Below are 63,432 nucleotides of genomic sequence, written 5' to 3'. Positions count from 1 at the left end.
ATTATTATTTATTTTATTTGAGATAATTGATGAAATTATATTATTTTTTTAATTTTATTCTCATTCAAGTTTTTGATTTGTAAGATTTGTTTCTCATTACTTTAATAAACTTGAAAAAAATAAAATATTAATAAGTTATTTTCCAGGTTATTTTTCATTATATAACCAAATATTGGAAAGTGTTTCCTAACTTATTTTTCATTACACTACCAAATACCAGAAAATCATTTACTTTTAAAAAAAAACTACTTTTCAACGAATAAAGAAGATCTAAGTAATTAAATCAATTGAATCATAGATAAAAAAAAATTATTATTTATTAAAAAGTAATATAAATTATATTTTAAAATTTACATAACAATTCAAGTTTTTTTTAGATTGAGATATGAGAACTTTATTAATTAATAATTATAAGTTTGAAACTCATGTTTTTATATGAGGAAATTAACACTTTTACTTGAAAAAAGTATATATTAAAAAATAGTACAAATAATATCATTACATCTTAACTAAAAACTTAATTTTTTTATTCTTTAACGCCATGTTGATCGCATAATTGCGAAGCATGTATCAAACAAATTAACAAGTGAAGATAGATGGCGACCTAAACATAAACCAATATATGTAAATGGCTTATCTATGGAAAAGCTGAATTTAAGACACCATGGTCCCTCCCATGTTTAAGGATCATTGTCAAATCAACTTTTTACAACCATTACTCAAATGGGCATCATGTCCTTCACCTACCCAAGAGATCAGAGCAAACTTGTTATTTTAATTACAAATTATCAAGAAAGATATACGGTAAACCATTAACATCCACTCATCTTATTTAATGATGCAGAATTTTTTTTTATTTTTTTTCAATTAGACAGCAACACTTCCCTGATCTTGATCAATAGTATTAGAAAACGATGTTCTCCATTAAGATCAACATGATGACCGACAGAACTCGGTTTTATGAACAAGTAATGCACAAATAATTATATAAAAATCGAGAAACTTGTTTTTATACAGAGGTTAATTTATTTCACAGCTAGGTGGTCGTGGTTTCTTACTTCAATCTCGAGTCACCCTGACCTCAGAAGGAGTACTATGATCTCTTGATGGGATATGTCAATCCTGTGCCGCCTTCTTTGATTTATCCTTTTCCATTTCTTGACAGAAAAATAATATTATTCTTCCTTGTTATTGCATAATGCTCTCATCATCACTGATGAATTAAACCATTTACTTTGATGCAAAGGAACTGGATTCATTTTTGAATAATGGAGGTCTTTGACAGTACAGGGGCAACTAACTCGTACACGCTATGATAGAGGGAAGCTGCCCTATCTAGAGGATCTGGGACAAAATTTCTGTTTTTATTTCTCCAAGTATTTTACAAGTGATCTTGGTTTAATAAAATATTAAATTGATAGTTTTTAGTATTTTTTTTATAATTTTAATGTATTAATATTAAAAATAAAAAAAAATAATTTATTTTAATATATTTTCAAATAAAATACTATTTTAAAAAATACTTTAATATTACAATCTCCAACACCCTATTAAATAATTTAGTTTTTTTTCCTGAAATTCACTTTCTCATTTATATTTTCTATTATTTTTATAAAACACAATAATAATATCAAAATATCATCTTTATCTAAAAGCATAAGTTTTTAGATGATATGTCAAGAAATAATTTTGTATTATTCTTTAACTTATGTTTCTAAGTGAAAATTCATACCCTTTACCATGAAAGTTTTTTAAAATTAAAACTTCAACATATAACACTACCCTATTATAAATATAAAATAAGAGTGATGAGATTTGAATAAAATTTTAATATCATATTAAAAAATTATTTTAATTTTAAATTTTAAATTATTAAATAAAATTCTAAAATATAAATTTATATTATTTTTTAATAAGCTAGAAAAGTAGCTATCAGGAGATATATGCAAAGTCAATATCATAATTTTCCAAAATAATAAATAAATAAATCAAAAGGTAATTAATATATCATGTTTATAATCTATTTGGAAATAATAAATTACTAATTATTATTATTTTTTTCCGTTTTTATTGTATAATGCTGTTCTCAGCATTGATGAAGTAAGCATCCACTTTTTATTTTATACTTGCTTTATTCAATAATAGAATACTTGATAGCTTTAGGGGAAAGGAAGTTGTCGGAAACTGTCATTACTGTTTAGATAACCTGGGTTTTTAAGGCTTCCCTTTCTTATTTGTATTTTCCCTTCTTAATTTGGATGCAGCACGGGAGTAATACATTAGGGAGGGCATCAAGTCTTTTCATTATACAGAAAGTCAATATCATCATTTCCTAATGAAAAGGTAATTAATATTATCATGCTTATAATCTATCTGGAAAAAAATCTTAATGAATGATGAAATTGAAATTATTAATTATATGTTTCCTATAGGATCTCTGTATCAACCTTGAGCTACACATATATATCAACTAATCCCCTCCAAATTAATTCATCTAAACTAGTTTACTGGCATACTACATTAATTGGAGGTTGAATAAAAAAATTTCCCCAGGTCACATTAAATTATTTGATATTATTATTAACTTTGAAGTTTTTTAAGTTAACTCATTATCTAATTCATGTTTTAAATTAATACAATGAAAAATTATCTTAACATGATTCAATTAAATTGACGGGTACAAAAACAAAACGGATGATTGATAAAAAACATGGTTTAACTTTATAAAAAATCAAGATGATATTTTTTTTTAATATCGAAATAATGATATTAGATCGACTTGGACTTTGTGGATAAACATGTAAAACTCGCGATCTAGATCATAGACTCCACTGAGTTTAACAACTTTTTAAAACTATTTTTTGCTTAATGATTTTATAATAAACATAAACACTTATAAAAATTGAATATGAATCAAATACTGAGATATTTGTTTGAGATTGCTATAACCTCATAGAAAGCAAATTGAAATAAATTATAAAGACATTTAGAATCAACTAAATATTAAAAGATAAAATTCAAAAATAATTCAATAAAAAAATAGATGGAAGTAAAAAAAAAAGGACACAACCTAATAGATCAACCTTGAAACCTCTCACATTGCTTATCATGAGTTTAAAATTAATGCACGTGAGAGTTGTCTTTAAGTAATAAAGTCAATTTGGTGGTTACAAAGACAACCTAGTAAAAAACATAATTTGTTTCTTTTATATATATATAGATATATAATTTGTCAAATCCACGATCCAAATCATGGATCTTACTAGACTTAACAACTTTATTTTGTTATTAATTATTTTTTATTTATCCATCATGGATCTTACTAGACTTAACAATTTTATTTTGTTATTAATTATTTTTTATTTAATGATACGATAACAAAAATAGATACTCATAAATTCAATATCAACCAAATATCAAAATGTTTATTTGAAATTGCATTAACTATATAGAAACAAACCAAAATAAATTATGAAGATTAATTCAAAATCAATGAAAAATTGAAGGATAAAATTAAAAAAAAAAAAGAGTAAAAAAGGATTATGATAAACTCAAAGTTAACCAACATTAAATTACTGTGCCCGAGCCCAACATGCTTGGATCAAAATAGTGCGCTCAGACTTATTTTTCACCTTCAATAGGTTTAGGCACCTTACCCGAGTCCAACATTCTCTTGGGAATTTTTTCAGGATCCCATATGAGTTCTTGTGTATTTTATGTTAATCCAATATATATTATTTTGATTAGAATACAATTTAAAATATCATAAGTATAAAATTATACTTTAACCCCTCATCCCCACAAAAAAGCAAGACCAATAGACTGTAAATATACTATGAATTCTTTAAACTTCAAGTTCATAATTTTTTTATTTTAAACATTTTAAGCACATATATTTTTAGAGTTTATCTCTTTAAAAGTATTATTGCTCTTTTTTTTATAAGATTATTAATATAAGCATCTAAGAGTTTTCACATTCACTAAAATAGATCTTTTGTAGGTATCATCTATCAATCACTTATATTTTTATATTAATTCAACAGATATTTTCATTAAGAAAAATAAATCAAAATCCTTTAATTAGAAACTTAATTGATTTTTTAACATGGAAATTTTTATTTCTAAACATTTTAGATTTTAGAACTTCTTATTCAATAAAAAAATATTAAATTTAAAAAGGTAAAAAAGGCAACTCCTGCTGGAGTTTTACCCCTGTTCTCGTAGCATTGGAGATAATTATTTATGAAAAAATTTATTTAAGCTACCTTAGACAATCATTTCTTAAACTTCAAAAGAAAGTGTATATAAGTTAATTGTTTAAAGATCAATTACCAGTAAGTTCTGGGACATTTCTCTTCGTGTACCCTTCTCCTGGGTGGCTTCAGCCCCCAAGACATAATGAATCTGTTATATATATATATATATATATATATAGAACTTGGTAATAAGTTCTATGCTAATCTCTTAAAACCAATAATTTTAGTTTTATAATCTATCTTCTAAAAATTTATATTTAATTGTGCTTTCTATATTGCCCTCTTCGTATCCTTACAAAAATTACCAATAAATCGAAGTTTCTTTTCTTTTTTTAGTTTTCTTAGAAACCCTTTCATAATAATTTTTTAATGCCCAATTTCTCTCATTTGTAAAGTAGTTGATAATTTTAATATATTTTTTATATTACCATTATTTTAAATTTGATTATATTTAAATCCACTTATGATAGTAAAATAAGAGAATATAATTATTGATATTTGTAAATTTTGTTTTTAAAAATAAATAGAAATTAACAATAATAAAATTTTAAAATAATAACCTTTAATTCAAAAAAAAACATCTGAAAAATTGTTTTAGGAGAAAATCTATAAAAATGTAAATTAGAAAAATTCCATGATAAAACTTATTGCAAATTGTTTTCTAATAAAAAAATATAAATAATAGAATTCAAATGTTTTCTAAGAATTTTATAGAAAAATATAAGAAGACACAATCTTATTTGAAAAAAATAACTTGAAAACTGAATTTATTGGTTTAAAAAAAATATCATCAAGTAATGATTGATTAATCTAAAAAAACCATATAACAGCACTAATTCAAATGTTTTAGGGATTGATTGGCCAAGTGGTAAGGACTTGAGATTAAGTCTATTGGTTTAAGAAAAATATCATCGACCTTAATGGTCATTTACATTTTCATACTTTTAGCTACATAACAGCACTAACTACATCAAATTAAGAAGTAACGATTGATTAAAGACCCAAATTTGATGAAAACGAGGGGGTGTTGATGTTTCAAGGTCCTCACTTGCAGATGGATATGAATATAGTTAGCATCAAGAATACTACAAGGTATGACCAGGAAATGCTCGACATGGATAGACCTATATACAGTCGCTGGCTACCGGGAAGTTTCGGCCGTTTACGGTTTGATTATGATCGGGTCAAATCTATGAATTTTCAGCACTCACTTCGTCCGTTTCAAGCCCAAGGTTTCAGCAATAGGAGGCAGTCATGGCAGATGGCCATGTGACCATGTGCCGAGCGAGAGTTTAGCAGTGGAAGTTTGATCAATGCTACAGTCTCATTCGGATGGCTGCAAGTTGAAATAACAAAATAAAGATTGGACTTGAGCCGTAGGGAGACAAGTTTTGATTATCACTTGGTTTTTGTGCTACCTATGATATGATCACCATGATATTTAAAGCCTCCAGTAACTTGATTTGACCCTCGGGGGACAATCAGTATCGTTGTCCTCCGGGAGCTTCAATATTAATTCTGCCTAGGGTATACCGCCCTGTTTAAATTTTAAAATACTGCTTCGACCTAGATAATTTAACATATATATTAGCCACAAAAAGGAGTGATTTGCTTTTAAATCCTTACAATTTTGGCAATGTTTTCCTTACGAGCATGGTTTTTTAAAAAGATTAGTAAAATAGCACATTTTAGAAAATAATTAGTGAAATAGCATGGTGTTGAAGTTTATGATTCCTAGGCAGATGCTGATGCAGCGCATATCAAGCGAAACGGAGCGAAACAATAACATTTGTGGTTTAAGGATTTATTTGATATTTTAGTGCTAGGAACAATAAATAAGTTGGGGGTTTCATGGAAATGCCCCTGTGGTACGGTAGACTGGTGTCAGAAAAAATTATTAAAACTCCTTAAATGATGATGATTTGTTGGGCAGCTATGTTTTCTGGCGGTTTAAGTTGATGTTTGTTGTTGTGTTTTAAAAATATTTTAAAAAAAAATTAAATTTTTTTTATTAATTTTAAATTAATATATTTTTATTTTTTTAAAATTATTTTGATGTGCTAATGTCAAAAATAATTTTTAAAAAAATAAAAAAATATCGTTAGCATGTATTTTGGTATGAAAAGTTATTTAAAAAGCAACAACAACTACACTTCCAAACAGACCCTAAGTTTTTTTTTAGAATATTGTTAAACCAAGTAAATCTTATATTTTTTTTAATTTTCATTTTGTTACAATATTAATTAATAATTGCTACAGGTTTTTCACTACAATTAATATCAAAATATATCTACAATGTTAGGGATTTCATTTACAAAATTTGAAATTACCAAGTTTGACTCATCAAGCAATTTTGGATTATAACAAATGAGGGTAAATGATATGTTTGTATACTAGGGCATGGTAAAGGCATTATATGAAGAACAACTAGAAGGCATGAATGATATGAATTGGCAGGAACTGGAAGCTAGGGTTGTGGCAACAATCAAGTTTTGTCTGAATAATAACGTGATGTATCATGTCATTGATGAGGAATCATTAGCGGTAATATAGGCAAAAATAAAAAAATTGGTTATTGTTTAGGTTCTAGTTGAAGAAAATTTATCTTAAGCATAAACTGTTTGGTTTTAAGATGTTAGAGGGTACATATTTGAATCAATATATCAATGTGTTCAATCAGATCGTTAGCAATTTGAAGCGAAATGATATGAAGTTCGATAATGAAGATAAGACGTTGATGTTACTAAATTCTCTACGTGCTTCTCTTACTATAAAAATTTAGTTACAACTTTCATGTGAGGGAAATAAACTCTTATATTGGAAGAGAACACAAGTGTCCTATTAAGCTTTAATCCAAGAAAAAATCTTATCTCGAGTTTTTCATAACTCATGATTTGTACATGTCACAATTATAAAACATGATGTTCAACCTTGTCTTTATTAAAAAAAAAACATGGTATTTCAAATAAATTGTGAAATAGACTGCACAAATTATGATAAGGAGAGAAGAAAGAAAGAAAGAAAGAAAGAAATAAAGGGATCTTGGAGGCATATCATAACTTTGATTGCGTCACTATTGGTACCATAAGAAAGATATCGATGAGATATATCGAACATTACTAAGGGATGTCATCAATGGTTATAAAAATGAGCCACACTTATTACCCAAAAATGATGTGAGTGCCTCACTTGCTTTTAACAACAAGTACGATCTATTATAGTTATTATTGATAATATTTTTTAGTGTTATTGAATTCGCCACATCGAGATCTTTTCAATATATTAGTGGTGTCATAACCAAAGTTTTGATATGCCTTCGAGAATATATATATTCTCTCTTTTTATTTTCATAAATTATAATCAAATGAAAGGAGAGAAATACTTAAAGGCAAACGAGCCATCTTTTGATGATAAATGTGGCTTACTCTATACATAATTGATGATTTTTTTTAGTGTTGCTGAATTCAACTTGTTGAAATCTTTACGACAATGCCAAGTGTTATAATTAAAACTTTGATGTGTTATTGAAATCAATTTCTTTATTTTGATTTGTTTATTCTCTCTTTCTTCTTTCCATCATAATTTTGTGAAAATCATTTTACAATTTAATAAGTATTTTATAATAGGTATGAGAACCAATACTTTTTTGATAAATACTTTTTTGATAATTATTATTTCAGATTGGGTTCAATCCTGTATTAATAAAATTATTTGGTTACAAACATGAAAGTGTAAAAACTTAAAAGTATCTCTGTCGAATCATACAGAAAATAGAGGCATTATTGAGTTCTTAATAATATTTTATTTGTATAAATAATAAAATAAATTTTATTTTATCTATTACATTCTTCTAATATTTTAAATATTTCAAAAAAAAAATCCATCACATTTTTTTTCCCATGATGCTTGTAAAAAAAATCATTTCATTAATTGATTTAGAATTTTTTTTAATAGTATCTAATTTATCAATATCGTCCAAAGAAAGAAGGAATTGCATAAAAAAAAGTCATCACAAAGAAAATTTATTTTTTAAATCAATAATTAAAACTAACATTGCAAAATGCTGGGCATTATACATCCACTATTGATTGATTCTAGAAGAATAAGGGATAGTTTGATTGCTCTTAAATGTTGAAATAAATAGATAAAAACATATTGTAGAACTGGTAAAACCGGAGAAATGGGAATGCAAAGACAACAATAATTGATAGGTTTTAGATTGACTGATTTAATTCGAGAATTCTTGACTTTTCTGCTGTCTCATGTTTTGAAAAATAGTAGATCGTAGATGACTACCACAAAATATGTAAAAAATGGTGACTTTTGAAGCTCTCTGATTTGTATGTAATTTGTAGTTCGCACCTTCCATGGAGCAAGACTTGGTATGGTAGGGATGGCCTGGACCACAGTCTGAATTTTGAGACATAATAATTATTAAAGTTTATGGATCCGACCACACAACACTTGGTCTAGTTGGGTTCGAACAGGAAAGTCTTGCTCAGTCAATTCCAAAGATATATGTATTTAATGAAACAGTCAAAAGACGAAATATTTGAAAAATGAAGTCGGAGCTTAGGGCCACCAACTCTCGACGCTTTGGCTGCTGAATTGGTCTCCATTAGGGCACGAACTCATCCGGTTCTTCGACATTTGGCACATTTGTAATAGGGATGATATCTGCTATAATATCATAAGAATATCTAACATATATATTTTATTTACTTAAATTAAATTATTGTGGACCAATGGGATACATTTGATTTGAGGTGGATAAACTTGACTCAATAATCAATTAAGTATATATGTTAACATCAAGAAACGAATAAATAAGATTTTCTAGGAATACAAATAATTATGGATTTAAGTTGGTGCTGTGTTGTTTTTGCATAAAATATTATACAGAAAAATATTTTTTTATTCTAAAATAATTTATAAAAAAATTGAAAATATCAATTTTTAAATTTATCTCAAAAACTATTTTTTACTTGTATAAAATATTTTATAAACAGTAATTCACTCTAAATATAATTCAATTATTTCAATTTTCATCACTACTGTACCACTATGACCTATAAGATCACCGTTACACAGAAGCTACCACCGCACATTACCCTACAAGCATTAGCATTATCATCAATTCCTCATCACCACTACTACAACAATATCTCATTACAGTAAAATGTTGTTATATATATATTTTTTATTATTATTATTATTATTCACATCATTATTTATCAAATATAATAAAATAAAATAAAATAAAACATTTTAGTAATTCACTCATAAATATATCGTACTAGGTTTGCAAACCTAGGATTGAAGGCCCAGCAACAAGCCTACAACACTTAACTTCTTTTTTTATATATATAAAATTTTGGCCATTTAGCTTCTATTTTTTTGAAAAAAATAATTATTAAAAAAATTTCTGCAAATAAAATTATTAAAATAATATTTTAAAAATTGAACGGTTATAACATGATTTTTAAATAAAGTCATAGCTTTTATGGTAATATTAGTAATATTTATATAAATAATTATATATAAATCTAATATGCAGAATTATTATAAATTCTGCTAAGAAATATTTAGTGAAAATAAAATATTTTTTTTGTCAAATTTTTATATAATTTTCTCAAATTAACCATTCTTTTACATTTTTATACAATTGTGTGAAACATATTCAGGCATTCATTTTTTTTTTAAATATAATTTTTTATTGAAAGTGTTTTCTTTTTATAAAAAATATACCAAAAAAAAAGATATACGATTAAAAACTAATTTTGAACTGAAAAATAAGTTCTTGCTCAAGAACATAAATCATTTTTACTCAAGTCAAGCCCTTACACGTTTGATGATGCCCAACTCCTAAAAGACTTAAAGTTACGTGATCAAACCTTTCTCTTTTCTTTTCTTTTCTTCGTCTTTGATGGATGACATGCTGAAGTTTTTGTTATTACAAAAAAAAAAAAAAGCATAAGCTTCGCTGAAATACCAGAGTGTGCTAATGCAGAACAGTGACGGTGACGGACCTGATGCTTCCCAACCGCCAGGTGGGTTCGGAGTTGGTAGGCCTAACGTTTGGAGCTTTGATATCAAGCGAAGAAGGCTACAATGGGCTAAGGATGAAACAAGTATAAGACACCAAAGTCCAGTTTAAGGATAGCTACATCCTCAATTGATACCATAGTAGTCCTTTGCACCGTGCTCCGTGAACCACTTTTTGTTAAATGCAAAAATAAATGTCAAGAGAACAGGGGATTTTTTTTAAAAATGTTATAAAATTTAGGCAAATGGGTAAATTTTAAAACTTTATATCTTAATTTTTTGGTTAAGCAAATTTTTAATTAAATTATATTGAAGCTAACTCGATGAGAATTATTTAATTTCATGGATTGAATGATAATTTACATTATTGATAAAAATATGATTTGTTTTTTTAAAAACTTCAAGGTGATAGCTTTAAAAAAAAAATATTAAAATAATAATATATTAAATTAATTTTAGAAACTCTGACATGAGTCATTGACTCTATTTGATTTAATAATCTTTTTAAAAGATTTTTATTTAATTATATTATAAAAAAATAGATGTTTTTAATATAGAGCTTCAAAATAAATATTTGTATTAAAATTGTGATAATTATATAAAAAAAATTATAAAATTATTTTTCAATCAATTCAATATTAAAAAATAAAATTAAAAAAATTAATTAAAAAAACAAAAAAAATATACCGGGTTATCAACATATTAAATTCATAGATAGAGTCATGAAATCCAATGAAATTAATTACTTATTTTTTAAAACCATATTTTATTTTATTATATAATTAAAAAATAAATAATTGTAAAATCGATTACCTACATAATACCATAACTTTTTCTAAATTGCAATGACCTCATACCAGGCTAGGATGCATGATTTATTCCTTAGGGATCGTGTATATAAGCCTTTTTTTTTTGGCATCCAAGATGAAAAACTATTGTTTTAAAAAGAATCAAACAAAGTGTTGCCTGATTTTTCTAAATTCTCTCGGTAATCAAATTATTTGCCTTAAAAAACTTATTTTTAACTCTTTTTTAACCTAAAACATGCAAAAAAAACACACTAAAAATCATTATAAATAATCCATAACTTCTAAAAACCTAAAAAATCATCCTAAAATAAAAAAATCAACCCGAAACTAAAAATATTCTTAAGCTCATATCTATTTTTTTTTAAATCTCAAAATAAACAATTATTTAATATAAACTTTCATAATCAAATAGAATAATTTGACATAAATAAATTATTTTAATGATTTAAATCGATATTAATAATATTTTTTCTTTCTATGCTGAAATATAGTTATTTCTTTTAAATTAGAAATTAAAAAATAATAAAAATAAATATTTATAATGAAATAAAATTTGTAAGATATTGAGGTATCAAGCATTATAGTTTGTAAAGTATAAGCATCAAATTAAATTTTAATGCAATCGTTAAAAAAAATTAAGAACTAAATTAAAAAATTAAAAAATTTAAATAGAAAAAACCCATTCCTTTTACTTTTCTACTAACGTAAGTATAATTGTGATAAAACAAACATCCCTGAAGGAGTAACACGTGAAAAACAATGCGAAGGCTTTAATTATCACAAGGCAGAAGAAAACATTGTGGGGGCTTCTGACAGTCCAGTAGGCTGAATCGTGCCTGTCTATTCTTGTCTTTTCTGACCCACAAGGCCCATTAGATTCAGTGAATCAGAAGTTCGGGCCTACTAAATGAGGCACTTTTCGTTGCCCGTAATCCGTCAGCAAATAGCATATGATGGGGTTCTTTTCTTCGTTTTATTTTTTTTAAAATCCGGTGGTGTTTCCGGTCAGTATTTATATGTTATATAATGAAACAAACGTCCGTTTTTTTCATTGCTAGAAATTATTTTTTAAAAAAATAAATTATTTTTTTATATTTAGTAGTTTTATAAAAAATAAATTAAAAAATATTTTTTACTGTTTAATTATGTTACGACAAATGAGCTGAAAAATAACTTATTAATATATTTTTTTTAAATTTATTAAAATAATAAGGAATAAATATTACATATTAAAAGGTTGAATGAGAATAAAATTAAAAAAATCTAATTTTATAATTATCTCAAATAAAATAAATAATAATTAAAATAACGGAGATCAAATCTAACAAATAAAAATATTGAAAAATAATAAAATTAAAATAATAATAATAAATTGAAAGATAATGAGATTAAAATAATAATTATTATAATTTTATAAATTATTTCAAATAAAATAATTAACAATTAAAAGATTGAGGACCAAATTTGATATATAAAAAAATTAAATTAAAAAAATAATAAGAGAAAAGCAAATAAAAATCATAAAAATAAAGACTAGATTTAATATAAAAATTAAATTAAATTAAATTTTAAGAGATGAAATTAAAAAAATTTAAACAAAATATATATATCAATTAAAATTATTATGATTAAATTTGATATAATCAACAAATAATATAATATTTTTAAATTTTTTATAACTTCTATAAAGTGTTTTCTATTTAAAATAGAAATAAAACACTTTTCTAGAAATCAAATTAGATTTTTTTATTAAAAAATATTTTTTATCCATCAATTTTTTAATAATAAATAAAAATAGAAAAATTTAAAAAGTAAAAGAGTACTTTTCGAGTAAGCAAGCACCCCAAAGTCTATGTTTTTATCCGGTTAAAATCAGATCATAATACTCACCTCACACTTTGATGACCCTTGATAATTTATTCATCCTCTAAGCCTCCATCAGGAAGTCAAGGTAGGGTCGCCGACCCATGGCGAGGGGAGGATTGCAAACCCACCCATTACAAGAGTGGAGAAAAAGTTTGCAAAGCTATTGCCAGGATTAGGGTTGCGTATCCACTTCTGGGAGCAATCATGACAGTTTCTTTATTTTTTTCGTGCACCAACGCGCATTGACCTTGAAAAATGCTGTGCCCCAGCCATGGAGGATTGGAGAATTCTGGTGTCAGCTGTGAGTCAACGCTTTATAAATACGACGGGTGGCATAAGCAAGGAGTAAAGGGGCCGAAGCAACTGGTTCAAATAAATCAATAATGGCAAATGAATCATGAGCCGAGATATAAATAGTAATCAAAATATATTAAAAAATAATATAAATTATATTTTAATATTGAGATATTTTTTAACACAAATATAAAATATAAAAGATATCAGAAATTAACAGCGGTACCCTACAGCAGACTGCATATTTATAAAGCCATTGAAGGTTCTATAATTGTAGAAGCCATAAAAAAACCAGCTTAAGTGGCATGGGGGTTAACTCTGACCACCACCTTTGGTGGCTTGGATTTGCACTAGGAATCATCAGTGGTTGCAGCCTTAGAATTGCACAAATCAATACCTACAAGAAAGCAGGCAGTGAGGGAAATAATATATTCCATGATGATACCCACATGACCTCTTAAAGCGTGGATGCGATATTTATCGTGTTCTATAAAGCAAGATCAGCACCATGTAAAGGGAAATTGGAAAGGGGAGTGCATTTTAAAGTAAGGTCAAAACATTCTGTGACTCTCGTTTTCCTCCATTTTTCTTAGATGAAGGGTTGGTCTGTACGAGGGAGGGGCAGAGAGAGCATTCATCTCAGGTTGCTTAGTGGGCCAAACCCAGAAAGGACGCTTAGAATAGTTAAAGAAATGATTCTAGCTTATCCATTTTAAGCCCTGGAGCCCTGGGAACTAAATCCTTGTGCCCATAACTATGGAAAAGAGACAGACCCAAAGCATGGTCATTGGGAGTCGCAGACTCATCAAGAACATCAGAAGGTAAATCAGTCATAGGAAAAGGAGACGACGAAGAGCAGGTTAAGTTGGAGGGCAGAGGTAAATTGAAAGAGATGATCTTTGACCTTGGGGTTTTAAAGACAAAGAAGAAGCCTTTTCTTGCAGACCATTCCTATAATCGAAGAAGAGGGAATTGAATTTGAGGGAATTAACTAGAATGATCCCTGGGATTTGAGTGAGAATGGGAAAGAACAAGAGATTGCAAAAGAGGTGAGCAAAGTGCTTTGGAAACTTAGAAAATAACGAGAAAACTTATTAATTAGTTGATTTTAATGAATTTAAATTTAAATTTAAGTGGAAAAAACAAAGGTAAAGATGAGGGATCCTAAACATATTCCTAATTAGTTTATTTTAATGAATTTCAATTTAAATTCAAGGGGAAAAAAACAAATATGAAAATGAGGTTATAGGTCTCGGTAGGTAAACGTAACTTGTAAAAAAGGAAAGGCAAGTGGGTTTTACAAGGACAGATCCGCATCCCTAAACCCACCCCACCCCGGCCTTTTTTTCGGCTTGTTTAAAGAGATAGATGACATTTCATTTATTTTTTATTTTTTTAATAGAAAACACGTAATTTACTTGTTTCATTTTCAACTAAGAATGAGGTGGTTGGAAAATTAAATTGGATATTTACTATTTTCACTAAGTAACACTTAATAAATATTTTTAGAACCAATTTATCAAGTTAAAACACCTTTAAATTTATTCATTTAAAATTTTAATTTATTTTTTTAGCAAAATTAAAAGTAAAAAATACTAATAAAACTTTTCTAATCAAATAAAGCATTTATTTATATAAAGGAAGAATTTTTTTCATTGATGGAAGATAGAAAATCGACAACTTTATTTCATCTCCTAGTTTTCAATCTTTTATTTTTCAATAACTTTTTTTTTTCTTCTTAAATCTAAGTATTCAAATGTGAATAATATAATTTTTTGTACAAAAATATAAAATTTCAAAACCAAAGGGATGCAAAATATAGTCAAAGGTATATGTGGGGCAAAAGATAACTTTTCTGCATAAATTTGAGATAAATCACTTTTATGTTTTTTTCCTTTCTTGGTTTTAATTGTGTCTTATTACTATAAATTAAAACCAAATCTACATTAAAGTTCTATTTATTTTTGTATTTTAAAAATGTTTTTGAAAAAAAGTTAAATTTTTTTATTTGCTTCAAATTAATTTTTTTTTGTATTTTTAGATTATTTTGATGTGCTAGTATTAAAAATAATTTTATTTTGATGTATTTTTGAGTAAAAATATTTTAAAAAATAATCGCAACCCCGTACTTTTAAATATATTTTGAGGAGTCACCACCTAATATTATGGTCACCACAACCCCGCACTTTTAAATATATTTTGAGGAGTTACCGTCTAATATTATGGTTACTAAAAATCCTAACTAATCAATACAAATTCTACGGTACGAGATTGATTGTAGTTAAGAAAAGTATTAACACCTTTAATGTACCCTACTTGAGGTAAACTGTATTATTGATTTTGTCTTATATTGCTAAGAGTTTATTAATTTATGTTAGTTTGTGATATTCCTGACTATGATGTTAGTGATTATTTAACCTATGAATACTTTCAACTCTAGCATGAATAAGTATTATGTTGTAAAAAAAATACAGTGTTATTGACTCTAGTACCAATAAATAAACTAATAAAATAATTATAAAATCAATGCATGTATTATATATTAAATTTACATTTCATATTAAAAATCCATAAATCATGTATGCAATGAAATACCTCAAATAAAAAAAAAAGTGAGGACCTATAAATAAATTTAAAAGGGTTCATAAATTTTTTGAAATTTTTTGATATTAAAAAGAGACTTGTTCGGCAAATATTAAAATAAAATAAAGAGGATTGGGCCAGTTGGGCCTGAAACCCAATTTTTTTCTTTATTTTTTAATATATTTTTAACTGAATCCAGCTTAGCCTGTGCAAACTTAGTTAGAACTAGTAAACCTGGCCTGGTCTGGTCACTGACCCATGCCAGGACCAGGTCGGTCACCGTGCGTGCATTCTCGTGAATTACTTACATATGTTGGCAAAGTGACAGGATAATTATTTTGCAAGCGGGGAAGAACAAAGCTTACCTGGTGCAGCTGGAGGTGAAGCTGGCACTTGTGGGCGAAGACGACGGTGAAGAACACGGGTTGATGCTACTCCCCTGTTCAGTTCTTTCTCTAATCTTCCTTCTCTCTCTTTTTTTTTCTTTTTGTGTTTTCTGTGTTTGTATCAATGTTCGTGTTCTCCCTGTCCAGTTCTTTCTCTGTTCATTTGTTCTCTTTCCCAGTTCGTCCCTGTATTTCACTCTTGCAGTGTCCTGTTCCTAGTGCAGTGACTGCTGAAGATGGAGCTTTGGAGCTGCTACTGAAGACGAAGTATAACAGTCTCACCCTTTGTTTCCCTTTTCTGTTTTTTTTTTCCAGTTCTTCTCCCTGTCTCTCCCATGTTCTCTGTGTTTTTCTTTCTTTTTCCCCACTCACTCGTGGAGTTTCTATGGCTTTTATAAGGCCAGAGAATGCCATGCGGTGCTAACAGTCGGCTTGGTAACGGCATGCAAAGGGATAGTAGCCCTGAAACGTGCCCCACAACTGAATCAATTTAGTGCTTTTTGCTGCTGAAACGTCTTCACTGTCTTTACTGCCGCAACAGCTGCTAAGGAAGAAGGCAATAATTAGGTGTCCAGGAAACGGCTTCGTTTTACAATGTTTGATTTGGTCCTATGGTTTCACAATTTTGTAATCAAGCCCCTGGATAAATTGCAATTCGACCCTGGATTTTAGCAACATTTACAGAACATTCCTCGTTCTTTCTGAACTACTTAAATCAGTCCTTAATTGCTCTACATTTTGGTATTCTCTTTTTATTGCTATTATTTTTTTTCAAAAAAAAATTTGATTTTATTTTTTGCAAGGGTATCCAAAAATAAGTAACAACATTTTCAACTCATCCATGTAAAAAATAGTTGACTTTTCTAATTAAAAAAACCAAGAATTCTTGCAAAGGAAAGCTAAGCAAGCAAGTGAGATAGTAGATAAGGTGGTAATGCTAACGAGTCAATTAGAAGACGAGACATCCATGGCTCGAATTTTATCACTAGTATTTCTCAATCCATATATAAGTGTGCGATAAACTAGGGATCTCAAGTTAGCGGGCTCTCCCTTACAATTTGGCTCTTGGAGTGATCGTGTATCAGTGAATCATGTTATTAAAAAAAAATAAAGGTCAAGCAAAAGAAGAAGTGTGTTCATGAGATAAAAGAGTTTTGGTGCGAGGGATGCATGCCTTTCCTGTCACTCTTTCAATCCATCCAAAATGTTCGTTTATATTTTCTAATGACTCCTCTGTTGATGCTGGAAATAGCAATTTCATTCCAACAATTGCTAGGAGCAATTTTGAGCCCTATGGTCGTGACTTTACTGGGGTTCGTCTTACCGGGAGGTTCTCAAATGGTCGAATAGCTACCGATTTTATCTCTCAGGCTTGAGGACTCAGGTCAGCAGTTCCGGCCTCCTTGGATCCAGCATATAACATATCAGATTTTGCCGTTGGAGTTCCCTTTGCTTCTGCTGCAACTGGCTACGATAATGGCACTAGTGATGTGCTAGTAAGTGCCTATCAAGTTCCAGTTTTTGTGGGAGCGCTCATATGTATGTATGTTACTTCGTCATTTATGAACAGTCTATACCAATTTGTCCCTAGCTCATTGCACCACACCATGCTATATTTATGGCTAAGTTACAGTTCTTAAGTCACTAGGAAATTATGTATGTAAGTTACATTTATTTTTATAATTTTTCATAAAAAAGAGCTGTATTTTTTTCTTAGAAGCGAATAAGGAAAGGAGAAATTATACTAGAAATTCATTTTTTCTTCAATAAAATTTTAGTTATTGCTCTTCTTACGAAAAATAATAATCACCATGAAATTAAATAAAATAATTTAGAAAGTTTCATTCTACATGAAATCAAATATTTTAATATATAATTATTATTTAATTCTCAACTTAGTTTTTAATATATATATATATAAACGAGCATATTATTAGTGTCCTTGGTCTTATTGCATGTATAGTAAGTTAAAAAAAATCCAATGTTTTAGTTTTTTAAGAACTACTACAGATTTATATATTCTTATTGTATGTATAGTAAGTTATAAGAAAATTAAATGTTTGAGTTTTTTAAAAATTATTAAAAATTTATATAATTATTAAATTTAAAATTTATAAGATTAGTTAAAATACACCCGTTAATATAAATATCCATTAAAATTATAAAAAAATCAAAGTTACACTATAAACCCTGCGACCACATGGCCTATACTAACCAGTAACCACCATGAACATCCTCTCTCAACTTGTTTTAAAAATGATCTTCCACTCCATCCCTGCTATATTAATTAGTTAAAATATATATAAATTAACTTGAATATTTAAATTAATAAACAAAATTATTAAAAAACCATAGTTACATCACAAACCCTATAACCACATGGCCTACTAACCACCATTAACATCCTCTCTCGACTTACCTTAAAAATGATCTCCCACTTCATCCCTACCACATGGCCTGTACTTGTTGCTCTCCCACCTTACTTCTCATTCGTCGAGTAAAAGGCATGGCATGCCCCCTCTTTCAACCACTTCACATGTGATGCAGGGCACTACTCTGGGCCACCCTCTCTCTTTTTTTTTCTTGAAAATGCTAGGCCCTAGGGTAGACTTCAAGTAGGTGATTCCTAGAGTGGGTGGATATTATATTCAATGATATTTTTGACCCACAACTCAAACTAATTGGATATTTAATCTCGTTAATAATTTAATTAAGAACTTAAGCACCCTCTTCTCTTGGTTCAATTCCTACTTGCATTAGACTATATGCATTGATAAAGAATAAACCCTAATCAATATCCTGATACAAATGCGATTCGGACAATAGTGATCATAAAAAAAGGAGCAAAAGTGATTACTCTTTTAATGCGTGCATACCTGGATGCCCTTTTTAAGCCCTAGCCCATATGCACTCTAAGATATTTAAGTTTCCAAGAAAATATTAGGTCCAGAAATCATAGGTGTCCTGCCATTCTTGAAGTGGGAGGCCCGCTAGGGATCAAATTGGGTACTGTTAAGATAATGAAAATAACATTATTGTCTGCCCTAAGGTCCATCATTTATATGATTAATCAAAGACCAGCATGTTTCCTTCATGTCTGCTAATACAGTGACTAGTTAAAATCATCGTCACGAACTACAACACCTTAGATTCATATACCTTTGATAAGGACAGGCAAAACCCTTAGCAGCTCATTAGGGTCCTTAATTCTATGGTGTTTTTCATTAAAACAAAAGGCAGAATCTCTTACTTAGATTGGTCATGATCACTTGATGATCGATCGGCTACTTGTGGAATCTGATCAACACCTACAGCCATGCAAATTGGGAAATCCTGTGCTCATTTTAAATGTCACTGCAAAAATTCTTTAATGTTCGAAAAGGGCACTTAAAGCTCAGTGCTCTGAAATCATCCAATAGCATTAACAGAGTTTGCCAGCTCGGTATTATAAATTATATTGTAAAGAACAACTAAATGCTGTTCTGTCATGTTAAACTTGTAGTCGGCGTGGGGCGAGCCCTCAGTGCCCCCTTCTAGCGTGCTTTAGGGGATAAAGAGTAGGGGTGGGGACAAATTGCGCCGCAAGGCAGAGCAGTAATCTATCCCTGATAATTTTAGGGTTCCTTTTGCAGCCTTATGAAATTGGGTATGCGTTTGTTGGATTCTGGTTTGTTCATGTGGGGACTGTGTCTAGCTGTCAGTGGGTTTCAGAGAGTATAAGAATGTGGGTTTTCACCTCTGGCTGAAGCAGGAAACTAATGGAGATTGCAAGAGAATTTGGAGCATTGTTGTTCCTTGCATTGGTGTTTCGCCCATTGTTGGTTCTCGGGCTAAATGATTTCAAGGAAAGAAACGTAGTGGCTCATTTTAACACTAATAAAAGTGATGTGCATTCAAGTGGAAGCCACAACGTCGAGGATGATATAAGAGAAGGAAGAACAAACTCAACTTACAAAGATGCTTTAGTCGAACACAATAGTGATTTGAACAACGGTATGAGAGGAAGAGGAGGAGGAGGCGGTGGCGGTGGAGGTGGAGGTGGAGGTGGAGGAGGTGGCGGTGGAAATGGTGGTAATGGACATGGAGGAGAAGGTGGTCATGGAAAAGAAATAGGTAAGCCACACCACAGAAAAGGAGGAAAGGCTAGTGGTGGTGGTCGAGGAGGCGGTGGCGTTGGGGAGGAGGAGGAGGAGGTGGTGGAGGGGGCAACCAAGGAGATTGTTTGCCATGGGGATGTGGTGGCCACCCAAGAAAATCAAATGGGGCAAGATCAGTTGGTCCTCCCTGAAACTAAATGAAAGGGTGATCATGCACAACATTGCATGGGAAAAGGACGTTGCTAGTTAAGCGGGAACAAGATTGAAATACCCATTTCAGTTTCTACCTTTTGATCGACATAACCTCACATCAAATACTATCATCCCATAGAAATAATCTTTAGCACTACCTCCCTCCCTATCGAATTTTATTCTAAATTCTGTGCGAGTCGACTGTATGCCAATACCTTGAATGTTCGCAACACTTTTGTGTGAGAGTGGCTAATAAAATATTCTTACTGATTTCCATTTCTTAGTGCCATCTGCTCCGTGGCCAGCACTGCTACAGAGCTAGTTGTTCTCTCCTTCACTCTCTCTTCTTCTTTCTTTTTATGAATTTTGCTCAACACCATGATCGCATTCCTTGTGTGTGTGTGTGGTGATTTTTTTCCCCTCAGGAACCTTTACGCATTCCTTGTAAAACGATAAGGTGATTTTTTTCCCCTCAGGAACCTTTAGCAAGAATCTCATGGCACAACAAGAGAAACTATTTCATCTTATGTAATGTAAGAAAAGCCCATATGAGTGTTTTTTTTAAGACCTGGCCCTTCTCAGTCCTAGCTAGCCGCGAGCTTCTATATGTAGGCAGGCCACGCCCATAACTCAAAATGGTCCAACACTATTGACGGGGAACGAGAAAAAATGAGGTGGAACATAATTTAAAAGCCTAGAATCAAGTGAATAGCATCGAATCAACAATCTAATTAAACTAGTGTTGTGTTTTTTTTAGATTAATGTGGGTGTCTGGGTCAGTTTGCGCGCACCACGACTAATCCCACGAGCCCTGAAGTTAACGACCATGTAAGCCTTCAGTGACCATCATATGAGGAACTAAGAACTCGAACCTGAGACCACAGAGGGAGCAAACCCCTTGATTCCAAGTTCTTACCACTTAGCGACCATCTAGATGATACTAGTGTTGTGTTTTATTAAGATTAGTAAAGTATATTTTGCTCTCTAGTTTTTTTTTAATATTCAAATTCGGTCACTATCGTTCCCAATATTCACTAATTTTATATTCATTAGTAAAGTATATTTTATATTCACTTCATTAAATAGATAAATCTTGATTTAGTCTCTGACCTCTATCTCGTTTAAATCTTAATCTTGTAAATTTTACCAATTAAGACCCAAACATTTCCCATATCTCTCGATTAAACCCTTTTGTTTTGTTAATATGTTCCATTTAATATGCATAATTTATGAAATAAAATGGCATCGCATTGAAATAAATTCGGTGAAAAATTCATCTGCTTCGCTATAAATCATATTTAAAAAAAATTATATATACAAGTTTTTTTACATAAAAAACTAGGTATAAATTAAAAGACTTATATAAATATTTAATTAAATAAATTGATAATCATATGTATAAATAAAGTAAATAAATAATGATAACTAAAAACAAATCTGAAAAAATTAAAAAATGAATGTTTATCAAGATATTCCCACTACATGAGATATTTATCCCATTATATTTATTGGATTTATTTATTAAAATTAATTTTCCATTCATGCAAACGATAATAGAAATAGACACACATCAATCTAATTAAATAAAATAAAAGGAAAAAAAATCATGCAAGGCTATATATATTAAAAATATTATCTTAAAATTAATATTTTTATTTTTAAAAATAAAGTTAATCTATTTAAAACATTAAAAAAATTATATAAAAATAAAAAATTATCTTCAAAAACTACACTCATACAAAACAAATAATGAAAATATGAGGATATCCATGGTCAATGATTCTAAATTTTTTGACATCGGAGATAAATTGGTTATTTTGTTGTTTAAAAAAGTGAAAAGATGAGCATACCCTCGCAATCCTTTAATGATTAGTAGACATCTAAAAAAGATTGAATTGCTGCCAGCACAAAGGCAACTTTATCTAATGCTCTAGTGAAAAATTCACTCTTTGTAGGTTTTTATATAGTAATTTGTTTCCTCTTCTTTTTCTACCTCCCAACATATCTCAGACCATAACTATAGTGAAGGTATCCTCACCCAACCTTCAATTAAATACTCCAGGAGACAACGGTTTTAAAAATAATCTCAAAAATCAGCACAGCAAGAACCCTAACTTTTTTATGATTTAGATAAGCTAAACGACTATCTCAAATTATGTATGGATGTATGCATGCATCGTAGAAAATATAAGCATAAAGGGTTTGAGAACTAATGCCAAGGACACATGATAAAACATCCATCCATGTCAAAGGGGTTGGATGAGGAGGGCACAATCACTATCACTACTACTAAGTAGATAATGTTGCTGATGAGGCTAGAAAAGCTTTAAGCATTTTTTCTTTGGATTTTCCAAGTGGAGTGCACAAGATCATAATCGCAGCATCACTCAAAACAACTGAAAGAGCCGGCCAATAAATTTGACCTTCCCTGACGGATATTCAACAAAATTAACAAGAAAAAAACTTTAATAACTTCTCATTTATTACCATCAAAATCAGCATCATCACTATTACTTGATGGTTTCTTTTTAAAAAAAATCTGTGGAGCTGAAAACATTATAATGTGTCTAAGAGCATGATAATTATTAATGGCAGAAAACACGGCACTGTAGCTTGTGAGCACATGCACGGTCCGTTGAGAAAGCCCTCTCTAGTCTATCCAGGATGTAGCACCTCGAAGTCCACGAGGCCCGAACTCCACTACGAAATAGTGTCAAAACCCCACACAACTCAAACATCTAATCAAATCCTTCCTACGAGACTTTCATGCTGCTGGCTTGTTGCTCCATCACAGACGTTTGAGAGTAGTTGGAACTGGTGGGAGATAGCCATCAAGTAACTGCCACGCAACAATATCAAGTGAGGTGCTTGCACTTGGAACTTTCCGCCTGCTTGTTACTTCATATAGGAGTTTTTCATTTCATTAGACTTCATGTTAGTTGTTGATAACTTGTATGTTAAATTAACTTGTATAAATTTCATCAATGAACAATTGATTATGTGTATTGCTTGACCTCATGGAAAAAAAAGAAAAAAATTGATTCTTGTGGCATATATGAGATAAAATATTGCCAAATTGGGAATCGCTTGACCTCATGGAAAGAAAAAAAATTGATTCTTATGGTATATATGAGATAAAATATTGCCAAATTGGGCATAAGAAGGAGAGACTTTCGTTTTCTTTGTTATTTTAGAAATGACTTGGGCTTGACTGGAGGAGGAAGAGGAGCATTGTAGAAACGTCTGGGGACTGCAATTTGACATATGACAATATGGGATGCACATTGTAACTAACGTTTCAATTCTTAATTACTGATAACCTTGTATCACGAATCCGCCACCAGCATTTAGATTTACTGTGTTATGTGACATCTCAAGTGCGATTCTTGAACAAGAAAACGTATCTTGTGTCTGTTTTTTGACCTTTACTTGAATTTTATGCCTTTGTCCTTGATATCTGTATTCATTGTACAGTGAAACACTCAGGTTTTTCAATGCAATTTTTATTGAAGCCACTTGAGAGCTCCGACGAATGAGTGGGACAAAAAGGAAAGAACTTGAACGATTAGGAGCATAGATTTTGAAAAGAGGTAATTGGGACAGCAAATGTGTTTAGAATTGGCAATTCTCCCTTGCAGAGCAGATGAAGGGAAAACTAATTAAAGTATGCTTTCAAATTAAATTATATCCTTGTGGTCTTAGAGCATGTTTTTTATAGAAAAAATGAAGTGGGGTTCGGACATAGAGTTTCACTTTAACATGCAACAGCCTTCATGGATCAAAGGACGTGGAAAACTATGAATGATGATTTGTCATTTGTTCTTGCAAGACTCAATCAAATTCCAAATTTTAGAATCTTAAAGAGGGTTTAATTAATTTATCTTAGCAGCTAGATTAATTTGGGATCTCCCATCGATTTTCGTTGGCGTTTATTATTTATATCATCTCAAGGATAAATGATATATATCTCAAAGCAACGCTAAACGTGAAATTACAGTACTGATGTGCTCATTTGCTTCAAAATTTTGTGACTGAACTCAAGAGATGCTTCGGGATCTTTCAATACAAACCCTGAGCAGTGTAGTACAGGGGAAAGATGGATCCAAAAGGTAAAAAAACAAATACCATTAAGATAATTAATTCATTGTAACGAGCTTGCCTGATCCCAAGGCATGGAGTAAGTGCTTGAAGTAAGGTAAGCTAAAATGGCAGTGGTGAATAAATGCTTCAGTGCTTGCTGCCTAGCTGAATTCGTGAAAGTGTTGCAATGCCAAAGCCCACACTCTCCCCTTCTTCTCTCAAATCAAATCCTATTAGCCTAGCCTCTTTCCTCGTTGAAACCATATCCATGATTCAAACATTAAGGTAATTAAAGTTGCTTAGTCGCTCCAAGATTGCTAGTGCCCTTGCTTGAATGAATAAGTCCTGTTTAAATCACGTAAGATGTGTGAAAGTCTAGATCAAAGGCTGGCGCGGTTCAGGAAGTGATCAAGCTCGTTACCCCAGAGAGGAATCAATAAAAAGGAAATAAGAGAGAGGTGTCAAAAAAACCTCTCAATCTAATAATCTAAACCTTCATTTTAGCTTTTATTTAATTTTTATTAAATAAATAAAAATTATAAAATTTAAACTGATGAGTAACCATTTCAATCTAATAATTTAAACTATTAAATAAAATTTTAAAATATAATTTATATTAATTTTTAAAAGCAGGTTGTATGCATTTTTAGAAGCTCCTACTAAAAACAAGTCAGGGTTGCCCCATGGCATGAATGTGGGGAAAATGCCCGTCACTACATTAGATAAATCATTCAACTAAGAAGCCCATCTTGCAAAGTGGTTCAGGCTTCAAAAATGGCACCTGAGGATAAAAATCGGCGCAGGAAAACAAGATTATCACTGTTGAAGCTGTGTACAGGAAAAGATTTAAAGACCAATGGAGGGAAATAACCAAAGGCACGCCACTCATCCACAATCCCGATGCTAATTTCAAACCTTGAACGCTCAACCTCCGCCTTCATGCCTTGGCCCAAATGTCTCTTTTATGCAAACAAAGGGTGGTCCATTTCAGCATTCAGCAGCATCGAAAATCCATTTTTACTGTATATGAAAACAAAGTACCCATAATCATTTAGGTAGTGGTCAAGTAGTAAAAACTTAGGATTAAGAGGTTTGTTCCTTCTGTGGTTTCAGGTTTGAGTCCTTAGTTGCTCATATGATGGCCACTGGAGGCTTACATGGTCGTTAACTTCAGAGTTTGTGGGATTAGTTGTGGTGCGCGCAAGCTGACCCGGACATCCACGTTAAAAAAACAAACAAAGTACCCATCAAAGATGACAAATAACACAAAGGGCAGGGATTATATCAGCTGCGAAAGTCTCACGCTACATGCTTTACCCTTTAAGATGTTTTTCGTTTTTTAATAATTACTATGGAAGAAACACTCTCCTCTCTCACAAAATACCTAGACGTCAACAATGTTCTTATTTTCTGGGATAGGTGGGTGAATCGAGAGGAGAGTTACCAGCAACACTAAAATAGGTTTTTATTGGAGGATAGAGGTCTCAACTCTCAAGCATTGCCTAACCAAACTTGGGATTTTTTTATAACTCTTTAATTTAATCTAAAATTTTATTTTTAAAAAAAATTAATAAGAACCCAATTAAGAAAATGAAAGAAAGAAGTAGATAAACCAAGTTAGTTGGAAAAAAAATAAAATTAAATCAAATTTTAAACAAGAAAAACGATAATGATTTGGATCCACTCGATCAAGCACGACCCACCAAACCACCTCCAACAAAATTGAATTTAAAACCATGCTGTCTAATGATGATGGATCACCACATAGGGCAACGCAAAATAAAAGAAAAAAGATAATAAAATGTATGACATCCATGGCACATCCTCGTCCAATCATTGTTTTTTATTAACGACTGTTTTTAGCATTTTTTTAATCCGCAACTCAAACTCTCCATGCGCATTTTAGATTTTTCATCAACTCAAAATTTAATATGTCCAACATGTGGCAAGACTGGTCTTCCCATGTCTCCACGCAATGGCCTTCAAAAGAAAACTCGAATAGATGGACTGTTTCTATCTTAAGATATAGAAATGTGTGGGAGAGTGTATTCATGGTTTTTTTTTTTAATAATTTTTATTTAAAAGTACATTAAAATAATAACTTTTTTATTTTTTAAATTTTATTTTTAATATTAACTCATCAAAATAATCTAAAAATATTTAAAATAATATTAATTTAAAATAAAAAAATTTAAATTTTTCCAAGAACAAAAGACAAACATTATCCTCCCGGAGCTTAACTTAAAATCAAAGGAAAATAAAACAATAAAAAACAGAGCTGCCACCTTTGGTTGAAGTGAAAAGGAAATGGTACGAAGTAAAAACAAAGAGCACGATATTAAAGGTCGTCACTAATTCAGTTACAAATACTATCTACCTCACCCACCCTGAAAGGAAAAATGTACACTAATAAACCGAACCTAAATAAAAACCGGGTTCAATGCCCCCGGTTCAATTTCCTACCCTCTCTTTTCCCTAATACCCTGCCTTCCTCTAGACTACGATTCTAATCTACCCAAAACTGGGTACAAATGGTTGAGCCAGACCTGGTTCAGTCTGAACCGAACCCTCCTTTTTCCTTCGCATTTCAAGCACTTTCCGATGATGGTTCGAGTGCAATTCCTTTGAGAAAGTTGGGCTGCAAGCCGGTCTGTACTCGGGTAGTAACCGACCCGACTTGTATCGAACCCCGCAAGCATTGCAAAGGGTTTTGGAACCATTTGGACCGGCTCTCCATTGTGGAGTCTTTTGAACCCCACAATGGCTGCACCTCCTCGACGAGTTGGAACCACAACCTTTTGCCGCTGCCTCGACAGCCGGTTTTTTCATCTTTTTCGCCACCGGTTTCTCGATCCAAACCGGTTCAACTCTCAAACCGGGTTTGGAGTAAACTAACCAAGGGCTTGAAGGGCTTGAAGAGGATGTTGAAGAGGAGGAACTTGATGATTCTGTTAAAGAGGGCGACCCGAGTGGCCAAACTCTTACACCATTTCTTGTTCTCTTGCTTCTAGCCTTGCCTGGAACTGGGGTCTTAAAACAGGGCTCTTCCAAAACCAACTTCTCCTGTTCCACCGGGTTCTCTTTTGTGGGCTCCGGCGGAGAAACATTTGTCGGAAACGGTGCGGCGTATTCCGAGTTGGAATCCTCCACAAAATGTGACAGCCATTCAAGACTTGCAAAATCATCCGTCTGTAAAAAATGGCACCTTTTCAGTGAAAAATAACCAACAAATTAAGTATTCAAAGAAAGATAGAATAGAGAGAGCGGGGCCACTAACCGGCACACAAAGTTCACTTGTAGTAACAGAAAAAAAATCATCTTTGACAGCAAAACCAGGACTCCTGTCACTGTTTTTATCTTCTTCGAGGGCTTCTTGCTTGGGAGAAACAGAAACAGAGAAAACACAAGCTTTCTCTTTATCTCCCCCCTCCTCCTCCTCTTCTTCAATGAAGTCGTTTTCATTAGAGAAGTCTAAAAGTTTTTCAACAGAGAAGTCATCAGACGACATGCCGTTGGGAACATTACCTGCCCAAAAATCGTCTAAAACTTGCGGGCTAAATTTCATGGCCATTTCTTTTCTAAAACTGGTCTTCAAAGCGCCTTCAACACATTCCATTTCTTGTTTCTTGAACCTAAAAACAAAAGGCAAAGGACACACAAAACAAAACCCAGAAATTTAAAAACTTGATAGCAAAACCAAGAGAGAGGAGAGAGGAGAAGACACAACGGGTGTGTGGGTGTGTGTATATAAACTCGCAGAGGTATACCTGAAGCGAAGAGGATAAGAGAAGGGGGGAAGAGAGAAGGGGTTGTGAATTTTGGAGAGGAGAAGAGTTTGGTAAAGCATTGAATGAGAGATGAAAGCATGCGTGGCCTATACCATAAGTGCCAGTTTCTTTCTTTTTTTATTTTATTTTATTTTATTTATTTATTCTCTGTTTTTTTTTCCAAGTATTTATATAAAACAGTACTTATCTCTCTACTCTCTTTTTTTTTATCTCTCTATTTATTTATTTGGACGAATTTTATTTATTTTATGCGTTTGCAGATTAAGAAATAACGTCCTAATGTTACATTTTTTTTACTGAAATTACGAGGACTACCCCTTTGAGTTTTCGAAGCCAGATACTCTTTTACATTGTTACCTAAATTAGTAAGTTGGTTGACTTGTTGGGGTTCAAAGTATGGTCATATACAATTGAGTTCATATAGTTTATTTTGGATTTCAATTGAAGTATTTTTCTCTTCTTTTTTTAAAAAAAAATAGTTAGATACTATCAACGCAATTCTTTGCATGTATTTTTTTTAATTTTAGAAATCATAATTTGTATTTGAATTTAAACCTAAATTTAATATTATAAAAATATTTAAAGTGTGATTGAAGTTTAATTTACATTATTGTAATAGCATTTGTTTTACAAAGTATTTTTTTACTTGGAAATATATTAAAATAATATTTTTTATTTTAAAAAATTATTTTTTATATTAGCATATTAAAATGATTCAAAATTATAAAAAAATAATTTTAAATGAAAATTTTAAATTTTACTCAACTCCGTTTGGAATAAGTACTAATCTGGATCTTGAAAGAATCGTTATACTAATTATATTCAATTTATACAAATATGGAAAGTGCATCCATCTATTGTTAAATAAAATTACAAAGATGTAATTAAGTTGGATGTACGTGTTGGTATCTTTATAGTTTTCAATAGTAAACGGTTATTTTGAATTAAATTCAATTCGTAGAATCCAGTCCTTCCGTGTATGTTAACATTTATATTCAAACTATGAAATTTAGATTTATTGTAAATATAATTCATCTACTTAATATATAATATTTTATTTGGTTCATTGTTTCGGGACATATTAATAAATACAAAAAAATATATAAATATATTTGATTGAAAATATATAAATAAAAATATAAAATAAATCTGTCTTTTAAATATTTTTTGGATGAATTTATGTATTTTTAAGAATACAGAAGGAAATATCTCATTTGTTTTCAAGTTTTCTATTTTGAAATAGTAAATAAATACAATTTAATTAACTAATTTAATTTTTCTTCATTACTAATTTGAATTGACATGACTTAATTGCTACCACACTAAGATAACATCAAATTTTATATCAATCAATTGAGACATAGTTAAAAACAAAACTTAAGGCAATCTAGAAGTACTAAATTCATTTACAAAAAAGAGTTGGTTTTGTTGCAAATACAAGGTAACGAGAACCATTAACTATTTGTTTTTATATTTTGAAAAATTAAAATTTAAAATTTTTTATTGAAAATTAATATTTTTAAATTATTTTAATATACTAATATTAAAAATAATTTTTAAAAAATAAAAAATATTATTTTAATATATTTTAAAATAAAAAATATTTTAAAAGATAACTACAAATACACTTCCAAATCTAATTTAAAAACTCTTTTATTTTATTATTACTTCCAAATTTAATTTAAAAACTCTTTTATTTTATTATTTAATTTATTTATTGGTCTGTCCGGCCTTTCAAACCTCGAATTCGTGACGACCTAGAAAACCGCCACCTTTTGTTTTTATTTTCTTTCTTTTTTACTTTTCTCACTTTGTTAGATATTTCCCATTTCTTTGAACTAATCACCATTCATCATGCCTACCCCGCTTTGATTGCTTACTGTTTTTTATTATTTGCTTTAGGGCGAACTACAACCATGCCCTCTATTTATTTAGTAAATTTCATTTCGGCCCCTCTCTTCCTGATTACACTGGCAATATCCTCCACTTATCAGAATTATGTAACTTTTATGTACTATTCAATATAGCAAATTAACATCGAGATTGGCATGATTTTGACCATAATTATTAAACATGATCCAATAGTTGATCGGCGCAAAACTCAAATCATAAATGAGAAGAATAACTAAATTTTTTTTAAAAATTAACAAGTTTTTAACTTGGCTACGAATTAATCTACCAGATCGGTCGAGTTAAAATATGTCAACTTTGGATTGGATTTTTTCTAGTGGCTTGGAACCATGTGGCAGATGAGCCAGATCTTGATTCAACCCATTGGAAAGGGTCGGTTCGATAACAATGATTTTGCTGGGTTCAGGGTTACCGTTGGTGCACTTAGGAGGAGAGGGACCTAATTGAAACATCGCAACAGACACCGAACATAATTATAGTTTGCCCTTCGCTTTATTGCTAAGTTAAACAAGAAAAGTAATTAAACATGTAACAGATTCAACTAGTAATGCATTTTAGACGTTTCCAAAGCGTGTGCGAATCTGTAATGTGTACATGTACCTGTATTTTTCAACACGTTATGCTGTGACTGTCTTGTTTATGTGGCAACCTTTACGTGAACATATTTAATTTTATGTAACATCCAGACTATAATTAACATTTAACCTGTCGAGAAACTTGTGCAAGCTTGAGACAGAAGAAAATCAACAGGTACGAAAAATAATGGGCAATGAAACAATATCAGTGAATTAATAAATGAAACCGTAATGAAGATCAATTTCCTATCTAACCCATAATTATTTATATAATTACTTAAAACTTCATCTCTATTATTACATCTCCATTGTCAGATTGTTTGTGAAACATGTGTTACTGTGCTTTTGATGTCGAGGCATTGCTTGCTGTTATGGTGATTGGTTTGCTTTTGATCATCCACTCCGGCATCTTGCGTGCTATCAGCTCAAGGGGGAGGTGGGAAATTTCTTATAAAAGCATAATCAAGAGTGCTATCAGCTTAAGGGAGAGGTGGGAAATTTCTTATAAAAGCATAAAACGAAATTTCTCAAGTGATATATGAGAGAAGTGTTGTTCGAAATTCCATCTCGTGAGGATGATCCACACATGCCAAGCATGACGACGGACGAGTTCTAAGTGAAGACAAGGATCAATTTATATATATAATTCATGATATATACATGTTCATTTATCGAATAAAGTACTCTCCCGTCAGTCTTTTGTTTTCTTTTCCTAAACTGGCTGGTTCGAGATATACCTCGTGAGATTATCAAAAAAGATATCCATAGTTACTAATAAATACGTCCATAAAATGCCCTCTAAAAAAATCATAAAATAATAATAAATAATTACTTAATCTTGAGAGTGTTGTTTATGCTTTTGGAGCAAATTATATAAACAAAATAAAATGTATCTATAGTAAAATATAAAACATTATTTATTATGTGTCTATCACACTATAATTTATGTTTTAAATACAGGATACCTAAAAACATTAAAATTAAAAGTATCAAAATACATGTCCAAACTTAAATGCATAATGCTTGATCTGGTAAAAAAATAAAAAAAAATTAATTATATTTTACTCGAGAAACTAGTATTTAATATTATTATTTAATAACATTATATAAATTAAAAATAGATTATATAATTTCGTAACATTTACATAATTTAATTCTAATCTTAATCTTTATTTTATTTCTGATAATATTTTATTTAATATTATTATATACTTAAAAAACTGTAAAAACTGTTGTCATTATCGATTAGATTTTTCAGTGAAGAAATTATAAATAGCTTAATGTAACAATAAAAAAATTATATACAATATTATTTATTTCATGATATAATAGTAGTAATTAAATCTATAATATTTAAATTAAAAACTATCAATATAAATATATATATATATATATATATTAGTTATTTTCTAATATTTTTAACTTCAATTCAAAAAATATTTTAAACCAAATATACTAAATTATTTTTTATTCGATTTCAATTTCAACCACAATTTTAACTAAATATATAAAGATATCAAACTAAGCTCAATTAAAAATATTTTTTATAAAATATTTTTTCTCAAACTATAACTACAAAATTTTTTTTTTTTTTCAAATTATAATCATAAAAATTACCCCCATACTAATCACTTACGTGCAGCATTTGCATTAACTGTGACTCGTTAATTAGAGGGTAGTGAATAGGTTTGTTCAACTAAAATAGTTGGGTTTGTTTCTAAGTTATCATTTTGAATTCTAATCTAACGATGGATTTCAGGGGAGAAAAGAAATCTAATCAATGGACTGGTTAATTTGAGAGTATCTTAACGACTTAATAACTAGTCGATTGCCCGTACGTTACCTGGTATTCTATGATTCTTAACTAGTTTTCTTTTTTTCGAGTTTTCAAAAAATATTTTTAAGCTTTTTAATATTAGCATCCCCACAGTTATCCACTTTTTTTTGTGCTGGATATGCTTTTTAATACGTTTTTTTTATGGTTTTAAAATGTTAATATCAAAAAATAAAATATATTTTTTTAATATATTTTCAATTAAAAATTATTATTTTAAAAATAATTTACACTTTATTACAAACACACCCTTGAGAGGTGGGCTAGTAAAGCACTCTAAAAACTTTTTGTCAATGTAAACCCAGTAACTTTGACGAGGCTTTGAGAGAAAAGTTTGTTAATGTAAACCCAGTAACCTAGTATTTAGCTTAATTGATGTAGGAGGGGTATTTTTTCTTGGAAAAATAAGTATTTTTTAGTTTTTTTTAAGCTTAGAAACTTTTATTTTTTAATTCTTATTTTAATTATACTTTTTCTAGTTTGTTTCTATTTAAAATGAATATTTTTTTAATTTATTTTTTATATTCAATGTCATTAGAGGTTTTAATAAGTAAGATATAGATGAATAAAATTAAATATTTTACAGGTTTTCTCGTAGTTATATAGCTACAATTTTTGAGAGTTTTGACTCGTAACAAAAATTTTATAATTTATTTTTGTTTGTGTTAGTTAGTATTAAAATCCAATAATTTTCTTGATACTTAATTAAAATTAATGATGATTAGTTATTATGTATTATTGAATAACTATAGCTATAAGAAATCATAAAATAATATGTGTTTATTTAAAAGGGGATGAAACGATTCCTCTTGAGAATGAGATGTTACTCGTGTCTATTTTTTTTTTATTATTGAAAACTCTGATGGAAGAATTCATGATGAAGTAATTTTATATAAAGATATTGTGCTAGAAATTCATGACGAGGCTCCTCACACAAAGGTTTTAGGTATCCAAGATGGGGGTAATCTAAATAAGAATGTCTATTGTGAATGAGAGTTTCTAACTAAACTAGAGGATGTTTTCCTTCCGGTCTAAAGAGACTGATGCAAGATGTTTTATAAAATAATAAATATTTTATTATTATTTTGATGGTTTTTTGTAGTTTGGGAATTTTTATTTTTTCTTGTTTTTATTTTAATTATGATTTTTTATTTTTTTAAAGTGCTTTTCACTTAGAAATAAATCAAAATAATATTTTTTATTTTAAAAAAAATATTTTTATATCAGCATATTAAAATGATATAAAAATACATAAAAATTAAAAATTAAAAAAATTATTTTTAAAATATAAAAATAAATAAACCTGAATTTAACAATAGGGTTTTGAGTAAGAATTTTCAGCAGCCTCGTGCCGCCAGGAACGACGAATTGACAAGGCATGTACCCTCCTCCCTTTTCCCGTATAAATATTCCCCTTCTTTTTAGTCCTCGCAAAATCAAATTTTATGCCCTCTCGGCTATAAATAAGTGGGAAAATGTTCAAACAAAATAGAATTCGGACAGCTTATGTGCATGCACCCTTTTGTTCCGAAGTACTCGTAATGATGAACAAAGTTTATGACAGGACCTGCCTTCTAAGCAAAGAGAAGGCAAAAGTTGATACAAAGACCGAAGGCCCAGCTTTTGTCCCCAAACGGAAATGATTCCCCCTCTCTTATCTTCCTTCCATGGAGGACAAAACCCCTCCTCATCCGCTTTATTAAAAGGCAATTGAATACTCAAATTTGCTCGCAGTTCTAGTTTTTGCTGCTAGATTGTAATTTTTTGATTTATTTTTGTTTTTAATTAATATTTTTTATATCATTTTAATATAATGATAATAAAAATAAAATTTAAAAAATAAAAAAATATATTATTTTAATATATTTTCAAATAAAATACACTTTAAAGAATAACTACTATCATAACACCAAACACTATAATCTTAAAATATTTAATTAATATCTGATGTGTTTTCTTCACTTCACAATTCTACATGAATTTCACTAAAGTTTTTTCTATCAAAAATAAAAAAAAATATGCGTATTTTTTAAATTATTTTTTCAGATTGTAATTATAAAAGCTGTTTTAATAAACAATGCTAAGATAATAGGGGTAATATAGCTTTGAAAATCAAGATGCCGCAGCAACAACATTGTATCAGCAAAACACTTCAAAAGCATTAGTGTGGGGAAGTTAAATACGTATCTTTAATTCCTAAATCTGGACTCTTTTTAGTTGTTTTTTAACCCATGGAGAAAGAAAGTCGGCTCCACGTCATTTTCAGCCGTCCTAACTCCGAAGTGGTTTTCTGACGTGGTGTGTTCCTATTGAACACAATCCTGCGGATTTACGTGTCGTTAGTCCACGGTGTTTTTCAGAAAATTCGAGTGTTTTAAATTTTGAATTTTGAATTCGTTAGTTTCATCATGCCCTCCCCCCCTCTTTTACAACTTTGAACATAATTGTCAACAAAGTTTTACTACTTTGACTTTTCGAAAAGCAAAAAAAAATAAAATAAAATCTAAATTGAGTAACAACTAACAAGTAGTGCTACCAGGAGAATGTTTGATGTTGTTTCAGGCCCGCTTCTTTTATAAAAAGTGGGTTTATAAAAATTAATTTTCAATTTCTTTCATTATTATTTACTATTTAAAAAGTTTATCATGAAAAAAAATAATCTTAAGCTGAATATTTTTTTTAAAATTACAAAATATTTTAAAATATTTTATTGTTTATTGATTATATCTATATATATATATAAAGAGAGAGAGATAAATTGATTTTTTATATTATTTTTTTTATTTTTTTATTGTTGGTTTTTTCTTATTTTTTTTATAATTGATATTTTTTATTTATCAAATTTAATATATATTATTTTAATTATTATTTATTTAATTTAAAGTAATTGATGAGATTGAGATTATTATAAATTTCATTATTTTTTAATCTTTTTATTTATTAGATTAGATGGTTATTATTTTGATTCCTATTTGTTTTATTTTAAATATCTTATAAAATAATTTTTTTAATTTCATGTCTACTTCCAACTTTTTTATCTGCTAGATTTTATTTTAATTATTTTGATTATTATTTATTTTATTTAAAATAATTTATATTTTTTTAATTTCATCCGTTTTAAATTTTTAAATATCAGATTTGATTCTCATTCTTCTGATAAACTTGAAAAAATAAATTAAAATATTCATAATTTATTTTTATATTTATAGTATAGTCAAATATTAAAAAATATTTTCCAATTTATTTTTCATAATACTATTAAATATTAAAAAATAATTTACTTTTCATAATTTTTTTTAAAACCTATTTTCAAGCAAACAAGAAGCCCATAGTATCTTTTTTTTTTCAATCATGCAGAAAAAATTATTTAGTTAATTAAATATTTTTTTATAGCAACCTTCACTTATAATAACATTTTAAACTTTAATTTTATAGAATTAAAATAATATGCTCTTCATTCATGTAAACTTGCTTTACATTTATTTTGCATATATAATTTCATCTTATAACAACATTAATCAAATATATATTTTTTAAATTAAAATTAAAAATATTTTTTAAAATATAAAAATTACCATAAAATCAAATACACTAAATTTAACATAACTTGCTAGATCAACCTGGAATTCAGCTAAATCATCTATGTGTTCATGGGAGGTCTAAAAAATCCTATGTAGTTTCATCCGATAAGCTCACGAAATGGTCAAAGCACACTGATTTTTTTACTGTTTTCAAAACAGTATAATTTAGCTTTTTATTTATTAGAGATATGTTTGGAATCTTCGTGCAAACCTTGTTTTTTAAAATTTTAATATTTTTATTAAAAAATATTTTTTATTTTAAAATTATTTTAATATATCAATAAAAATACATTAGACTATAATTTTTTAAAATAAAAATACATTAGACTATAATTATTAAAGAATCTCAGTCACATCCTCATCCTTTATTTTAAGCTGCCTCATCCGTGACCAAGCCCTGCAGCGAGTTTAATCTTGGCGTGGAGTTTAATAATTATGGTAACAGGCTAACACTGCTTACAAGATTATATATATATATTTTAATTCTGGGGGTTTCCTGTCAAAGGGAGTCTGTTCTTGGAAGACTGTGAACAAGAACCAGTACGGAAAAGGGCAGAAGAAACAAACACAAAGTACGGAAGCTACTGAAATTTCCGACGAGGAAATCGTCTCTTGTTTTGGCAGTACAATCTAATCCGATATCGTAACGAATGCATATAAAATCTGGAAGACATGCTTCAGGAAGTTTCCTGCAGCAGCACAAGAGATGTTAAACTCAAATGCCTTCCATGCAAGATTTTGGATGCGTTTATTTACCTTTATCTTTTGTGTTTGTGATATCAGTAAGGTATTTTATAAAATATAAAATTGTATTTTATATTACAAGACTCATTAAAAAATTAAATTTGAAGTGTAATTTTTGTAAAACAGTTTTTATATTATTTTTAATTGAGTTTTATAAAACACTATTTATTTTTATGTGGTATTTTTTAAAAAAATTATTTTTTTAATTTTTTACTTTACTTTGAATTAATAATTTTTTGTATTTTTAAATAATTTGATGTGCTGATATTAAAAATAATTTTTAAAAAATAAAAAATTATTTTGATGTATTTCAAAATAAAAAATACTTTGAAAAATTACCACAATCTCATTTCCAAATACAATTAACCAAATATTTTATACATATTTTTTATTATATATAAATCTTAATTATAATTTTTTGTATCTAAATACAACTAACTATACTTATTTAAAACATATTTTTTAAAAATAATAATTATAAAAACTATCCAAAAAACAAGCTTTATGTTTTTTTAATGCCTTCATGCACCCTCTACTTCAAATCAGTGCTGTACAGGCGACACATATCTATGCCGTTCAGAGTCGTGATTCTTTTTTTTTTGATAGAGAAGTCTTGACATTTGTTTTTGCGTATTTATTCCCGGCCTAACTATTAGGACCCAGCCTATCCACCTTCAGATATTTAATAAAAAATAATTTAGAGTTCACTTAACAGGTTAACCCGTGATTATATCAAAACTTAATTTATTTTTTTTTAAAAGAAAATCTTAAAACAAAAAACTTAATTTATTTTTTTAAAAGAAAATCTTAAAACTAAATCAACTCGTCGAATCGTTGACACAAACTTTGGCTAGCTTTGATTTTGATATCCTGCTAGGCATGATTGCATAGTTTAACTTTATTTTATAATTTTGAAAGGTGAGTTTTGTGTTTAAAGAATTATACACTTTTGCTTGGATTTTTCGGTTCAAATTTTATGATCAATATTCATTAAACACATCAGACTGACATGAAAACATACTCTCAAAACCATGCAGAAAAAAAAATCTCAATCAATGAGTATTGCTCCTTAAATTCCCAGACAATGTTAATTGACATTTGAAACGTGGACTGAATTATTTTGAATTTTTTTATTAACAGGGTTTTCAATGAAAAAATATATAAGAACCCATAATTGAATATTTCTGGTCCCTGCAATCAATTTCGAAGGACCTAAAGATAGCTTGGATCAGCTGGAAGTAGGAGGTCCATGAATTTGAATAATGTGACCCAACTAAGGATCGGGTTTCGTTTGTTTAAGCCTCTACTTTTGCTTTCTAGGTTGAAAAACCAGTAAAATAAAATGATGTTTTTTTTTAAATATTTTGAAATTGATTGTCTGATGGATCACTAGGACAACATGGCCACCATGATGGAAAGTTGACCACAGTAGTGACGATGATGTTTTCGCAGTGAAAATGAAGAGTGAAAACAGCCAAGGGTAAAGGAAATTACTGCAAAATACTTTACTACTGTCAATGTCTATCTATCATCCTTCTCTGCTTTCATGATTGAGTGAATTCCTTGAGAGTTGTGGCCCGTGGCATGGGTAACACTAAGTATCAAGTCTATATTATATATTATATTAAAAAAACGTAAAGCTCTTATTGAAATTTCTGTGCGTGCAGAGATAATCCACCATGGATTATAACAGTAAATGTTCTTTGGTTTTCCTTTTGGCTTCGTGGGAAGTGTGTTTTTCTCCGTATTTATGTATTTTAGTGGGTCTTTGGCTCTGAAAAGACAACTCATAGTTAAATTAAATCATTAAAAATAAAACCTAAGAGTGCTCATATTAATTTTTAATGTGCAGCGCGATGCATGGTTATTAAACCTAGCTTGAAAATTAATCTAATTAAAAAATTAAATTTTAAATTTTATAGTTGAATTTAAAAAAATAAAAATAATATTTAAAATTTTAATATTTTTTATAAAAAAATAAAAAAAATTATATAAAAATATATTATACATGTTGTAAATAATAAAGATTAATATAATTTTTTTTTAAATTATTCAACACTGAAAAGATATCATATTATCATTTTAAGTTAAAGTATTTAAATCAAAATTTTTTTATCCCATATAAAAAAATATAAATTTTTTTTTGTGAATATAGAGTATATATACTAATGAGCTTTAAATTTCATATTGAAAAAAATATTATTTTATCCTTTCAAGTTAAAATATATAAATAAAAAAGTTTTTTATTCCACATTGAAAAAATATAAATTTTTTGTTGTGAACATAGAGTATATATATGAAAGAGCTTCAAATCCCATATTGAAAAAATAATTTTTTTCTTGGGAATATATATATATTAAAGGGTTTTAAATTCCATATTAAAAAAATAAAACTTTTTTTTTAATGAATATAGAGTATATATTACGAAAGAGGTTCAAATTCCATATTGAAAAAATAATTTTTTTCTTGGGAATACACACACACACACACTAAAGGGTTTTAAATTCCATATTAAAAAAATATAACTTTTTTTTTAATGAATATAAAGTATATATACAAAAGGGTTTCAAATCCCATATGGAAAAAATAATTTTTTTTTGGGAAAATAAAGTATATATACTAAATTTTTTCAAATCCCATATTAAAAAAACATAACTTTTTTCTTGTGAATGTAGAATATATATATAAAGATTTCAAATTTTATATTAAAAAAATAATTTTTTGGGGGAATATAGAATATATATATATTAAAGGGTTTCAAATCTTATATTGCAAAAAACAATCTTGGAAAAATAAAATATATACTAAAAAATTTTAAATTTTATATTGAAAAAATAAAATATGTTTTTAATATTTAACTTTAAAAAATATAAAAAATCAACTAAAAAATATAAAAAACTTCATTTGAAGAAAAAAAGAAAAAACATATTGGGTCTCGTTTGTTTTATAGATAGCGTGTCAGGTCAACCAGGTTTTTTTAAATTATTATATTAATTAGTTTTTTAACAAATTTAGACAGGTACAACCAGGAAAAATGCTAAATAAAAAGACACCATTTAAACTAGGACTATTGTCCGTCTGCAAAATACAAAGACTAAGAAATGTTTGCACAGTCATACTCATACATCCTGAATCTGTGGCAACCTAGAGGTTAGCATGAGTTTAGTTGTTCTACTTGTATTTCTGTTGCCTTTCATGGACTGGATTGTTGAATCTAAATACATTCAGATGCTAAACTTATATATAATAATGACATTGAGTATTATAGTTTATTGCACACATACCTACTATGTATAAAGTCATGGAAACAATTTGATATTAAAGATTAGTTGAGTAGAAGCTCCTCTAAATATTCAAATTTTTTTTAAACTTATTAAATTAATTGATTTATTTTGAATCAATTCTTATATAATTTAATTAAAAATTTGAGTTAGATAAAAAGTTAGATTGAGAAATTTTTGATTAATTTAATAATATTGACAAAAAAAAAATCTTCATAACTATAGCATTTTGTTTTTAAAAAATAGTCTAACCCATAGTGGAAGAATGTACTCGTTTGTAGCTACTTGATGTGGACTGTAGTGCTCATCTGCTTCATCATCAACAAGGTAATTTTGCCCCCTTGTTGAGAGAGAGTGAAATTGGCATTAAATGTTTTAATGCTTTGGGCTTTAGAATTTTTCTTACGTCGAAAAAAATATATAAAATCTAGTAGTAGTATAGGGTAAAATTAATTAAAGTGTACATGTGCTTCCTTGCAATAATTAAGAAAGATCGATGTTTGAAATCTTCCTGGGCATGCAGGAGTTTTTGAAGCCAACAAGATCTTGCGTTACACCTCTCTTCTCTCCATTCCATAGTCAAGCCTTCCTGGTAAGATTGTGTACAAGAAGCTTCAAAAGTAGAGGAAATTAAGGAGAGAAAGAAATCATAAAAGAAACAATTCTCGCCTGTCGTCCATTTACTGCCATAGACAGTCCATGAAGCCAGACCCCTTTTCCTCCATGCACCTGCAATATCTTTTTTAGCTATTTACTTGGATGAAGACAATGACGTAGAATCACAAACCTCTGTGCACTTGTGGCCACTATGTGCTAGCATAAGCAGTGCATGTTCTAAGAGATCTTCTTTACGTCCTCAGCAAAATCTGTTGAGCAATCCTAAACCACACTGACACCACAGAACATATTTGTTTTTAGTATCTTCTTTTGTGTGGCTCGTAGTTTTTCGAATTCGTGCTGTCATTTCCTTTAAATAGTGTTATGCTTCCTTACTCCTTAGGCACGGTTTGGCAACACAGTGCAGCTTGCATCCCAGCCAAAAAAAAAATAAAATAGTTTTGATGTTCTTGTTAACGAAACGCAGGTTTAACCGCGTTGCCAAGCGACCATTCTCCTTAACGTAGCTTATATAAATATAGCCAAACTTGTGTTTCTTCACACTTATCTTTGGCGATGGAGAGCCCAATCTTCCTTTTCTTCTTTCATAGTTTTTCAATACGGTTTCGATGATGAAAAGATAAATTAACTTTAAATAGTTGAACCCAAATATCATAACAATTGTCCATGCATATAACCGAAAAAACAAGCGATTAATTTTTATTACTTTTTGGCGAGGCAGAGAAACCCAAATTATTCTACCTTGGACCATAGTTTTAAATCCATCTTGATGGTCCACCCAACTCAAAGTTCGGGTAATCATTTATCTTGAATTCACTTTATTTTTTTATAAAATTAATTTTAATTAAAGTAAATAATTAATAAGTTATAATTAGATTTTTGATAGGATATTATTAAGTAAACTTGAGTTTTTAATTGAATTATTTAGGTTTTTGCATTCTTGTATTTGTTTTTAAAACTCGATCCAATTTCGTCCTAGTTTCGAGCCAAATTTTAAAATTATACCTAGGGCATGCAACGACACTAATTAATATGTCAATGATAATGTTTTTCAAGTCATAATTATCATAACTAAGCATTTTTGTTAAAAAACTATTTTAATTTTAAATTTTAATTTATTAAATGAAATTGTAAAATTGGTTTTTGTATTAATTTTATAATACAATATCAGATTTGAATTTTTAATCATTTAATAATTGAGATTTTAATACTTAAAATATTTAATTATTAGATGAAACCCTCAGAATAATTTTATAAATACTCTAAGGATTTTTCTAACAAAATCCACGGAAACACATTAAAAAATTTATTTGGCTTTCTACAGAACTCAAAATTGAAAGTCTTTATAAATCACACCTGGTTTTTAGCCTTCAAACTTTGCCTTTTTGTTTTTCTTTTAACACTACATTCTTAGGACAAACAATGACAGTGAGAAGAAATGGCAAGAAGCAAAGAAAGTAAGAGACTTAGGGATTTTTTTATTTTAATATAATTTCTCTTTAAGAAAATAAACCTACTATGTTTTAACTAAGATGGTATCGGTCCTTCTTAGAGGTGAAATAAGAAATACAAATCTTTCTGGTTCGAGCAGAAAACCATTGACAACACTGGTTTGGTTTTCAACTATAAAGGTGTTCTCAGATCACTATTCATATGCTCAAATATGGTAATATATCTTATTTATATACAGAGATGCACGGATAGATACATGCATCCATCATTATAAAAATCATTATATATATATATATATATATGTATGTATGTATATGTCATAAAATAGTATAATGTCTAACTTGAAAATCATTTAGATTATTGGTATGTCATGTGAGTGATGATAAAGTTAAAAGGTAATGGAGCAATTGGTGTTAGAAGGTATATATTTTTTAATTTTTAAATATGGGTCAAAATAAGTTTTGCAATATATTTAATATGTGTTAAAAGGTATCGAGACGCATAAGATTTTAGTATTGAAATTATAAGGAATCAAAGCAACAAAGGATCCGATGCAAATAGCTAATATTATCTTAATTTGTCAATTTTTTTTGTAATTCTTCCCACATAGAGAATTAACATTACTTTTTTAGCAAATTAAGATTATGCTTATATTGATATAAAGTGTTTGGTGTTGTCTTCAAACAACAGGTAGGAAAATGACATGTTTTGTATATCTCAAGTTTCATGACAACAACGTGCAAGCAGGTTTTATTCAAGTCGAAATTGAAAACTTGTTTGATAGTCAATGAGAAAGAAGAAAAAACTTGACTTCACCTTGATTCTTGAAAGTTCTGATGAAAATTGTTTGGAGATATGAATAATGAGCCAAAATACCATTTAATGAAATTCTATAAACAATAATATTAATGTGAGGAAAAAAAAACAGAGAGGATAGACTAATTTTGGTTGTCCTAAGTTTATATTTTAATTTTCTCCCATGTCTTGATTATCAAAAATCTTATTCAAGAAAGTGACTTATGAACTCTATTAGTCAATTACACACATTATATGTGTTTGTGGGATGACACGGATCCGCAATAAGCAAATTTAAAATTTAGCATAATTATATCTATTATGTAGTTTTATACTATCAAATATAAATCTTAACATGATTATTGGATTGGACTAAAATTTTATAAGGAATTTTTTGATATTTTTCTATATTAGATTAAAATTTCAAGTTAATCAGAATTTAGAAAGTTCTTATGATACATGTCAACATATACAATACAAATTTTTTTATTTGTTGTATTTTTTACTTGTAAACTTCCTATTTGAAGATGATTTTTCACCTTTAAAATGCAAAGGTATTAAATAGCCATAATGTTTTGAATAAATTTATGGTTTGTGTTATACAATATTTTTCTTTATTAGGATAAAAAAATAAATTTAACTTATTAAGGTATAACTGATTTTATGACATCTTCACATATTTTAGGTTCTTGATTCTCTATAATCAACAAGTCCAATTTTGATTTTCAATACATTTGATTCTGAAGTACATAATTATCTCTACGTTGAGATTTAGCTATCATAAACTTATTTTTTATCTTTTTTAGGTTGTTTGTTTACTTTGTTATGGGTTTCGAGATTGCTATCCAAGAAGTTCGCATTAGTTAGTATCAAAACTAGACTCTAAAAATGAAGTTACACTTTTATGAAGTTTTTTTATATATATATATTTCACATTTAAATTTCTCTTTGGTTATAATCTTCTACTATTTCTCTTGCTTGCAACATTTGCAATTACAATAAAAAAAAGAAGAAGTATTCTTGTTGTTTTAATCATTGTTATTATATATCAGTAACGTTAAATTAAAAAAAAAAAACAAATAAGAATAAAGACATTAAAAACTAAAGATTCAGTTTTGCCTTGACAACTCTAATACAAAAGAGATTGAAACAAACCAAGTTGGGATTGCTTCAAAATTGATATTCTTGTTTTTTAGGAATAATAACATCAAATATTAAATCTTGGGTTATTTGGACTCTGTTTGACTTGCATTTTAAATTTGAGTGTTAAATTACGTAAACAAGTCTGATTTATGTCAACTTATAAAACATGTTTGTTATTGTTGAAATTAGCCTAATACTAAGTTATATTTAGGATGTTTTGGTGTTAATAAAATTATTTTTATTAGTTTTGGATCTAATTTATTTTGCATCTTAAAAAAAAAAATTGTATGAATTCATTTGCTACTCACGAAACCATAATTGTAGTTTTGTCTTTGTTTATTTTTTTATATTTATTACTTCTTGAGTCATACACATATTTGAATTGTTCTACTAAGTTATATATATACATATATAATTTTTTTTGTGTTAAGTTTCAAAGTGAAAAACTGAATTGGATGAAACAAGATAGGAGTGTAAACACACGAGAGGAGGTGAGGAAATAATATTTTTTTCACTGATGTATTTTATAGATAAAGATATCAGATAACACCAAGAAGACACCACTAATTAAAATTTTAGCTTTTTAAATTAAAAACTTGGTATATTAGATGAAAATGATGAACAAGGTAATAAGAAATTTGGAGGATAGGATGGTGAGAAGGGAGAGACATGATGTTGAAATTCATAATTTATGAAATAGAGTTGGTTAGGGTGAAAACAATGCTAAAAGACATGTAAGTCCCATTGTTGATGATGATTTTGATAAGATAAGTTAATAGAAATTATAATAGTGTGTCTTTAAGTTATAAAGATCAGTTTGTGTAGCTTAGAAACTATAAATATAAGGAAGTTAAGAGAGATAAGCAGTTTAACCAAGAAGACGATTTGGGTAATTTTAGGTGCTGTGATGGGATAAATAGGAGTTAAGGTAGCATTAAAATAAAAATTCCTTCATTTTAAGGAAAAATCAATCATGAGATATATTTAGAGTGTTAGAAAAAAATAAAACTTGTATTTGATTGTCATAAATATTTGGAGGGTAACAAGGTTAAGCTTGTCCTAACTGAGTTCATAGACTATATCATTGTATGGTGATATCAACTTATATTGAGTCATAAAGACTATTACGAGGAGATGATTTATCCATAGTCATTATTATATGAAATTATACCAAAAGTTAAAGTGTTTAAGTGAAGATACAAAAGTTTAAGTCAAGATACAAAAGGTGTTGATGAGTACCATAAGAAGATGAAAATTTTGATGTCAAGCAAATGTAGTGGAGGATAGAGAAACCACTATAACTAGGTTTTTAAATGGACTGAATTGTAAGATCATGAATATTATGGAGTTGCAACACTATGTAAAGTTGAAGGACTTGATGTATATGATAACAAAACTAGAAAGACTAGCTCAAGTATAAAGTTAATTCAAAACCTAGCTAACAACTGGGTTCTTTATCACCTTAAAAACCTAATTGGATGGCTTATACAGGAACTACCTAGTCTCAATCAAATATAGAGGAGATAATTGAGACTCTAAAAAGGAGGAATGACATCTCCATTAATAGTAGAGGTAAAGTTGAAACTCTTGCATCTTGTAATTATGACATGAAAAGCTTTTGTTATTTAGGAGTTAATCATGTTACTTTACAGTGTCCAAACAAAAAAGCTATGGTTATAAAGACTCTTGGTGAGGTTGTGATCAATGAGGAGGTTGATGATGAGGAGAAGATGCCCACGCTTGAGGATGTTATTAATGATTATATTGAGTATCTGATTAAAAGGGAGACGTTGAAGGTGATACAAGGACTGGATTTGCAAGTTAAGATGGTAGACTTGGAGGAACAACGAGAGAACATTTTCTATACGAGGTGTCATGTTCAGAATAAGGTATGTAATATGATCATTAATAGTGGGAGTTGCAATAATATAACTAGTATTGATTTGGTGGATAGATTAAACTTGCATACTACAAAACACTCTATTCCATAAAAGTTCCAGTGGTTGAATTATTGTAGAGAGGTGAAAGTGTTTAAATAAGTTTTAGTTGCATTCCTTTTTGGAAAATATTATGATGAAGTGTTATATGATGTTATATCTATACATGCTATTTATTTCTTGTAAAGTAAGCCTTGGCAATATAATTAAAAAACTATGCATGACGGGTTTAAGAATAGATTTTTTTTTTTGTGAAGAATGAGAAGTCTATAGATGTTGTTTCTTGAATACCTAAGTAGGTTTATTTGGATTAATTAAAGCTTAAAAAAAAAAGAATATGACTGAAAATAGAGTTTGTATGTAAAGAAAATGTTTCAAATTATTTTCTTCGCTAACAAGACTGTGCAAGGTTTTGATAATGATTCTTTTTGTTTTAGGTTAATGGTGATCTATTGCTTTTATGGTGTTTTTCATGTTATAGATTTGAGGATGAATCATCTTGAACGGAAAAGGAATGATACAATCTAAGAAAAGTTGAACAAAAAAATTTAGATTTTAACATAATTGTATTTATTGTCTAATTTTATACTATCAAGTATAAATTGTATTCTAATTGTTAGATCGGGTTGGAATTTTACTATCAGTTTTAAAACATATAGTTTACAAGAGATCGAGATTTCAAGTCAATAAGAGTTCAGTAAGGTCTTGCAATATAGATTTTATTATTTATTATCTTTTGACTTGTGAACTTTTTATTTGAAGATGATTATTTTCCTTATAATGCAAGGTTATTCAGTAACCATGATGTTTTGATAAACTTATATTTCACGTAATGCAATACTTCTCTTTTTATTAGGATAAAGAATGAATTTGACTTATTAATTTATAGTTGACTTTGTGACATCTTTGTAAATTTCATGTTCTTAACTCTTTATAATTAATGGGTTCAAGTTTAATTTTCAATTCCTTTAGTTTTTAAATATAAAATTATTTTTAAATCAAAATTTATCTATCACAAACTTGATTTTTAATTTTTCGAATTGTTTGTTTACTTGGGTGTAAGTTTTGGGATTACTATCCTAAAAGTCCGCATTAAGGGTTCAAAGGCTCCATATTTATAATTTCAAGTAAATAAGAATTTTACAAGTTCATACCATATGAAAATATAATCAAGGTACTAGTCATGTATGACACATTTGAAGAAATTATTCTTCAAAAAGTGATCAAAGAAATACTTTAAAACAAAAATAAACTAGTCCAGCGTAAGTAATGCTACTTCTCACTTATAAAGTCTTATGTGCCAATAGTTCATTAATTTAGGCTCATGGAGCTTTTAATCAGGCTATTGATGAGAGAAATGGTAATCTTATATAATTAACATGCTTAAGAAAATCAATCATTCAATTAATATTTGAATTCCATCCATAAATCTTATAAATTATATATTTTAATAAATGAATTCTGCAAACTTATTATATAAAAAGGGTGATTGTTGAATTCTGACGAATGATAAAAAGCGTAGTTAAAGAGGAAAAAGATATGAACCTAAATTTTCTGCCTTCCTGTGCATTTATGGATCGTGGGAAAGCAGTATAAAGGTACAGCACCTTTTATCAAGCACGTTAGTCAAGCTTACAAGCGTGGCATTGAGTCATTCTTGCCAACCTCCATTACTGTTAAATTATCTATTTGTTCATAATTAACTTAATTATGACATGAACTTGTCAGGAAATACATCATCGAGTTAAAAGGGTCAGAATCCTGATTATATATCTAGCAGGAATTGTGCCAGAGAAATCATCATCTATGGTAGAATTAAGTTTACTCTGCCTCCAAAACACCATATTGGAAATACAAACTGGCAAGTGGGATTGTGCGCGCGCACTAGGATCCTTTTTCAGAATTCTTGTAACTTATGATTCAGTAACAATTATAACCAGTGCACTAATCAAGCATAACGAAAACCAGTTGAGAATCTCCGTATAATGTTCTTGGCTGATAAGCTTTGAGGTTTTGACTGTTGATTATGGGTAGAAAAGTTCTTTTAGCCGCCCACAAGAAGTCTTTTCTTCAATAAAAGTGATAAGGACAACAGAAGAAGGAAATTTCCAAAAGCTGAAAGAGAAAATAGAAAGTTAAAAAGTCCAAGGAATTCGTTGTTTGTGCTATATGCATTTTACACTCAAGAAATGTGTGTTAGTCCTATTTCTGTCGTGTCGTGGAGGAATCTACACACAGCTTTATTTTTTTAGCTCCTGCAGAAGTGAGGAGCTTGAGATGATGAAGCCATCAATTGCTAATGTTGGCACAAATTAGATATATAATGTAAACATTTATGGTGTCAGGATTGGATCCGTAATTGCTTCCAAAATTTCAGTGGATCTGTCACTGAAGTTACCTGGTAATTGTTTCCAAAATTTCAGTGGATCTGTCACTGAAAACATAAAGCTGGTTTGTTGTCTAGGACCAGCCAGGAACGGAACCCGTGTCTGAAATGTTGCAGGGCGCTATTCCACCACTAGTAATTGCAAAACTTCTACAAGATGTAATGGCTACGTGACAGCAAGATCAGAACCCAGAACCCTAGAGAGTTAAATCTTTTACTATGTTCTTCAAATGAGCTTAAAAGGTGACCCGCCGAGCCATTCCTGTTCTTATAACTAGGATTTGGACTGAGCTAAACTAAATTGCAATTTTCTAACTTTATAAGAATTGAAGCCAAACTCTGACTGTTGTTCCAGGCCCATTTGAAGGGCCTGTGTTAGACTGTTTGGAAATCAGATCCATTTCCACGAGCAGAAATGGAACGAAGAAATACGCAGATCCAAATATATGAGCCTCTCTACCTCCTTTCTCACCCAAAAACAGTCTGTTGTTTCTGTACATTTACTTCGCACAAACAAAGTTCATAAGAAAAGCATAGACAAGATATCTGCCTTCACTGATAAAGACGACCAGCCAAAAGACAGAGACCTGATGAAGCAAAAGAAAAGATGCCATGTAGAGGGGAAAAGCTTACCCCTCCATATGAGTGCTTTAATACATACCATCAAGAGCTCACATGGAGCTAGTCAAGCAAAAACACTAGGATATGTTAGTTGAAGATGCATTTACTGCATCAAATTTTCATGATCAAGCATGTTCTCGTTGAAAGGAGAGACAAGGTAATCTTCAGATTAGACTGGAACACCAGAATTGAAATAGCACACAGAAAATTTGGTGTGCTCTATATTTTCTAAAATAACAACGAAAGTGTCAAATTCTGACTTTTTCAAAATTTAATTTTTATTTTTATTTTTATATCATTTTAATATGTTAATATAAAAAATAATTTTTTTAAAAAATATAAAAATATATTATTTTAATATATTTATAAATAAAAAATATTTTAAAAAACAAAAATCCCATCTTAAAATGTAAGGAATAACTATGTTTTGGTGGGCTGGGTTCATCTTGACACTATAATTGTGTCTTGCCAGCAATCGGTTAATTCCCCTCCAAAACAACTACTGAAATCAAAGATGGCTGTGAATGGATGGTAAGTTTGAAAATTGAAACAAACTTCTGTAATTAATATATTTAAATTAAATAAATTTATAATTAAAACTTGAAATTGCATAAACAAAATACTTTCGAATATGGATATTCACCATTAAATTAAATTGATTTACATAGTTAAGTTTGCCATCTCACTTGAATATTTAGTGTATGTTTAGTATTGTGATATATATTATTTTTAAAAGTATTTTTCAATTGAAAATAAATGAAAATAATATTTTTTTCACATCAATATATCAAAATTATCTAAAAACATTAAAAAAAAATTAAAAAATACTTTAAAAACATTATAACACAAAAACAAACGCTAATGAAGATTAGCAGGCATGCTCTCTTTTGAATGCCCAGAGCGGACTCGCATCATTATACAAAGAGAAAAGTAAAAGGTGGGATTAATTATTGATCTCTGATGCAACTTGAGAGTGATAAACAAAAAGCCTTATTGGAAGGAAAAAAAAAAGAGCCTATAGTATTCCAAGCTTAATTTGTCTTTTTGATTGGTTAGCATGGAGTAAAAAGGTGCGACACCTTTTAGCAAGCACGCCAGGCTTCACAGAAATGGTTTCTCAGTCCAGTCATTGTCACTGCAACAATGGTAGAGAATTTGAAAGGATTCATTACTAGCATGATCTATTCATACTCATTGTTGTCTCATTCAGTTTACTAGAGGATATGGACATATGGTCATTTAGCTTATTAGCTTTGAAAGGAAATATAAAGTTGGAAGAGTTCAAGGAAAAAGACTAATCATCTGAATAAATACAAACTTTTTCAATCAGAAGAATTAGTGTGAAACATAACAAAACTTTGAACATTGAAAAAAGTTGAAAAGGAAAAGAAGGGGTAAAAAAAAGATCTTTCAGAAGATACTAAAAGTGTTTGCAAGGTGGAAGTGGAGTCCCACACAAACCAGGATTGTTCTTGAATGCAGACGCAGGAATTATGGCTTTGTGAGGAGGAATCCTGCCTCTTAGTCTGTTACTAGACACATCAAATTGCTTTAGCTCCTTCAGATTTATCACAATCTCTGGAATAGCACCAGTCAGCTTATTTCTTGAAAGTAAAATTGTGGACAACTCTTTGGCATCACCAAGCTCCTCGGGTATCATCCCAGACAGCCCAGTATTCACTAGCTTTAAAACCTGCAATTCTCTCATTTTCCCAAATGACTTTGATAGTGATCCTCCCAGTGTGTTGTGTGATAGAACCAATGAACTAATAGAAGACATTGCTGGTCTCTCTCCTATGTCTTCATCAATTGGACCAGTGAACGTATTGTAGGAAAGATCAATGGAGTTAAAATGGCCGAGTGGGTCTTGGACTTCTTTAGAGAATATTACATTTAAGTGGCCACTGAACTTGTTGGAGTGAAGATCAAGATCCATCAGAAGTGAAAGGTTCTTGAATTCAACTGGGATGGATGAGTGAAATCCATTATTTGATAAGTTGAGAAATGAAAGGCTAGTCATGTTACCAATCCACCAAGGCAGCTTTCCTGTTAATGCGTTTCCTGACAAGTCAAGCTGTGATATTGATGATGAAGATAGCCAGTGAGGAAGTTCCCCTTCAATCCCAGTATTTGCCAACATAAGCTGGAAGACTCTTAATTCCTGGAACCAGTTTGGTATTCTAACCAGTCCTAACGGATTATATGAAAGATCTAAAGTCTGTAAGCTCTTCAACTTAGCTAGCTGGAGAGGAAGCTGGCCGGAGAGTCGGTTTCTTGATAAATCAAGTGTTTGAAGGTTGAGTAAATTTCCAAAACTTGAAGGGATCTTTCCTGTAAAATGGTTGTTAGAGAAAAATATATCAGTAAGAGCTGTTAGATGACCAATGGTTGCTGGTAGTTTTCCAGTGAGCTTGTTATTCTCAAGGATTAGCCTTTGAATCTTTGAGAGCTGGCCAATTGATGGTGGTAAGCTGCCAGATAACTTGTTTTCTGATATACGACAGAATATCATAGAACTAAGTCCAGATATCGAAGATGGTATCCTTCCTGTGAGCTGATTTTGATTGAGATATAGTAGTTCCAATGCAGCAAGTCCACCAATGGACTGTGGGATGCTTCCAGTTATCTGATTTTCAGATAGATCAAGATATCTGAGATTCTTAAGATTGCCAAAGCCTGTCGGAATTCTACCAGTAAAGTTGTTACCATGTAAATCAAGCTTAGTTATCATAACCACCTTGCCAATTGTTGGAGGAATTGGCCCCGACAAAGCATTTCCTGATAAACCAAGTTCAGAGACATGTGTCCAGGATTTCATAACAGATGGAGGAACAATACCAGATATAAAATTGTCGCTGAGATACATCTTTTCCAGCTGAGATAAGTACCTTAATGTAAATGGTATTGATCCAGTGAGCTTGTTTGTATCAAGAAAGAGATGGGTGAGCTTCGACAACTTGCCAATTTCTTCTGGTATTGGTCCCTTCAAGTCCTTGAGATTACTCAGGTCTAAAACTTGAAGACTGGACAAGTTTCCCAAATAAGGAGATAAAGTTCCTGACATATATGTGTCCTCAATGAAGTCATTGTCTGACACAAGACCAGGACGAGATACATTGACAACTCTGCCTGAGGCATCACAAGCAACACCTTCCCAAGAAGTGCAGCAATCAGAGGAAACTGTCCAGGAAAGCAACAGTTTTGACGGGTCATCTGTGATTTTGTGTTTGAAATCAAGTAATGCTTCTTTATCAACTGGGTGGCATGCCTTGGAAGAGGCTATTGTAGAGAAAATGAGAAAGAACAGAAGTGGTAAGGTTTGGGCATGCATTGAAATCTCCATGGACAGTTTTGAGACTGTAGTGCTGAGGATTGAGGATCTTCTGCGAATTTAGCAGCGAGGAGAAGTGGTGCTCAAATAGTTCTGTGAGGCCCTTGTGTTTAATTTACTAAAAAATGGGTAAGTGCAAGGTTGTTCGGGATTGAGAAAAGCCATGTCCATTCTCCCGTGATTGAGTTAATTAGGCCTCAAAGTCAGAGGACATACACTAAAAGGTGCCGCAATAACCAAGATACATAAATGCTATGGTGATTCATCTAACAGTGGAAAACACTAGCGAAGGTCATGGATTCTTTCTTCCTTTTTTTTACTCAAATTATCTACTGCTAGACCCATACATGCATTGGCAAGTGCTGTGTAAGAGCACTTTGGACTTGATCAGTACATAAAATATTCAAGCCTCGTTAAGGAAATAAAGGAAGTAGCCCTGCTGGTCAACAGTCACACCATTCCCGTTTTATGGCACCTCAAATTAACAGCTTGCCTTCAATACCATACCTCACCTCCCATTGTTGACTGCTTGGAGCTTTCTTTCATTTGTCAAGCCAAGTTAAAAAATAACCACTCGCTTTGATTGGGACATGGGCTTTCTTGTCGATCAACTATTAGGCATGTGAATCTGTGTTTGTCTTGTCTTCAATCCTGTTCAATTTGGCTATACATCCAAAGCACATACCTGGAATTTTCCTGCTGTCCTAAAAACATACTGAAAGCAAAAGGTTTTGTTCTTTTGTTTGGATAGCATAAAGACATATAATTAAATTACTTGATGAACAATCCTGACAGCATAATTACCAAATTGTCTGTGAGCCTTGATTTAAGGATGTGAAGGGAGTGTTTGGTAATACGGTGTAGAGTATTTTTCAATAGAAAATATATTAAAATAATTATTCTTTTAATTTTCAACATTAATATATCAAAACCATTGAAAAACATCTAAAAACATTAATTTAATATTTTTTTTAAGTGAAATTAGTTTGATAAACATTTAAAAAAGCAGTTCAAAATATAAAAACAAACACCCCCTGTTGTTCTCGAATATAATCCTTAGAAAACAAGCAAATAGGTACTTATGTTAAGGGTAAGGAAGATGCTGTTCACGAGTCTCGTTGACTAGGCTTGAGTGATTATGATTAACATATTCCAGATTTTTTGTTGGTGGGAAGTGAGCAGGACGGTCCATGATTGAAGAGGCAAGCACGGCTGAAATGTGAGTTGAAGTTTATGATTGGATAGGCTAAGAGCCAACTTGTTGCCATGAATACTTGAGTGGGCACTTACACATTTGTTGCCATGTAAAAGCTGCTGCTGCTGCAGCAGTTTTCCTTTTTGATAAGCATTGTGACCTGGAATCCAGTAACTTGTAGTGATGAATCTTTGTGTCCATCTTCATAAGATGTCCCCGAGGGAAGGAATGTTCGAGGCCATGATGATAAATCCTGTGGAGTTCAGAGATATCTAGGTCGAGGAAGATTATTATATAATAATAATAATTATTATTATTGATTTTAGCTTAACCCCGACCATCATCATGTCACGCCGTCACGGGTCTACCCATTATGGGGTTTTTTTTCCCGTGCCTGTAGAATTCATGCTTGGATTGAAAAATGGAAAATGCACCATGATTTTCTCATCATCAGCTTGCACTACAAAAGTGCCACCTAGTTCAAGATAAAGGGCAATCCAGTGGAATAAGAACATTACCGTATTATATAATTATTATAATTGAAAGGTCTCATCTTGCGGGGATAGCTCAGTTGGGAGAAAATGCAATAAATATATGTGTTTATTAAATTAAGACATTTCAATTTATACTATGTCATATTTAATAGCATGATTATGATAAATATGACATATCCAATATATCAAATCTAAATTATTTGGACTTAATAATCAATTACACTGAAAACACTTAAACTTGATATTTTATTAAGTTTAAGATTATATGAATTTGACAAATATGTTAATCCAATACATTTAGGCTTGACAAATAATAAAGTTTAAATTAATAATAATTTTAGAAGAATAACTAACCTTTCTTGAATCTAATCTCAAAAAATAACTCAACCTCAATAGATTTGATTATATTTGATGTCTTGAAGCTTTAATCTCCCCCACGTCTTTTTAGGTATGTAAAAAAACTTTAAGGCCTTGTTATATTTTCATTTAACATTAACATAACATAAATGTAAAGAATATTTATTTTTTATTAAATATTATCAGGGTAATTACACTGCAATTCTTTCTTTTTATAAAATGGCAAAACTCATGAGTTGTAAATACATTATGAGACCTTTAGAATAAATATTCACAATATTCATTTTATATATATATATATTTCAAGCATCTCTCTTTGAAAATATTTCTATATTTTTTTAAAAAAATATATATTTATTTAAGTATTGGAGAGTTCCCGTTTCTAAAAAAAATAAATTTATACGTACCAGCCAGAAACAACCTTGATCTACTAAGAATTAGATACAAGTTATCAACTACCTTGACAAAGAAAAATGAAAGGGATTATTACAATCAATTGATTAATTAATTGTCCATCATGAAACCTTATTCTCATGTTAGCTAGATTTTTAAAACATCATCAGTTTCAAAAGTCCAACAATATATCTAACCAAGTATATTTAAAACAAAGATACAATACAATAATTAAATATCAAACACTATTTTTATCCTATAATACAACAACATATCAACACAATACAATAGAGCTTATCTATATAAAATTTAAATATATCTTTAAAAATACGTGTTTGTTGTATTGTTAATGTTGAATTTTTTATTTGTGTTTGGATCAAATGAGCACCTAAATGATTTTTCATGTACACATCTATACATATATAATAATAAAAAACCTTGATTAAAATGTCAATATAAGGAAAATTGATCAATCATTGCATATCATATACTAATATCTATATTCTAACATTACAAAAATTCTACGTCTCCTTCTCTGGCAATCAATGTTATTGGAAATATCCTTTGCTTAAATAAATATGAAGTATAAACATATAAGATGCGTAACATAAAGAAAAGGTTGCTATGATGGTATTAGTATTCAATACATGGTTACTTTTTTTAAATAATTATTTTTAATTTTAAGTCTACGTAAATAGCATCCAACAAGTATAGTATAAACACTTTTTATTTTTTAATAAATAAAAACTTTATTTTTTTAATTCTTGTTTAATCTCTCAAAAGAAATAATAAAAGCTTATAAATCCGAAGAAGCCAAAAGTGATGTACAAATATGAATATACAAAGAATATCGAAGCTAATATTTGTTATTTGTTATAAAAAATAAACTTGTTTTTTTAAAATTATTAACGTGTCAACTCCTAATCCAAGCTTGACCCAAGGAGAAGATGGAGACAAAAAAAAAACTACAACAACTCGATCCTTTTTTATTGAACTTGTAAATTGATCAGCGTGTATTTATCGAATAACGTAGATGAAAAAAATAAGGAGTTATTTCAAAAAAAAAGAAGAAAAGGAAAAGAAAACAATGGTTACTGATGCACAAAATAGAATTATTTATAGTGTAAGGTTTATTAGTGGTTGAATCATAGATTAGATAAGTGTATTTGTAAATAGTTTATTTTTTCAATTTTAAATTATACTTGCAAAAAATACTTTCACTTTTTGATTGTAAAATTAAAAACTTGATAGAGAAAGGAGATGATAAATACACTTAAAAAGCTTTAAATTCTAAGATTTTGGTTGTTATTGTGTTGAAATTGTATTTTTTAAATGTAAAAAGGCACTCACCTCCTATCTAGTAATTTAGTTTTGGCGAAGGAGGTATATGATAATTTATAATGCTTAACCTTTTTTTTTTTTAGTTTTGGTGAAGGAGGTATATGATAATTTTACCAATTGAATATTTATAAAAAATAAAATATCTTTACATAATTAATAGAGAATAATATATCTTCCATGAGCATTAATAAAGGAAAAAAAACACTCAATACATGTTATTAGGTTTAAAAAATATGCCAAAACACATTTTTATGCCACGATGAGATGATATACATATATAAAAATATTTATGGTGAAAGATAGTTTCTAAATAAGATATGAACTTGATAATGAGTTTCTTCTAACAAAAGAAGATTAATTTTTCACCATAAATATTTATGGTGAAAAATTAATCTTCTTTTGTTAGAAGAAACTCATTATCAAGTTCATATCTTATTTAGAAACTATTTTTAACCATAAATATTTTTATATATGTATATCATCTCATCGTGGGTTTTTAACACAACATCTTTATATAGATATATGTCTTATCTTAAATATCATTATCGAGTTTTTCAATAATAATAATTAATAAATACAATAATAACACACTAGTTTTTACATGTCTATTTTTTAATTAGTCTCCATATATCAGAAGAAACTCATTATCAAGTTCATATTTTATTCAGAAACTGTTCTTCACCGCAAACATTCTTGTGTATGTAAAATATGTTATATAAAGCATGTTTTGTGACCATGGTGATTTGATAGCACATAAAATAAAAAATATCATAAATACTATAACTATAAGAAGATTTTAAAAACACTTAATTTTATTAATTTATGTATCACCTATTAAAAAAATATAATCCTTTATATAGAAAAAAAAAAACTAGAGTCACAGTGATACAACCTTTATATAGAAAAAAAAAAAAAAAACTAGAGTCACAGTGATACTAAATAAAAAATGAATTAGAAAAACTATTCTCTTCAAGTGAAGAGAAACTAGAAAATTATAATAATGAATTAAAAACATTAATCTCAAAAATATTTATTTTCCAAAAAACCCAATACGCTGCTATGATATTATATTAAAAAAAAATTACACTGCATTAACCGAAACTGGAAATATATGTGTTTAATTGATAAAATTAAAAATATAGTACCTTATTTGACAGATTTGTAAAAATATTGGGCCAACTAGTGGGTTTTGCCAAATCCCTTGCATTTACAATTTTTCTGACATTTGCCAGTAGGGTCAGGGCATGTGCACATTGACAACCATAAAGCACGTGGACCTCCATGCCCAAACAAAACTTTATGCGCGTCTGCCCCACGTCCCATAAATTCACGTGGACAGAACATTAAACCTGTCAGAGGATACCCAAAAAAATATCTAGTACTCGATTCCCTTGTCTTAAGCCAAAAAAAAAAAAAAAAAAATCAACTTCATCATTACGGCACTATCAACAGTAAATTCGCCGTACCTAACATTCCTAAAACCAAAGTTATTAAACACGTCGTGATTCGAAGGTACGAGTTTCCTTGGATAATCTAATTAATTAATTAGGTATTGTTTGTTTTTATATTTTAAAAATATATTTTTTAAAAAATAATTTTTTAAATTTTTAATTAATATTACTTTGATATTTTAAAATTATTTTAAAATACTGATGTTGAAATTTATTTTTAAAAAAATAAAAAAAAATTATTATAAAACTTTTCTAAATAAAAAGTATTTTAAAAAACAAAATATTTATACTTTTAAATAGCAATAAAACACTGTTTTAATTTTTTTTTAATTTTAAACATGTTTTCAAAAGAACATCAATTCAGTTTTGATTAAATTAGTTATTTAAATCTAATCAAATTAATTTTCACTTAGGTTTTTTAAAACTTGGCTTAAAAAATATGATAGAGGTTAACCCATAATATATGACCTAATTTGGATACAACTTGTTCAAAAACTCATATCAACCCGTGAGTAAACTCAAACAGTATATTTTTTATTTTTCTAAAAAATAAAAGAAAATTGAATTGATACATACTCCTGCCTCGAGACTTGCTTGAATCGACCCGGTTTAAAAACCATGCTCAAAACCCAAATGAAAGAAAGAGATAAATAATTATTAACAACAAAAACTAAAGTAATTACATTCAATAATAATTATTAATTACCTAACATTTCTCGCGGGATAAAAGGGCTAAAGCTCTTACATTCCATATGTGATTTTTGGTCACCACCTTGACAAAAAAAGAAACTAACAGGACAACGGTACAGACAATTATCATTCAACCTTACATCAGCAAAACCAGGTTGGAGCTCCATTAAAGGACCCGGTATAGGTCCATACAAGTAATTCCCTCCTAATAAAAGCCTGGCAAATGGAGACATTCCGGATCCGGGTAAAAATGTTTTGACTGCGAATTGGGTCGGTATCATACCTGAAAATTTGTTGTTTTCAAGAGATAAAGCCGAGAGCTTTGGCATTAAACCCATGAAATAAGGCAGAAAACCTCGAAGTTCATTATTGCTTAAATCAATGGCTATTGCTTCACTTTTGAGAACTGTGGTTGATGGGAATGGTGGGGATTGTACGGACGTGAAAGAATTGAATGAGAGAGTGAGTTGTTGAATTGAAGGGTGAGCGAAGAGAGGTAGAGGGACTGAGTCGCTGAGATTGTTGTGACTCAAATCAAGTACTTGTAAAAGAGCCAAGTTTTTGAAGCTTCGAGGATCTAATTTGCCTTGTAAGCTATTGTTTCTCATTGAGATTTGAACTAAAGATGCTGGTAATGTTAATGGGACATTACCTGATATGGCATTGTCACTAGCATCTAAAAAGGAGAGATTTTTAAGAGAACCCAACTCGGGAAACTCACCACCTAGCTTGTTTGCTTGAATTTCGAGCCTTCTTAAACTAACAAGACCATTGAAACTTGCAGGAATAATGCCTTGAAGATTGTTGTTGTCCAGATATAGCTCTTCCAGTCTACTTAATGAGCCAATCGAGGTGGGTATCTCGCCAGAGAACATGTTTCTCGACAAACCAAGTCGACTCAGTTGAGTCAAGTTGGATACAGACTCGGGGATTTGGCCATAAAAAAAATTATTGGAAAGGTCGAGTGTTTGTAAATAAGGGAGGTTCCAAGAAATGGAAGCTAGCCAACCCGAGTAACCAGCCTGGTCAAGACTGAGCTCAGTGACTCTACTCGACTCGGACACTACAATGTCACACCTGAACCCACAAGTGAAACTCTCACTGAATAAATTATCACACGGATCAACGGTGAAGTCCCATGAACTCAAGCAAGAACCTGGATTAACTGAGTTTCGGTCCACCGCGTTCTTGACCTCCTTCAAAACCTCTATATCACCCCAAAATGTCTTCGACTCTGCTCCCACTAACATCTCAGTGACTGTAATGAGCAAAACTAGAGAACATGAAGCAAATTTGAGAGAGCCCATCTGTTGGTTTTTTGCTACAAGTGAATGTGAGAATTGAAAGTTTGATACTTGCAGCTAACAAGATAAGGGGATTATGTGGGAGAGATGGAGGGCGGGAGAAGAATGTAACAGAGTTAATCAAGACCGTTCATTAGGAGAATCAGAATCGAGAGGAGTCCTGCAAACTACAGAGCTGGGAAAGGAAGACAAGAAAGAAATGGCTTTTTTTGAGATGGACACTTGTGCCTTCTCTGGTGTGAGTGATCTTGTTTTTTGGGAGTGGCTTCACGGGGAACTTGTCAGAGCCTTCTTTAAATGCTTCCTTGTATTGAACTTCTATGGATGCGCGAATGCCTCGAGACAGAAAGAGTAATAAATGGTTTCCTTGGGTCATTTGTGATTCAGGAAATGTTTGTTGGGATCAAAGATGATAGAGAGAATTATATAATAAATCATATATTGTTGTCAGGTTTAATATTTGATTTTGATGTTGAATTAATTTTTTAATACAGTATTTAAATTTTATCTGTGAAAAAGTTATGAATATAAAATTTATTTTATTTGATAAAAATTAAATATAAAATAACATAAATTTATATAAATTTTAAATTTAAAGAATTTTTACTCAAAACAATATAATAAAAAATTTATATAAATCATATATTAGTATTTTACTTGATATCTTAAACTATTAAATGAGATAGTTTTTTAATAAAATTTTTTTATTTGAATCCTAACTTGATTAAAGATCTGAATTACAGATTAAATAAGTTGAATTGAGTTAAATTAAATTAATTAAAATATAATTATTTTGATTTTTATAAAAGTTAAGCTACATTCTTTACCATATTTATCTTCTCAGTTGATTGCATTAAACCAGGTTTTTTTTTCTTTTTCAACTCGGCCTTAGCTAAGGGTTGAGTCATTAGATATACTGAGCTGACCTAATTGTGGTTGGAAGCAGGGACGCTTTTGTTGATTCATATATTGCTTAAATTTACTTGTCCCAGCTTGAGCTGTCCTTGTTCTTCCTGTCATCATCCATGATTCCTTGAAGATAAGTTGGTAAATTGAATGGTGGGAACGAGGGAATGGCAGAAAATGAAAGAGAGAACATCATTCACTGTTTGTAAAAATGTTGGGGTCATTCGGAGCAGGGACAAAAATAATTTGAAATAAATTTATGGGCATGGAAAGTTTTTCACGAGCTGAGAACTTGGATTCTGTGGAGTACAGAACAAGGGCTTCACTTTTTGAAGTCCCATGTCACATGGGCGCAATTGTAATTGTTGATGTCTACCGCCATGAATTTTGCTTTCAATGGAGGTAAGGATGCATACCCTAGATTGCTATCAGAACCAGTGATCAGTTCTTAATCATGGAAGATTGCTCGGTGGTGGTTGTACTTGCTGTATAATTAGAATCGAATGCCAGCAGGTATGATATATATATATGATGCGGTGGCTGCAAGAACTCTCTCGAAAGGTGGTGGATGGCTAGGGAAATCTAGTCCCCTGTGCAGAAGTTGGTGGGTTATGTATGATGAAACAACTAGCTTTGCTGCCTAACTTTGAATCTCAACGTAACCTTCAAAGCCACGGATTTCTAGAACATGGATTCTCACTCATTGATACAACCACCATCAAATATTATAGCTTGAAGAATTCTTCATTGCTGAACGATCTTCTTGATTTTTTGGTTTTCATTTTCTAACATGGTTTCTTTGCTTTTTTTTTTTAATTAATATTAATGTTTAGATTAGTTTGCATGAACATCGATTAATTTCATGACTTTGAAGTTAATAAATATGTAAATTTTTAATGGCTCTAAAATTTATAAAACTCGAATTGATGATTTCTGGAGAGCAAACTTAAGATTTAATTAATTGAGTTACACCTCTTAAATTTTTTTTTTTTATTTTAGCCTAGAAGCACGACGATATTTATAAGATTGAATGAGATTTTAAAGTTAACGAACATGTAAATCTTTAATGACTCTGAAGCTTGTAGGGCTTGAACTGATAATCTTTAGGGAGCAAATTCAAAACAGCATTGAGAGTCCATGCTTGATTTTTAGGAAATAATTTTTAAAATTTTTTTTAAATTTTTTTTTATATTTATTTGTTATTGGAAAAATTGGTAAATGAAAAACAGTTTTCAGTCAATGGAAAATACTTTTCAGTCAAATAAAAATTTGGTTTGATTTTCAAGAAAATGTTTTTTTTTTTACTGTATTTGTTTTTCAGAAAGTGATTTCTAAAAAATCACTTTCCAAACTTTCTTGTGTTTGTTTACCGTTAGAAAAGTTGGTTAACGAAAAACACTTTCTAGTAAAAAAAAAATTGGCTTGGTTTTCAGGAAAGTATTTTTCTGAAAAATTTAGACGAAAAACACCTTCTGAAAATCGTGAAAAATTTTAAAATATAATTATTTGCTGATTATATCAAATTTGATCCTTAAACTTTTGATTGCTGTATATATTTTGTTTTGAATATTTATTTGCAATTTCTTCTCTTAAAATTTAATTTTTATATTAACTTTGGTCCATATTTTTATAATTGCTATGTGCTTTTTTCTTATTATTTTTTTATTAAAATTTTTTATCTATCAAATTTAGTCCTCACTAGTTACATGACCCGCGCGGTGCCGCGAGTCGATGATTTTTGTATAAAAAATATAAAAAAAAATTAAGATTTAAAAGTATTTCTTTTTGTAAAGCTATACCTAAGAGTTTTGAGTGTGACTGTAACGCCTGATCCAAAAGTAATATTTATAATACTAATAATAATATTAAACTTGCATGACCCAAGTTTAAGTAGGTTTGACTGTAATACCAAATCCAATAGTCTTGGATGTGAGTCTGACTGTAAGGTCATGTCATAAAAGTATGATAATTAAATAGATTAATTAAAAAAATCAAAAGGAAGAAAAAAATTAATGAAAAAAAAAGAAAAAAAATCTGAATTAACTGGATTAACCCTTCAAACCAGGTTAACTTGTCAAACCTTGAATTTATGTCATGAAAGTTTGATAACTAAATAGAAAAAAAAAATTGACGGTTTAACACAAAATTAACTGGGCTAACCCGTCAAACTCAGGATCCGTATCATGAAAATTTGATAACAAAATAGAAAAAAAATTGAAAATTAACAAACTAAATTAAACAAAAAAAATTAATTAAAAAGAAAAAAAACAAACAAAAAGACATCATCTTTTTCATTGTGGACTCCAGTGTGCAATCCACAGTTAAAGGCATAAAAACAGTAAAAAAAAAAAAAAAACTAAAGGCATCAGTCGATAACTAAATAGAAAAATTTTTAATATTAATGAACTAAATTAAATAAAAAAATATTAAATAAAAAGAAACAATAGAAGAAAAAAACTTATAAGAAGAAAAAAACTAATGAAGAAAAAAAAAACAAAATCTAAATTAACTGGGTTAACCCGTCAAACCTGAGATTTGTGTCATGAAAGTCTAATAACTAAACAGAAAAAAATTTAATATTAACAAACTAAATTAAAAAATTAATTAAAAATAAAAAAAACATCAGCCTTTTTACCATGGACTGCACTGTGCAGTCCACAGTGAAAGACATAAAAAGAAAAAGCAAAAAAAAAAAA

The 63,432-nt window shown here is 29.6% G+C and overlaps 3 protein-coding genes and 1 long non-coding RNA gene across 4 annotated transcripts; 1 reads left to right on the top strand and 3 right to left on the bottom strand.

Annotated features, from left to right (window-relative positions):
- The first annotated feature begins 17,789 nt into the window (after positions 1-17,789).
- Positions 17,790-26,194, top strand: LOC105126667 (uncharacterized). Its single transcript, XR_842466.1, has 3 exons — positions 17,790-17,871; positions 22,291-22,300; positions 26,184-26,194. It is a non-coding gene; the product is annotated as an uncharacterized LOC105126667 (long non-coding RNA).
- A 732-nt stretch (positions 26,195-26,926) lies between these two features.
- LOC105126666 (GATA transcription factor 5) lies at positions 26,927-28,511 on the bottom strand. Its single transcript, XM_011027598.1, has 3 exons — positions 28,376-28,511; positions 27,886-28,240; positions 26,927-27,797 (listed from the first exon to the last, which is right to left on the bottom strand). Exons 1-3 carry the CDS (start codon positions 28,453-28,455, stop codon positions 27,120-27,122), a joined length of 1,113 nt encoding a protein of 370 aa, XP_011025900.1. The 5' UTR covers positions 28,456-28,511; the 3' UTR covers positions 26,927-27,119.
- A 21,612-nt stretch (positions 28,512-50,123) lies between these two features.
- On the bottom strand, positions 50,124-52,904 carry LOC105126665 (probable leucine-rich repeat receptor-like protein kinase At1g35710). The gene is made up of 2 exons (XM_011027597.1): positions 50,736-52,904; positions 50,124-50,409 (listed from the first exon to the last, which is right to left on the bottom strand). The coding sequence occupies exons 1-2, from the start codon at positions 52,615-52,617 to the stop codon at positions 50,357-50,359; spliced, it is 1,935 nt and encodes a 644-aa protein (XP_011025899.1). The 5' UTR covers positions 52,618-52,904; the 3' UTR covers positions 50,124-50,356.
- Positions 52,905-58,490: 5,586 nt separating this feature from the next.
- On the bottom strand, positions 58,491-60,233 carry LOC105126664 (probable LRR receptor-like serine/threonine-protein kinase At4g36180). Its single transcript, XM_011027596.1, has one exon. It carries the CDS (start codon positions 59,831-59,833, stop codon positions 58,535-58,537), a length of 1,299 nt encoding a protein of 432 aa, XP_011025898.1. The 5' UTR covers positions 59,834-60,233; the 3' UTR covers positions 58,491-58,534.
- Positions 60,234-63,432: the final 3,199 nt, after the last annotated feature.

The sequence above is a fragment of the Populus euphratica genome, unplaced genomic scaffold (genome assembly GCF_000495115.2).
Source record: "Populus euphratica unplaced genomic scaffold, PopEup_1.0 scaffold41.1, whole genome shotgun sequence".
In the NCBI taxonomy this organism is placed as follows: Eukaryota; Viridiplantae; Streptophyta; class Magnoliopsida; order Malpighiales; family Salicaceae; genus Populus; species Populus euphratica.
The sequence above is the reverse complement of the archived record's forward strand: the minus strand, read 5'-3'. Positions and strand labels throughout refer to the sequence as shown.

What these genes read in the sequence shown, in the direction of transcription:
- LOC105126666 (XM_011027598.1), bottom strand. Translation starts at nt 28,455, where the DNA reads ATGCTTTACCAAACTCTTCTCCTCTCCAAAATTCACAACCCCTTCTCT. An exon ending in TCTTATCCTCTTCGCTTCAG is followed by an intron (nt 28,241 to 28,375) that starts GTATACCTCTGC and finishes TTTTGTTTTTAG; the next exon opens with GTTCAAGAAACAAGAAATGG. An exon ending in CAAGTGAACTTTGTGTGCCG is followed by an intron (nt 27,798 to 27,885) that starts GTTAGTGGCCCC and finishes CATTTTTTACAG; the next exon opens with ACGGATGATTTTGCAAGTCT.
- LOC105126665 (XM_011027597.1), bottom strand. Translation starts at nt 52,617, where the DNA reads ATGGAGATTTCAATGCATGCCCAAACCTTACCACTTCTGTTCTTTCTC. An exon ending in TGCATTCAAGAACAATCCTG is followed by an intron (nt 50,410 to 50,735) that starts GTTTGTGTGGGA and finishes CCATTGTTGCAG; the next exon opens with TGACAATGACTGGACTGAGA.
- LOC105126664 (XM_011027596.1), bottom strand. Translation starts at nt 59,833, where the DNA reads ATGGGCTCTCTCAAATTTGCTTCATGTTCTCTAGTTTTGCTCATTACA.